The sequence below is a fragment of the Indicator indicator genome, chromosome 34 (genome assembly GCF_027791375.1).
Source record: "Indicator indicator isolate 239-I01 chromosome 34, UM_Iind_1.1, whole genome shotgun sequence".
Classification (NCBI taxonomy): Eukaryota; Metazoa; Chordata; class Aves; order Piciformes; family Indicatoridae; genus Indicator; species Indicator indicator.
Window position 1 is genome coordinate 4,941,276 of NC_072043.1, and position 70,271 is coordinate 5,011,546.

The window sequence follows — 70,271 nt, forward strand, 5'->3', positions numbered from 1 at the left end:
TGTGCCTGGCTCCAGTCAACACTGTCAGGCTCTCACTTGGAAAAAAAAAAAAAAAAAAAGGCCACCACAAATAGAGTTTCTCCCATCCAAGCCTCTCTCCTTCCCCCTCTGAGCTCATTCATGGCTCAGGCTCCAGGACAGCTGCTGGGTTGCCAAGTCCCCCCCAGCTCACTGAAGCACAGAGCAACACGATCAGGATGATAGCTGGGCCAGCTGTTAGAGATCACTGCAGGACTCAAAACAGCTACAGAGAGCAAGCAGAGAGGCAGAGAGGCAGAGAGGCAGAGGGGGGGTGGGGGGGGGGAAATAAACCAGCACAAAGCCTCTCACTCCTTTTCCTCTGCCTGGATATTGTGGCCTCTTTGTAACCACCATCCTTAACTGGCCAAGAGAGCCCTGGCCAAAATGACAGCTCATTAAGGATATTTAAAAGCTACACTGGGTGGGGACTGAGGAGCCCAGGGAACAGGCACTGGATTTTTTCACACCTATGTGATTGTTTTGAATGCAGCTCAGGTCAATAGAGGTGACCCTGATCCTTACTGGGACCAGTGCCAGTGGTCTGCAGGATGAAGTCCTCCCTTCCAGGCACCAGCAGAGCCACACTGCAGTTGAAGGTTCTGCAGGGAGGTGAGCTGTGTGCCTCTGGGACCTGCTGGTGTACATTTATCTATGCATCTACCTTTATTTTATGCTCAGTTATCTATATTTATTTATTCTTAGACACATTTAGCTACAGGCTCTGCTTGGAAGAGTTGCCCAATTCTGCAACCTTCACTCAAAGGCAGAATCCCCCCCTCCACAAAAAAAAAAAAAAAAACACAAAAACCACCAACCAAAAAAGCCCTTTCTAACCACAGGAAGATACAAAATCCACCCAGCTCCTTGGAACACATCATTCTGGTTAAGTTCAAGCACATTAAAGCAGGCAACAACATCTTTGTCCATGGGAAACGTTGTCTTCCCCTGGGGGCTTGCAGAATGAGCTGCCCAACGTCCTCAGCTGCCCCCAAACCTCAGCAAAGGGACGTTGAGGGGATGGCTGCTCCCTGAACACCACCAGCTCAGCAAGGAAGATGGGATTTGGAGATACAAATATAGCCACCAGGGCCCAAAAAAATGTTCACACCAGTGCCCAAGTATCAGGCCCTGCACCAAGGTGGAGGGGCAGAAGTCTGTCCCTGCACATCAGGTTGGGATGAGGCTTGGATGCCGTAAGTGATGGTGACAGAGGACTGCATGGGAAGCTGAGGAGGAGGAGGAGCAGCAGCACTCAGGCAGTTAAAAGCATGATGTTTCCTCAGCACTTTACTGCTGCTCCACAGCCTTCAAGCCAGGTCTTCCCAGCCCCTCTGCTTTCAGCAGGTAGGATCACAGAATCACAGAGTGTTAGGGGTTGGAAGGGACCTCTAGAGATCATCCAGTCCAACCCCCCTGGTAAAGCAGGATCACCCCAATTTGAAGCCATCACCAGGAGATGTTGTTCCACTTTCCCTCTGCTCCCTGGCTGGCAGGGGCTGTCTCCAAGGCAGTGCCATGCCACTCTCCCTCAACACCCTGCTGCTTGCACAGGACCCAGAGAATTTCCCTCAAGGTTTTAGGTGTCTCTAGGGTGGGAAGGAGGCCACCAGCACAGCACCACAGGTATCCTGAGCACCAAGAGTCTTCAGAAAAGCTTCCACACCTCCTTTGTGCTGTGCTAGCTCTGTACAAAGAGCAGAGCTCCAGTCTGTCAGCTCTACTTAGCTCTGCTGCAAGCACATCTGATGAAGTAAAGCCAGAGGTTATGCTCCTCATTACCAAGCTGGAAATAAGGTTGCAAGAAGAAAAACCCCAGAGGGGACACAGTTCTAAGGCTGGGGCTGTCATCAAGATGCCTACTGAATTGTTGCCACCACCACCTCCCCAGTGCACAGCAATGTTTCCCTGCAGTGTGTTTCTCCAGCACTGAGCCCTCCCCATCTTTCCTCTCCTCTTCAGGGCAGCAGCTGAGCCCTGGTGTGTGTCCACCCAAGAGACCCCGCTCCTCCTGGCTGGAAGGTGTTTCATGGGGAGAGGAAGGGGGCTGCACCTCTGCTCTTCATGAGGCTCTTGGCTCCTCAGAAGGAGCAAGCAGTGCACTCAGCAAACCCGTGGGCTCCCACATCCTCTCTGCACATTAAGCAACAGCTGACTAGTTACTTATTAGGGAGCCTGCTCCAATTGAACTCCTCCCTTCCTGTCCTCTGCCTTCCAGAAAGCTGCTCTCTCCCTTTGGAGAAGCCTCTCACCTACAGCAAAGGCCCTGACTAGAGAGCCCATGGGTTTGTCATTGGTGAGAACAGGAGCCACTACAGCCTTGCTCCTGTGATTGCTTTTCTTCACCAAGCCTCCAGCAGAAGCATCCTGATGGTTTGCTCTCCTCACTCCAGCTGCCTGCATCCCTTTCTTCCCACACCACGAGCTCGTTCCCACTGGCTCCAGGTGCATAACACAAGCATGTTTCTGCCTAAACACTGCTCCTGGGCAACTGGCTTCTTTCTCTTCCATTCCTTTATCCTCTGAGGCTTTGCTGTGTGCACAGAAGACAGGACAGATGTACAGGCTGCTGCAGCTCAGGGTGCCCTGTGGGACAGTGTGTTGCAGGATGAGGTAAGGCAGAAGGAAGTGGGTGCTCTAGGCTGAAGGGAAGGACAGCTGTGGCTGTTCTCAGGATCTGGAGCTACTTAATTGATAAAGACCAGAGTGGGACCTGCAGGAAAGCTGGGCATTCACAGCCAAGAAAGTCAAACTGCTTGGGAAGAAGCCCTGGCCTTCATTGCACAATATCCATGGAAGGCACTCTCTGTACTCAGGCAGCGAGAGGCAAACCAGGGATAAGCAAATGCACCCCCCCTCACAGCCCAAAACTCAGTCAGCACAGGCCATCAGCTTCCCACCTTCCAAGGACACAGCCTCCCAAAGGCAGTGCTGTAGCTCATCCTCTGCAGCTGCCCCTGAGGAACTCGGGGCAAGAAGCAGCAAGATCTGAAGGTTCAGAAAAGTCAAAGGCACACAGATTCACACACTGCATCAGGTTGGAAGGGACTCTCAAAGTCATCCTGTCCAACCCCCCTGCAGTCAGGAACAAGAATGACTTTTAGAACCATGGGACTCTGTCCATGACAGCAGAGTCTTACCAGCTGAGAAGATCTGATCATTTCTTATTACAAGTTATCTGTCATCAAATGATGATCTTCAAGGTCCCTTCCAACCCAGACCATTCTATCTGGATGTTAGGAACAAGTTCTTTGGATGTTAGGAACAAGTTCTTTGGATATTGGGAACAAGCTCTTTGGATGTTAGGAACAAGTTCTTTGGATGTTAGGAACAAGCTCTTTGGATGTTAGGAACAAGCTCTTTGGATGTTAGGAACAAGTTCTTTGGATGTTAGGAACAGGTTCTTTACCATGAGGGTAGTGGAACACCACCAGAACAGGTTGCCTAGGGAGGTGGTTGGGTTCCCATCCCTGGAGATATTCAAGGGGAGGCTCAGAGGGGCTCTGGGCAACTTGATCTAGCTGAGGATGTCCTTGCTGAATGCAGAGGGAGTTGGACTAGACAACCTGTGGAGATGTCTTCCAACCCAGACCATTGTATGACTCTATGATCAGCTGATAACATCTGATCATTTCTTATCATCAGATTTCTGTCACCAAATGATGACCTTTAAGGACCCTTCTGACCCAAACCATTCTATGACTCCATGCTCTACATCAACCGTCCCTTCTTGTACCTGCCAACACATCCCCCCAAGCCCCATGCTGATGTCAAACAAACCCCTCTGAGGTGCACCTGCAGCCCCAGCAGAGGGATTCAAGCACAGCCCGTGTGGGTACACACACGTGTGTGCTCCCCCACCCCCCCAACCCCTCCCCTCCCCCCCAAAGCACACGTGCACACCCCAGCGTGCAAATTATCTCCCTTCCCTTTGTATTTGGCTTGGCTGCACAGCCTGCTCTCCCTGGGCTCGGCCAGGAGATATCCAGGCTAAGATAAACACCAGACAGCTGCTGGGAGCCAGAGAGATTTTGGTGATTAACAGCTGTGGAGGGCTATCCAGCAGAGACCCCCCCGACCTCCACCAGCCCTCCAGAACAGGCTGTCTCAGTTCAGATTTCTGTTTGTCAGGAGGAGGCTGGAAGCGATCAGAGAAGATCCTCTGCAGAATGTGCAGGTGGGAAACCTGGCTGGGAGAAGTTGTTGCCCGAAATCCCAGCCCTTTCCCAGCAGACCAGGCAGGGCTGCCTGTCTTGGCTTTGCCCAGCAGCACTTGCAACCACAACTGCAAAACTACCATTACTTAGTTCAAGAGTTCTTGAATCCAGAAAGGAATAGCAAAAACCTCACAGTGAAGCCTCTTGTCACGGTTTAATATAATCAGTTAGGGCTTTTTACATGGTTTTCTTAATTCTCTTCTTTCTTCCCTTCCCTTCCCTTCCCTTCCCTTCCCTTCCCTTCCCTTCCCTTCCCTTCCCTTCCCTTCCCTTCCCTTCCCTTCCCTTCCCTTCCCTTCCCTTCCCTTCCCTTCCCTTCCCTTCCCTTCCCTTCCCTTCCCTTCCCTTCCCTTCCCTTCCCTTCCCTTCTTACAGGGTTTTCTTAATTCTTTTCTTTCTTCTTCTCCCTTCCCTTCCCTTCCCTTCCCTTCCCTTCCCTTCCCTTCCCTTCCCTTCCCTTCCCTTCCCTTCCCTTCCCTTCCCTTCCCTTCCCTTCCCTTCCCTTCCCTTCCCTTCCCTTCCCTTCCCTTCCCTTCCCTTCCCTTTCCCTTCCCTTCCCTTCCCTTTCCCTTTCCCTTCCCTTCCCTTTCCCTTTCCCTTCCCTTTCCCTTTCCCTTTCCCTTTCCCCTTCCCTTTCCCTTTCCCCTTCCCTTTCCCTTTCCCTTCCCCTTCCCCTTCCCCTTCCCCTTCCCCTTCCCCTTTCCCTTTCCCTTCCCTTCCCTGTTTCCCTTCCCTTCCCTTCCCCTTCCCTTCCCTTCCCTTCCCTTCCCTTCCCTTCCCTTCCCTTCCCTTCCCTTCCCTTCCCTTCCCTTCCCTTCCCTTCCCTTCCCTTCCCTTCCCTTCCCTTCCCTTCCCTTCCCTTCCCTTCCCTCCCTTCCCTTCCCTTCCCTTCCCTTCCCTTCCCTTCCCTTCCCTTCCCTTCCCTTCCCTCCCTTCCCTTCCCTTCCCTTCCCTTCCCTTCCCTTCCCTTCCCTTCCCTTCCCTTCCCTTCCCTTCCCTTCCCTTCCCTTCCCTTCCCTTCCCTTCTTACAGGGTTTTCTTAATTCTTTTCTTTCTTCTTCTCCCTTCCCTTCCCTTCCCTTCCCTTCCCTTCCCTTCCCTTCCCTTCCCTTCCCTTCCCTTCCCTTCCCTTCCCTTCCCTTCCCTTCCCTTCCCTTCCCTTCCCTTCCCTTCCCTTCCCTTCCCTTCCCTTCCCTTCCCTTCCCTTCTTACAGGGTTTTCTTAATTCTTTTCTTTCTTCTTCTCCCTTCCCTTCCCTTCCCTTCCCTTCCCTTCCCTTCCCTTCCCTTCCCTTCCCTTCCCTTCCCTTCCCTTCCCTTCCCTTCCCTTCCCTTCCCTTCCCTTCCCTTCCCTTCCCTTCCCTTCCCTTCCCTTCCCTTCCCTTCCCTTTCCCTTCCCTTTCCCTTTCCCTTTCCCTTTCCCTTTCCCTTTCCCTTTCCCTTTCCCTTTCCCTTCCCTTCCCCTTCCCCTTCCCCTTCCCCTTCCCCTTCCCCTTCCCCTTCCCCTTTCCCCTTCCCCTTCCCCTTCCCCTTCCCCTTCCCCTTCCCCTTCCCCTTCCCCTTCCCCTTCCCCTTTCCCTTTCCCTTTCCCTTCCCTGTTTCTCTTCCCTTCCCTTCCCTTCCCTGTTTCCCTTCCCTTCCCTTCCCTTCCCTTCCCTTCCCTTCCCTTCCCTTCCCTTCCCTTCCCTTCCCTTCCCTTCCCTTCCCTTCCCTTCCCTTCCCTTCCCTTCCCTTCCCTTCCCTTCCCTCACAGCCATACAAGGGACAGTCTTGCCCTGGGGAGTGGAGAAGCTGAGGCAAGGAGACAAACCTGGTCTTGGGAATAAGAATGGGGCTGACAGATGAGGCAGAGAGAAGAAATATTATTACCCCTTCAGAACAAGGAGTAGGATGCCCAGCAATCCTAGCTGACCATTTCCAAAGAGGACAAGGGAATTCCCAGTCTGACTTTCCCAGTAGGAAAGGAGGACTGCTGAATGGAAATCCATCCCCAGCAGCAGCAGCAGCCTAGGATGCTTTACACACAACTGCAGAGCCAAAGATGTTTTGAGGGAGGAAAGGGGTGAAAAGTGGGAATTTGCTCACAATGTGACCATAAACCAAAGTCTAGGGATTAGTTAATAATGTGTGGTCTGAGAAAACAAACACAGCTCCCCATAAAGACCCTAGTTCAAACAAACTGGTGCTGTTCCCATTAAACTCCACCATCTGCATGGCTGTTTTCCACTGGGGCTAGTGTGAAATTTAAAGGGACCACTGTGTGGAGAAACAGTCCCCTAATGTCATCCTTTGGGGCACTTCAAAATCCAGATGTGGCTGAAAGACACCGTGACTTGGACTCATCCCTGCCTGATGTTTGCACTGAAACTCAAGGTACTTAGCTGAGAGTCCTTAAGCTTTACACAGGAGGCAACAGCTTCTGGTCTTCAACAAGCTTGAGGAGGGAAGGTTTAGACTGGAGATTAGGAAGAAATTCTTCAGTGAGGGTAGTGAGACACTGGAACAGGTTGCCCAGGGAGGTTGTGGATGCCTCCTCCCTGGAGGTGTTCAAGGCCAGGTTGGATGAGGCCTTGAGCAACCTGGGCTGGTGGGAGGGGTCCCTGGCCAGGGCAGGGGTGTTGGAACTGGATGAGCTTTAAGGTCCCTTCCAACCCAAACCATTCTGTGAGTCTATGAAACTATGATGAAGGTCACAGACCCTAAAAAGCCAGCAGCAAGTGTAGGTGTGTGGGGAGATGGCTGCTTGGGCTCAAGGTGACTGCATGCCCCATAGAGCTCTCCTCCTCCTTTCTCTTCTTCCTCCCAGTTCCCTCCTTGCAGTGCAACAGGTAAAGCCCCAGAGCTGACAAACCAGGTCTAGTGCCAAAGCCCCCTAAGCTCATTGTGGGAGTGAAGACCTCCCTGGCTTTGCTCAGGTCAGCCTTTTATGCCTGATTGCAGCTCATCAAGGCCCAAAGTCTAATAATGAAACAAGCTGAGAGCTCCCTCTGACAGCTGAACTGATGGCTGTAATTAGGGAGCAGCCCACATGGCCTTTCATTAGTGTGCTGCACAGCACAAGAGTTATTCTGGCTGTGGTGGAGAAACTGGGCTTCACATCCAGCAAAAAAAGGCATCAAGCCCTCCAACCTTTGAGGGAAAAGGGGAGCAGAAAGGCTTGGTGCAAAGAGGGAGCTCTCTGTGCTTTTATGGATCCATAGATGGCCACCAGTCTGCACTTACTGGATGTTAGAAGGAGCTTCTTCTCCTGAAAAGGTTCTCAAACACTGGAACAGGCTGCTGAGGAAGGTGGTTGAATCCCTGGAGGGGTTTAAAAGAGGCAGAGATGTGGTGCTGAGGGCCATGGTTTAGCACCAGCCATGGTGGAGTTAGAGAATGGTTGGACTTCATGATCTGGAAGGTCTTTGCCAACCAAAATTCTCTGATTCTCTGATTTTCAGTGCAGAGTCAAGTTTCCCTGACATGCAGTTTGCATTCCAGGTACCTCCAAGCACATTTTCATTTCATTACACCTGGCACATTCATCATTTTAAGAACTCCTCCAGCTTCCAGATTATTCCCCAGCCACTGGTGACTGCAGGCAGTCTCTTGAGTCTCTGCTGCTTCCTCTCCAGACCTTCCACATGCCCTTAGATGAGCCTGACTATCTCTTTCCTTAGCCTGTGGGCTGGGATTCACTTCCCAGCCTTCTCTAAGTACTGGTTAAGGGATCCTGCTGCAGTTGTGGTGATGCTGGGCTCTGGGATGTTTACATCACTTCCTCTGTTTGGCTCCCTGAAAACCAAACAAACAAATAAAAATATTTTCATACGTAGCAAAAGACTTAACCATGCTGAGAAGCAGGTTCATTCTCCAGGTGACAGGTAGAATGGAGTCCTCTGAGGTCCCTATTTGCTTCCTCCCTTCTGTCTTCCCGAGCAGCACCTGCTTCTCTTTCCTACTGCAAACAACCACCTCTTGGTTTTGGTCACTTTGATTCCTCAGCTTTGAGTTTTCTTACTCCAGGGCAATGTCTGCTCCTCTTGTAGCTGTTTTGTGGAAGAACTTCTGATTGTAAAATGGCAAAGGGAAGGAAAAGGAAGTAAAGAGGTTGTTGAGCCAGAATCACTCTTGGCACTTCTCCCATTTCTTTTTTCTCTTAGCTTATAAATCTGGAATAAATCAGAGGTGAGCAGAACACAAGTAAACCCATGGCAGGGGAGCAGAACCAGCACTCTGGTCCCCTGCATGGCTACAACAAAGTGTCCTGCCATGCAGGCAACAGTTCTTCTGATCTGCAAGTGGTGGGGAAGGAGAATAGACTCTGAGTGTTTATTAGCAGTCATAACCTTAATCAAATAACACTCAAGGATATGTAAAGAAATCTGTTCCACTGCAGCCTCCCAAGCCAAATAAAGAAGTAAATGGACTTCTATCAAAAATCCCTTTTAAGACTTATGCACCTTGGGTTCTAAAGAGAGAAAAAAAAAATAATATCCCAGTTTCTTGGGGAACAGCCAAAGCTCCAGAGGAGCTGCTCAAGATCAAACCAGTGGCCCATCGTGCCAGGCATTCAGCTTGCTGCTGTAACCAGCACTGGAGAAAGGTGATGCCCTAGGATCAACCTGGCTGGGCCATGTGTGGAGGCCTGTGGCTAGTGGTGTGCCCCAGGGGTTGGTCCTGGGTCCTATTCACTATTCATGGAGTCATGGAGTCATAGAGTCATAGAATGGTTTGGGCTGGAAGGGACCTTAAAGGTCATCCAGTTCCAACCCCTCTGCCAAGGGCAGGGACACTTTCCACCAGCCCAGGTTGCTCAGTGCCTCATCCCACCTGGTCTTGAACACCTCCAGGGAGGGAGCATCCACAACCTCCCTGGGCAACCTGTTCCAGTGTCTCACCACCCTGACTGGAAAGAATGTCTTCCTAATCTCCAGTCTAAATCTACCCTCCTCAAGCTTAAAGCCATTCCCTCTTATATATTCATCAATGATCTGGACAAAGGGATGGAGTGGACCCTTAGCCAGTTTGCTGATGATACCAAGCTGGGAGGAGTGGCTGTGCTGCCATCCAGTGTGACCTGGACAGGCTGGAGAGCTGGGCAGGGAGAAATCAAATGAAATTCACTAAGGGCAAGTGTGAAGTCCTGCATCTGGGAAAGAACAACCCTATGGATCAGTACAGGTTGGGGCTAATCTGTTGGACAGCAGCTCTGGGGAAGACAACTTGGGAGTCCTGGCGGACAGCAGGATGACCATGAGCCAGCAATGTGCCCTTGTGTTCAAGGACAATGGCATCCTGCAGTGCATCAAGAAGAGAGAGGTTCTCTTCTCCCTCTGCTCTGGTCTGGTGAGGCCACATCTGTAGTCCTGTATGCAGTTTTGAGCTCCCTGGTTCAAGAATGATAAGGACTTGCTGGAGAGGGTACAGAAAAGGGCTACAGAGATGCTGATGATTTCCTCTGTGAGACTGAGAGAATTTGGGCTGTTTAGTCTGGAAAAGAGAAGGCTGGGGGGATCTCATCAATGCTTGATCAATACTTCAAGGGTGGGTGTCAGGAGGATGGGACCAGGCTTTGTTCAGTGGTGCCCAGTGACAGCACAAGGGGTGACAGGCACACATGTGAACATAAAAAAGTTCCATCTAAAGATGAGGAGGAACTTCTTTAACTGAAGGGTGATGGAGCCCTGAAACAGGCTGCCCAGAGAGGTGGTGGAGTCTCCACCTCTGGAGACATTCCAACCCCACCTGGAGGTGTTCCTGTGTGACCTTCTTTAGGAGGGTTGGACTCAATGATCTCCAGAGGTCCCTTCCAAGCCCTACCATTCTATTCTGTGGAAGGAAGAGGATGCTCTCCCCAAATCATCAGCCCTGGAGGCATCTCTCAGCTCAGAGATCCTCATCTACCCATTTCACTTTGCATAGCAGGAGCTTCCTTGGCTCCCTCTCCCCCATCTATGGGACTGCTTCAGTCAATGTTTATATATTTTGTATAATTACACGGAGGGGGGGATGGGGGTGGTGGAAAGAAAAGAAACAGACTCAGTGTAATAGAGGTGCATGTAAATAATCACTGCCCTAATCCCCTCTGACAATGAAAGATGACCAAGCAGAAAACATTCGTGTCTGTAACTCAACCTGAAATTTAAGCACAAGGAAGTCGTGTCAAAAGGGGACTTGGGTTCCCATAAAAGCCTCTCCACTTCCAGACCCTGGGGGCCCCCTGACCCAAAAAACAGAGCAAACTTCCAGACATAACATTGGAGAAGTGCAGGCCTCACAAAGGGACTCACTAACCTCTGCTGGAGAGGCAGCCACCAGGAAAACAAGCAGAGAGAAAGAAGCCTTCGAGGCCAGATGAAGTACCTGCCATGGAAGAGAGGCAGGCTTTCTGTCAGAGATCCTGTAGGCTATGGGACACTGTCCCATGAGGGCTGGGGAGACATTCAAAAGCAGGCTGGACAGAGCCCTGGGGAAGATTCATGGCTGAAGTCTGCTCCCCTCTGCTCTTGTGCAACAACCCTGAAGCTGATGCACAACAGAAGAACCTAGCTTGGTGTAGGAAGGATACAAGAAAATCACTCAGCTGTGCTTTCAAGTCTCTTGTTTGGATGCTCCTAGCCTACTAAGGGTGCACAATGTGTGAGATCCACCAGCACTGCATGGGCAGGACTGAAAAACCTTCCTGGAAGGAGTGGAGGGCACCTCTAATGGAGCAGGTACCCATCTCTGTGTGAGGACACCTGAGGTTAATGCCTCCTTTGCTATCAATGATATTAAAAAGAAGCAGTAAGACCCAAATTTCAGGCTGCTTGAAGAGCAGAGGGTCAGCTCAGGACCTGGTTTCCAATTTTTGTTGGATTTTTTTCAGGAAGAAAGAGAACCCCTAAGATGGCAACACCTTTTCCAAAGCCAGCAGCTAGTCTGCTTTCATTCCCTGCCTCCACAGACCCTGCTTTGCCTGCTGGCAGCTCAGCAGCTCCAGAAACCCAGATCATCTTCTTCCAGCCACGAAATGCCCAGCTGAGCACCTTGCCAAGGATGGGTCAGAGTCCACCCTCACAGCAATGTCCCATCAGAAAGAGCCTTTATGGAGGCAAGAGGCTGCTCTGGGGGAAGCCCAAACCTAAAAAAGAAGAGCTGTCTCCATGGCACACAGAGATTTCCTCCAGCCTGGTTAAGCCACAGGGCTAGGGACTGGCTGGAGATATGCGACCACCATCACTCACCAGTCAGACCTGGTTAAGAGCAGGTAACTTGCTTGTCTTGGTTTCTCCATAATCTCAAATTGCATGCACCCTCTTTAGCTCAAGACCTCTGCTAAAGGCAGGGTGAACCACTGGAGTGTCAGCCTGTGGCTTCCACGTCTCTGACAGGTCCTGCTTCTGCTCTGAAGAGTTTGCACACTGCACCCTCTGCCTGCACAGAAAGCAGCAGCACCCTGAGGGAAGAGAAATATTGAGAGAGAAGTGTTAGAGCAAAGCTGGACTTCATGTTCCTCTCCTGCCATGAGTGGTGCTGGCTGTATTTTCATAGAATCATAGAAGTGGTGGACCTTTAAGATCAACTAGTTCCAACCCCACTGCCATGAGCAAGGACACCTCCAACTAGCACAGGTTGCATCAGCCCTTGCTCAGCTTGGCCTTGAGCACTTTCATGGAGGGGACATCCACAACCTCCCTGGGCAACCTGTTCCAGTGTCTCCCCACCCTCACGGGAAAGAATTTCTTCCTAATCTCCAATCTAACCCTCCCCTCCTCAAGCTTCAATCCATTCCCTCTTGTCCTATCACTACTAGCCCTTGTAAAAAGAGCCTAAAGCCCCAAGGCTGTGCTGGTATTCCATTCCCTGTGCTGGTATTCCATTCCCTGTGCTGGTATTCCATTCCCTGTGCTGCTGCCCTGGGGAGTCTCTCTTGCTGTTGGCCAGGTGCCAGCGAGCTGGTTTCTCATCGGAAAGTGTCGATACACTGAAATCAAAGCCCTCGGTGGGAACACACCAGCTTCAGGAAATCCTTCATGGGAAAATGTTCTTCAAACCCAGGCTGGAGCTTTCTGCCAGAGCAGATCCAGATCCGGCATCCCTACCACCTGGCAGAACCAGTGCCTCCACCCCTGGGATGGGGACACCAACATCCCCCTCTGCGTTTTCCTTCAGTCTGAGGACCTCTCACCGTGAGGTTCATGTCTCTGCAGACTTCTTTTGACCCTTTTAAGTGCTGTAACCCTCAGGAGCACAAACCTTTCAACCACATGGGTAGGACATGAGCAACCTGGTCTAGTGGGAGGTCTAGAGGGGGTTGGAACTAGGTGATCTTTAAGGTCCCTTCCAACACAAACCGTTCTATGACATTGTCTCGGGCCATGGGGAATGGGAGACCTGGATGGGAACCACACTCACTGGCGTGTGTATCTGTCTAGATCACTTGTTCGACAGCTTTTACTGGGGCAGAGCCTTGAGATCACCCTGAAGAAGGGCTTGAAATATGCTTAAACTTGGGGGAAGGTCGCATTCGGGAGCTGGGCGCTGCCCTGCGCAGAGCCCTGGCTTGTGAGGTGCTGTGGTGGCACAGTGCGGATCACGTTTGCCCCTATCTGCGGTGCCTGTCCCCTGTCCCTGGCAGGTCTGCGATGGCTGAGACAACAGCACCATCTTGTGCCTCTGCTTGGCCTGCGGAACGAATTTAAGGACCAGCCACGAAGCTCCCTCTCGTGGTTCCTGCAGCAAGAAAGTGCCACCAGCCAGGAGCGGCTGCTCCTCTGCACAACCCCTCACGTGCTGGTGTGGGGGCAAAGCAGACCTGGCACCTTGCCTGCTCCCCAGACCAAACTGAATAGAGAAAACATTCCAAGCAGTATGAACAGGCAGGTGGGAGCCACCATTCCTGGAGGTGTTCACGAAAGTGTGCCAGGGGAGGCTGAGGTTGAAGATTAGGAACAATTTCTTTGCTGCCAGAGTGGTCAGGCACTGGAACAGGCTGCCCAGGGAGGTCGATGGAGTCCCCATCCCTGGGGGTGTTCAAGAAATGTGTGGTCATGGCAGTTGGGGACATGGTTTAATGGAGATGGTGGTGTTGGGTCGGTGTTTGGACTTGATCTTAGAGGTCTTTTCCAACCAAAATGATTCTATGCTTCCCAGACATGGCAGGACATGGCATGATCACGCCCCATCCATCCCTAATTCCATCCACAGCAGAGATCCACGTGAGGACATTGTGCAGGCAAGCCTGGATTTAATAGCTCGAAGCATGGAGCAGTGTTTGGGAGCTACCAGGTTCCACTAAATTCCTTCCCCCAAGAAAGAAACATCTGAAGGGCTGCAGTCCTTCAGAAGATGCTGAGAGCCAAGGGAGGTGACTCCACCTGTGACCTGCTGCTGCAGTGCAGGGGCCTGTAAGCACTCACCTTAAAGGCAGCTCACCTTTACCTGAGCACCTCCTCTGGCAGTGGAAGGCTGTCCCAGCAGGGTGCTTGCTGTGGCAATGCTGCTGGTGGCTTCCAGCACCTGCACGTTCCCAGCTGCTGCTTTGAAGTGCAATCAGAGCAGCGCTGGGGGGGATTTGCTCAGATGCAGCCATCCCTTTGCTTTCCCAAGGGATTTCTTCCCCTTTTGCAACCATATTCTAATTTCACACCATGATGAAATCATGTCCTTTTGATGTTTCCCCCCACCTCCCCACCCCTAGAAGGATCCAGAGGGCTGACAGATTGCAAAACCTCTTAGTGCTGCCTTATCTGCCAGTGCTTGTGCCACACTCCGGGCAAAACACAGCTGCTGCTGCCAAGCAGAAGAGATGAACCTGTTCTTAAGGACAGTATGAGCTACAGAGCAAGGAACAGGAGCTTTTTGAAGAGTATTAGTAGCTACAGATGTAGCTTTAGCTCCATTGTTGTCACTTGTGAATGGTGAGAAAGTTGCTTCATGCTAGTGTCCTGGCTGGATGTTTTGAGGTACCGGACACCACCTGCAGTAGTGTGTTCAGTTCTGGTGCCCCCAGCATAAGGAGGACATGGAACTGCTGGAGCTGGTCCAGAGGAGGCTACAAGGATGATCAGAGGGCTGAAGAACCTCACCTGTGGGGGCAGGCTGAGACAGTTGAGCCTGTTCAGCCTGGAGAAGAGAAGGCTCCAGGGAAACCTTAGAGCAGCCTTCCAGTACCTGAAAGGGGCTACAGGAGAGCTGGGGAAGGACTTTTGACAAGGGCTGGGAGTGATAGGATGAGGAGCAATGGCTTTGAGCTGGAAGCAGGGGATAAAAACTGGAGATCAGGAAGAAATTCTTTAGAGTGAGGGTGGTGAGACACTGGAACAGGTTGCCCAGAGAAGTCATAGATGTCCTTTCCTTGAAGTGTTCAAGGCCAGGTTAGATGAGGCCTTGAGCATCCTGAGCTAGTGGAAGGTGGAACTGGATGATTTTTAAGGTGCCTTCCAAAGCAAACCATTCTGTGAAACCACAAATCTCTGTTCCTCTCAGCCATGTTTTTCCTTCCAAGCCACAATAAAGAAGTGCAGTCTTCAATCCTGTTCCCCTCCTTCCCTCCATGCGATCACAGGGTCACAGAATGTTAGGAGTTGGAAGGGACCTCTGTAGATCATCAAGTCCAGCCCAGATCAGGTTCCACAGAAACACATCCAGATGGGTCTTGAAAGTCTCCAGAGAAGAAGACTCCACAATCTCTGGGCAGCCTGCTACAGTGCTCCATCACCAGCCTCAATTCTTCATTCTCAACTCTCCTCAACCTTTCTGTGTCCTCTGCCTCCCACTAGCACAGGGCCCTGACCTATGCTGCTCTCCAACTTGATGGAGATGGTTTGCTGGGGCTGCCAGCCAGGATCTCACCACAGTTGACTAGCATGAGCTTGGCATTGCAAGTGAAGCCTGGCAGATATTCTCTCCCCATGTCCCTCACCACGCAGGCTGAGCTGCCCAGGGAATATCATGCCTGATGGCGTGCCAGCCTTGTTGTTCACCATCGATGAGATAATGTCTCTTAAATCTGGATCCCTGTCATGGAGGGTGTTCAACTCAACTCCTCTTTTGCCTGTGGCTGCATTCCAGTTGCAGGACAGAAATGACCAGGAGAAATATGAGAGGTTAGTGACATTCTTGGCTTGGAAGTGGTCAGCCTGTCATGGAAAGGAATGTGATCGAAAAGAGACATTGCTGGTGTTTGTTTTCAGGCTCTTGATGAGTGGTGCACTTCCATACAGCCTGTTCTAACCCAGCTTTGGAGCTTCAGGTGAACTTGCCCCAGGGATTGGAACAGGTTATTTTTGTTGGTGGAGCATACTGGGCCAAGAACAGCCCTGAAAAAGGATTGTGCCTATTCATAGAGCCATAGAACTGGTGAGGTTGGAAGAGACCTTTGAGATCATCAAGCCCGACTGCTTGCCTGGAGCTCACAATCTCACCACTGCTGCTGAGCCACTGCCACTAAACCACATCCCTCAGCACCACATCCACGTGGCTTTTAAACACCTCCAGGGATGGTGACTCCACCACCTCCCTGGGCAGCCTGGTCCAACATCTAACCACTCTTGCAGAAGAGAAATTTTCCCTAATCTCCAACCTTTCCTTCCCCTGGCACAAGTTCAGGCCATTTTCTCTTGTTCTATGACCTGGGACTAAGGAAAAGAAACTGACCCCCACCTCACTCCAATCTCCCTTCAGGGAGTTGTAGAGAGCAATGAGGTCTCCCCTCAGCCTCCTCTTCTCCAGATTGAACAGCCCCAGTTCCCTCAGCTGCTCCTCACCAGCCCTGTTCTCTAGACCCTTCAGAAGCTTTGTTGCTGTTCCCTGGACTCGCTCCAGCCCCTCGATGTATTCCTCAAGGCAACAGAGCCCTGGGATGGACAGGACAGGCCCTGCCATCCTGCTTTTCCATGCAGGTGGCAGGAATGTTGGCAAATGCTACTTTGAATGCCTGTCTTGAGGGACAGATGAATCTGAGACCAAGCTCTGAGAAGGTGCAGGGATGTGTTTGTGCTGAGATGTGGTGAGTGACAGCCACCAGGTTATTGGAATGCACTGGCACAGACAAGAGCTTAATAACACAGCTTTGATGGAGTGCACGGAGCCCAGAGCAGACTTGCTGCAATAAAAGCACATTGCCTTTTGACACAGTGATGAACACCACTGCTGGGAAGGCTCTTCACCAGTCAGTCAAGCTGGGAAAGCTCTGGTCCCTTCATCTTCATCACTTTGTCCCAAAGAGAGCAACAATAAGCAAATCTCCATCCTTGCAGAGTTATTCACCTGTTTCAACAGCACTTTTTTTGGAGAGGAGCAACATCCTCTCCCAAGGTCACATCCAGAGGAGCATGGGAGGTAATCTGGGTGAGAAACAGAAGGTGCTTGCAGCCCATTCATGCTGCAGATGAGGGAGGAATTCAGGATTTTTTTTGTTGGTCTGATCAGACAAAAACATCGTCGAGGTCCCTACTGGCGCTGAGCATGCTCCAATTCCCCCAGTGGCCCTGACTGCACAGATAGCATCAAGGCATCTGTCAGGAAGAGAAGATTACCAAGTGCTAATGCTCTAAAAGATCTCAGCTCCCTCAGTGGCTGCAAACCTCGAGAATATCTTGCAGACAAACCATCCAGCAGTGGTTCTGCAACAAACAAGTCCCAGGTGCTATCAGCCATCAGATGGAGGGCACAAGCTGTCAGCCCAGCTCCCTTAGCTGTGCCAGGAGCAGGCACAGGAGGGATGTGCAACTTCACATCCTGATCTTAAATTCTCATGCTCAACTTTGATTGTGATTGTCCCCCAGTGCTCAGCATTGGTGAGGCTGCACCTCGAATACTGGGCTTAGTTTTGGGCCCCTCACTCCAAGAAGGACATTGAGGTGCTGGAGCAGGGCAACAAAGCTGGGGAAGGGTCTGGAGAGCAAGGCTGGTGAGGAGCAGCTGAGGGAACTGGGGGTGTTTAGCCTGGAGAAAAGGAGGCTGAGAGGAGACCTCATTGCTCTCTACAACTCCCTGAAGGAAGGTTGCAATGAGGTGGGAACTGGTCTCTTCTCTATAGTATTAGGAGATGAGAGGAAATGGCCTGAAATTGTGCCAGGGGAGGTTTAGGTTGGAGATTAGGAACAATTTCTTTGCTGCAAGAGTGGTCAGACATTGGAACAGGCTGCCCAGGGAAGTGGTGAAGTCTCCCCCTCTAGAGGTGTTCAGGAAAGTTGTGGCCATGGCACTCTGGGACATGGTTTAATGGTCATGGTGGTGTTGGGCTGATGCTTGGACCTGATGATCTTAGAGATCTTTTCTAAGCAGAACAATTCTGTGACTCTAGGGACTTCCCTGGCTCTTTCTCACTGTCATGTATCCTGATAGCTCCTGAAGGACCCAGAAGTGGCATCACTTCTCTGACGGACATGGCTCAGTGTGGTGTACATCATGGCCTCACAGCAATCAAGTGAAGCTATTAAACAGCCTGCACTTCCCATGAAGCTGACATTTCTAATCCCCACACTGCTTCTCTTTTCTCACACTGGTGGCTGGGGGCCTTTCTCCACTGTGAGGGGCTGTGTCCCCCCCACCTCATCGTTTCTCCAACCTTATTGCTCCCTCCCACTCGCAGCTGAGAATTAAAAACATAATAAAGAACTCTTGAATCAGGGGGGAGGTTAAAAAAAACCCCAAACAACAAAAAACCCAGCAAAAAGCAGATCCCTTGTTTGAGCCTGGGATTCATCTGCCTCTCCCTGTGGAGATAAAGAGGCCCTTTCACCCCAGCAACCAGAAGGTTGAAGCTGGATATGTGGTCACCAGCACGGAGCTGCCAGCCTGGGGGCTGCTGATGGTGACATTTCTCCTTCAGATGAGACAAAAAAACCCCATTGGAGTTGCTGGGGAGACTGCCCCTTCATAAGGCTGCACGCCTGGGAGCGAGCCTCTGTAGCTATGAAACCAGGCCACTGCCTGGACACAGCCCCTTTCTGCAGATTAAGGTTAATAAGAGGCTCCCCCAGCCCACTGTGCCCACCAAGCTCTCCCAGTAGAGAGCAGACTGGTGGGAGGTGGGAGCCCAGCACCTCTCATATCCCCACCGGTGAGCACGATGTGCCCCTGCTTTTGTTCTCAGCTGCTGCCCGGTGCTTTTCATTACATCTAGCCCCTGCTCATGCACACATGGAGGGGGAGAGAGCCCACACAAAGAGAAAGAAAAAAGCTGCTTGCTAGAAACCCAGTAATTACTGGGCTGGGGCTTAGGGATTCCACATGGCAGTGGTTCACACGTACGGCCCCTCTGGGGGCCTGCTCCCCTTCCCATTTCATTATCAGCAAGCTGGGCTGCCAAGGGCAACTTTTGACCCCCACAAAAAGGGGACAGTTGCATTTCTGTTCTTATTTGCCTTGAATACAATTTCACTGCTGCCCCCAAGAAGCCTCAGTGTTCAATCAGGAGAGCACAAGTGCCAGGAGTTGGTTTGTCATCGCAGCAATGCCTGGAAATGTGTGGCCACCACCTATTTTAGCCAGATCTGGAGGTGTTGGATCAACCCTTCAAATGTTTCCTAACCCCACATGTGACTTTTGAAGGCTGTGCTCTCAAGGTGCTTGTGAAGATAAGCAAAATTCTCTGTTTGAGCTTTTATAATGGAGGTAAAATGTAATCCACCTATAAACCACAGAATGGTAGGGGTTGGAAGGGACCTCTGGAGATCATTGAGTCCAACCCCCCTGCCAAGGCAGGTTCACCTGCAGAAGGTCACACAGGAACATGTCCAGGTGGGTTTGGAATGTCTCCAGATATGGAGACTCCACCACCTCTCTGGGAAGTCTGTTCCAGGGCTCCATCACCCTTCAATTAAAGAAGTTTCTTCTCATCTTTAGATGGAACTTCTTATGTTCAAGTTTTTGTCCATTACCCCTTGTGCTGTCATGGGGTACCAGTGAACAAAGCCTGGTCCCATCCTTCTGACACCCACCCTTGAAGTATTGATCAGCACTGATAAGATCCCCCCTCAGGCTGCTCTTTTCCAGGCTAAAAAGCCTTGATACAAGTAAAGCCTTGCAGGACCAAGCCCTGACCTTTTGTACTCACTTGCCCCAGGTAAAGGGTGATTTGCAGGTGTCCTAACACTGCCAAGGTCTGGGTGCTGTGCTAACTCATTCAGGTTGCAGTGAAGCCTAGATTCGTAGAATAGAATCACAGAATGCTTTGGGTTGGAAGGGACCTTGAAGATCATCCAGTTCCAACCCCCTGCCATTGGGCAGGGACACCTCCCACCAGCCCAGGTTGCTCAAAGGCCTCATTCAACTTGGCTTGAACACCTCCAGGGAGGATGCATTCACAGCCTCCCTGGGCAACATGTTCCAGTGTCTCACCACCATTTCTTCCTCATCTCCAGCCTAAATCTCCCCTCTTCCAGCTTCAATCCGTTCCCTCTCACCCTATCACTACAAACCCTTATCAAGACTCAGTCTCAGGTCCAGCACTGGGTTTCCAAACATGCTGAAGGTTGCTTTGGTTCTGTCTCTTAATTCCCACCACTTTTTCTTTCTCTCCTTATTTACTTGTTAAGTTCCATGGGTCTTAATTTCCTGCACCCCAAACCCTGCTGAGAGCAGCCTCTACCTACATGGGATTGCAGGCTGCAGCCCTTCCCTCTTGAGGGAAAGGTCAGGAAGGGAGGTTTAGTGTGCAGAGAAGAAAGGCAGCAGCAGACAGACAGAGAGCACTCATAAAGATCTGGCTGTGAGCCTCTCTGAGAAAATGTCAGGTTGGGGAGGCTCTAATAGCTTTAATCTGCAGTACAAGAGGATTAAAAGACTCGTTCTCAGGGGACAAAAGAGAAAGGAGCAGAGCGGAAGGAGCAGGACAAGGGGAGAATGAAGGCTGCAAGGGGAGGAAGGGAGAAAGTTAAAGAGCTCAGCTATAAAGAGCATCGGGATTTAAAGAGCTCCCTAAGAAATGTGAAGTGGCCTGCAAGGGAAAGGGGCTTTGCTTTTCCTTTTTCACACCAAGCACACACACTTCAGCCATCTTCAACCCAGGCTACCTCTTCTGTTTGGCTTTGTTGATTTTCTGGGGTAAAGGAGTAGGAGGGGGAAACAGAAGGTTAATGAGGCTCTGCCAGATGCAACACTCCAGACAAGTGGTGGGCATTCGGTTTTTTAAACAGTGGTTCATGGGCTTTGATCCTCACCCCTGCTGTCCCTTGTCCTGGAGGGCTGTGGAGGAGCAAAGGGGCCTGGGAACAGGAAGGAAGTGCAGCAAAAAGCAGGATGCTCTCCTCAAGTACTGCTTGAGCAGCCTTTTCAAGGAGGCCAGGAGATGAAGTGAGTGGAACTGAGTGGCTAAGGGAAGAAGGCAACTTTAAATACTTCCCAAAGGAGGAAAACAACTCCAGTGCATCAGCTGCAGGAGATGTCAAGGCCAGCAAGCCACCAGTATGGACAAGCTGCACTCCAAAACAGGAAACTGAAAGCCAGCTTTAAAGGTAGTGCAAGAAACAGAGTTTCTAAGGGCTAGATGCTAACCTCAAATCTAGGCAGGATTGCTCTGCTACATTAACAGGGAGGTCTGGACATACAGACATCAGGACACTGCCAATACTCTCCTCAAAGACACAGGGACTCTTCCTCCACCTGGTAGTAAGGGCATATTTTAGCCTTCAAAAACCTTTCAAGACTCAGAGTGGTTTATGTTGGAAGGGACCTCAGAGATCATCTACTGCAACCTACCTGCTGTGGCCAAGGACACCTCTCAACTAGACTTGGTTGCTCAAGGCCTCATCCAACCTGGCCCTGAACACCTCCAGGGAGGGGGCATCCACAACCACCCTAGGCAGAGTCCAGAGTCTCGTTGCCCTTGTACTGAAGAACTTCTTCCTCAGATCCAGTCTAGCCCTGCTCTCCCTCAGCTCCAAACCATTCCCCCTTGGCCTGTCTCTAGACACCCTCATGAAAAGTCCCTCTGCAGCCTTCCTGTGGGATCCCTTCAGCTATTGGAAAGCAGCTCTAAGGTCCCTCCAGAGTCTTCTCCCCTCCAGGCTGAACACCCCCAGCTCCCTCAGCCTGTCCTCACAGCAGAGCTGCTCCAGCCCTTGGATCATCTTTGTGGCCTCCTCTGGACTCACTCTGTCAGCTCTGAGTCCTTCTCATGCTGGGGACACAAGAACTGGATGCAGTATTTGAGGTGGGGTCTCAGCAGAGCAAAAGGGCAGAATCCAGGGGGCTTGAATTCCCTCCCATAACTCACTCACCAGCCTAAAGCCCTAAGAAAGCAGCAGCTTCCATCAGTCCATTGGGCTAAACAGGACTGCAACACTTGCTCTGATCTTTTTAGTTATTCACATTCCCACTGCTCAGCAGGCTTAAAAGCCAGGAGAGATGCTCCAGGACACCATCAAGCACAATCAAATATCTAAAGCAGGTTCCCTTGACTGTTTTAGCAGCTCAGCAAAGTGCTGGAGGGCTGGCTAGTGCTCTGTGCACAAGCTGTACTCAGAGGGGAAAAAAATAAAAAGCTTTTGTAATATAATAAGCAAGCTCCAGACAGGAATTAGAGGGTAAGATATCCAGTGGAGACAGGGGGCTGGAGGGGCATTAAGGTAGGAAGAATATAATTACCTGCTGTGGACAGCAGCCAGCAGAATGGTATCCATTTAGAAGTGCCCAAATCTGGATTTTACATTTAAACCCAGAAAATGTCAAATCACACCATCCTGATTCCATTCTTCCAGTGTTTGGCTGGAAGGAAAGGTTTCCTGATGGGTTTACATAGAATCATAAAATTGTTTTGGTTGGAAAAGACCTCTAAGATCCAGATTGAGTCCTACCATCAACCTAAGACCACCACAGCCATTAAACCATGTCCCAGAGTGCCATGGCCACACATTTCTTTTACATCTCCAGGGATGGTGACTCCACCACCTCCCTGGGCAGCCTGTTCCAACGCCTCACCACTCTTGCAGCAAAGAAACTGTTCCTAATCTCCAACCTAAACCTCCCCTGACACAATTTCAGGCCATTTCCTCTCATGTTATCACCTGATACTAAGGAGAAGAAACTGACCCCCAACTCACTGCAATCTCCTCTCAGGGAGCTGTAGAGAGCAATGAGGTCTCCCCTCAGCCTCCTCTTCTCCAGACTAAACACTCCCAGTTCCCTCAGCTGCCTCTCCCCAGCCCTGTTCTCCAGACCCTTTCCCAGCTTTGTTGCCCTTCTCTGGAATTGCTCCAGCCCCTCAATGTCCTTCTTGGAGCGAGGGCCCCAAACCTGAACACACTATTTGAGGTGTAGCCTTGCCAATGGCACAACAGGAAAGGTATTCCTCAGCTTCACTTGGGAATGCTGATGGTGTTCAAGGCCAGGCTGGATGAGGCCTTGAGCAATCTGGTCTAGTGGGAGGTGTCCCTGCTCATGGCAAGGGGGTTGGAACTGGATGATCTTTAAGGTCCCTTCCAACCCAAACCACTCTATGAATCCCACTGCCCAGCACTGGAGCTGCTGGTGCTCTGCTCCAAGGCACACATCCCCAAGGCAAGCCCTGCACCTTGCAGCACAGAGAGCTCATCCTCCCCTCCCCCCCCCAAGTCACCCACAGGCAAGAAAGCCAAAGTGAGGCACAAATAAGAACGGCAGGCAAGGAAGGGCAGCCCCCACTTGGATCTGGTATTAATTATCCACTGCTCTGTGGAGATAAATGTTTAATCCTCTGGCTGTTGACCCTGGAAATGGCCCAATCTACCCTGGGGTAGATATTATACAGGAGAACTTGGCTGCAGCTCCCATCCCTGCATCATGTGCTGGACAAATGTTCACTGGCTTGTAGGTAATGGATTTCATAGGCTGTAGAGGATCTTGCTGTGGCAGAGCTAATCCACAATAATACATGACCCAAGCACTCCTTGTATCAGGTTTTAATTCCTCCCTTCTGTTTTGCCTTTTTCCCCCCCCTCTTTCTTTTTCTTCAATGCAATATTTCAAATCTCCTGTGGAGTTTCTCTTTTTCAGTCTTTGCTTACCAGCTTTCCTCCTCCAGGATGGGTGTCAAGGTGAACTTCCTAAGCAGCAGTGCCCAAGGGATGTGCAGATGAGTCTGCACGAGCCCTGCTTCTCCAGGTGTCTTTTCACTTTCTTCCAGCAGAAAGGCCAAAGAATCATAGAGTCATAGAATGGTTTGGGTTGGAAAGGAGCTTGAAGATCATCCAGTTCCAACCCCCCTGCCATGGCCAGGGACACCTCCAACTAGCCCAGATTGCTCAAGGCCTCATCCAACCTGGCCTTGAACACTTCCAGGAAGGGGAAACCCACAAGCAACCTGTTCCAGTGTCCCCCCACTCTCACTGTAAAGAATTTCTTCCTAATTTCCAGTCTAAATCTCCCCTCTTCCAGCTCAAAGCCATCGCCCCATATCCTATCACCACATGCTCTTGTCAAAAGTCCCTCCCCAGTCTTCCTGTAGGATCCCTTCAGGTACTGGAAGTCAGGTCTAAAGACCCCCTGGAGTCTTCTCCTCCTTAGGCTGCACACCCACAGCTCCCTCAGCCTGCACACCCCCAGCTCCCTCAGCCTATCCTCATAGCAGAGCTGCTCCAGGCTTGGATCATCTTTGTGGCCTCCTCTGGACTTACTCTGCCAGCTCTGTGTCCTTATGCTGGGGACATCAGAACTGGAGGCAGTGCTGCAGGTGGGGCCTCAGCAGAGCAGAGGGGCAGAATCCCCTCCCTGTGCTGCTGCTCTCCCTGCTTTGGATGCAGCCCAGCACACAGCTGCCTGCTGGGCTGCCAGGGATCACTGCCAGCTCATGTCCAGATCTCCACATTGCTCCTCTGGTTTCACACTCACTGCAAAGCCTAAATCAAGAAGTTGGCTTGTCAGGGAGCTAGAAGCTGATGCTACCAGAGATGAGAAAACTGTTCCTACTTCTGACCAAGCTACTACAGACTTTGGTCTTTCCCATGCCACTGTGTGCCAGGAGGGCAAACCACCATCTCAGACTCACTGTCACCAGCGCTGCTGCTCCAGCCTGGCAGTTTGGGACACTCGAAGGAGATTCCTGCTCCCCTCTTCCCCACTCTCACTTTGGCTGTCTTGCCTCAACCCTTTCTCAAGGGCAGTGTCTTGGCAAAGGTGAATTTTAACCCCAAACACAGAAACAAGGTTGAAACTGAGTATGGTTGTCCACAGAACAAAAGCCACAAGTGCTTGGGAGCACCACCACCACTTTACTCCCCATTTAACAACAAAACCAAGTTTCCAACACAGTGCTTTTCTACACAGACCTGAACATCTGCACTCACAAGCAGCTGATACAAGGGTTTGAGTACAGGAGATACAACAGGGCATGGTGACACTCCTTTATCCCCCAAACCAAACCTGCAAAACCAAGCTCTGGTTCAACACCACAACCAAATATTTAGCTTATGGTGGTGCCCTGAAGCTCTGGATCACTGCACTCTGCTGTTATAGACACACCAGCAGCCTCTGCTTCCAGGGATCTTGAAGCCTGGGGGAAACTGAGGCAGGGGGGAATGAAATGTGTTCCTTGATGGCACACAGTCAGCAAGGGGTGGGCTGGAAGCAGAACATGTGGCTCCAGTAGGATCCAGAGAGCTGAGAACCCACCTGAATCATGTTCTGCTCCATACAGAAGCCTGCAACTTGTTCCTGAGATCCAGTCTGGCTGCTCTCACCCCCCTCTCCCTTTAGCCAGAGGTGGCTCGAGCCTCCTGCACAAATTCCTGCAGAAAAAGGGGGCTGGCTGGCAACAGACACACACAGAGCGAGTTAGAAGTTGTTTTGTTGCCCTTGTTTGTTTTACCAAAGCAGGGTTTCTAGTCTCAGTCCAAGGGAAATAAAAACTTTCAGCCCACCTGAATGTAGAATTTTGCCTTTGCCACTGTCCTGCTGCATTTAATCCCCAAATTACAGTGAGGCAAAGAACTGGCAGTAGGAAAAAAGCTGAGCTTTTTATTGGATTTTGTATTCCCTAACAACAAGAGAGAGAGAGAGAGGCTCCTTGTTCTTGCACTGTTCCTGGGCAGCTTCACCTCAGCTGTGAGAATGGACTAAGATCCATGAAGGAGAGAATGGTGGGAGTTTGAAGCTTAGCCAGTGAGAGCATGAGAAAGGGCTCTGGCAAGCCTGGTTGCTGCTTTTCCTCACTTTAAGAGAAGAAAGGGAGGTCTGGGGATTAAAACTAAGACTTTGCAATCCAAATTCCTGGGGTTTGTCCCCAACTCTGCTGCTGACTTCAGAGAGTGCAAGTAAATCTGCTTCATCTCCCTGCCCCAGCACCTCCCATGTAAACTGCTGCTGCTTCACCACGTGAGTCTGCAAAGTGCAGGCTCTGAGGTCCCTGTGTAAAAGTGCAGGTGATGGAGACCCCAAGCAGTGAGACCAAGCACAAATGATTGCCCCAGCTCTCAGGCTATGCTCCTTGGAGCCTGCCAGCAGAAATGATTTCCATCACAAGGATTGAATGTTGAGTAACTCACATGATGTCAGAGGTCAGGGTTAAAGGCAGGCTTGCTGGAGCTTCCCAGCAAAGTCTAAGCTTCTTCTTCCAACACCACATCCACTGTAAGGACTGTGCTAGACCTCTGCCCTCACGTGGAACTGGCAGTGCCTAGCTTGCAGTGTATGTTTCTGAATGATCCTTTTCAAGCAGTCTCTTCATAATATCCCTAATCAATGACAGGCTACAATCTTGGAGCTCCAGAGCCAGCAAATTAATGAGGAAGCAACAGCAAGGAAGCACACCAAGAGCATCTGGGAAGCCACCAAGCACAACAGGGCTAAGCTCCATCAGCCCTGGCTGATGGCTGCTCCTCCTGCTGCCTTCTCCTCAAGACAGGTGATTAGTAAATGGAAGTAGTAGGTAAAAGGAGGGAAAACAGGAGCCTGGCAGTGAAGGAGAGAGTGCAGCAGCTACTCCAAGGAGAGGATATGTGGGAGTCCTGCTTCCCAGCCTGCTGCTTGGCCATTGGGGATTATCCCATATGAAGCATTCTCCACCTTTTTTGCCTACTCCACTCTCAAGCTACTTAACACACGAGCTCCCTTCTTTTCCAGGCAGGTGGCAAGCCCACCACCAGCACACAAGTGTCACTGCTGAGAACTGGCTCTGAGAAGCCATGCCAAGCTGCTTGGCTTCATTACATTGGTCTCTGCCTTGTCTTGGGATGTCCTTGAAGCTCCCTAAAAACGCTGGCAGCAAGCTAAGCACACAACATACACACACCAGAAGCACAAAGCAGCACACACCATCATGTGGCCATTATTAAGCAGCTGCCTCTGGAAGGAGCAGAGTCTCTGCTTCCAGTAGTAGGCCTGCTGGAGTTACATCATCTTCTCTCCAACCAGGCCACAGAGTATCCAGCTCCAAGAAACAGCAGGCTGTATGAAATGCCTGTCCTGTTAACATGGAAACTAGTCATGATCCTGCACATTTCCCTGTTGGAAGTCTCCTCTTCAAAGTGCTTTAATCTGTGGAGAACACCAGGAGCAGCATCTCCTTGATCAGCAAAGTCCAGCTCTGGGCAGCTGATATTCCTCCTGGGAAATACACCAAAACAGGACACCCAACCAGTCTGTTGGTGCATATTCTCCATGTCCATTTGTCCTGTCACAAACCTGCACAGCTGGGCAGCAGAAGCCTGCAAAGCCACTCAAGCCTTGGATGACCTGGAAAAGCAGCTGCCAACTCCATGTGCTGGGTGGCACTGGGCATGGTGACCTGGCAAGCTTTCCAGAGCCCTCTGCACACAGCTCTTGCAATAGCAGGCACAGCAAAGCCTGGTGACACAGCAAAGTGAAGCCTGGTGACAGAACAATCAACCCCAGAGCCCAGGTGGGGGTCTCAAGCCCATCTCTGTGGCTGTCCATCACACATCTGGGGTTCCTCCTGGGTTCAGAGGTACTCACTTCCTTCCCCAGCTTGCTGTGACAAGCACTTGTGTGGGAGGTGATTTCCTTGCTGTGTCACACACATGGGTCAGCAATATTTTAATTCTGTGCCTTCCACATGGCAGCCTCTGGGACTAAAACATGACTCAGCAGGCAACAAAGATGGGTCCTTGATGCTGACTTCAGGGCTGTCACCACATCTCCACCTCTCCATTCTCTCTCCATCTTCCTTCTGGTGAAATAGATGATGTTGGTGTAAGCACAGGGCAGGCTGCTTAGAGAGGAGGGCCAGCATTTGTTTTTCCCTTGACCTGTCCTGGAGAAACATCTATCAACATCTATCAACACAACACCATCCCATCAAGACTCCACACAGCAGTGCCAGCTGAAGCCACAAAAGCACATCTGATGTGCTGTCTGCCTTTAGATGTTCAGGAAAGTGGGGCAAGACAGCAGGGTTTGTGGGTAGCCTGCATATCCTTCTCCAACTCTCCAGCTCAGCAGAGGTCAGGCATCTTCATTCCAGGCTCTCCATCAGGTCAGCAACAGAACAGATGTTACATGGCAGAAAACCACCTTCAGCCCCTAATGCTGGGCTCAGTCCCTTCCCCAGCCAAACCAGAGAAGCCTGGCAGCAGCTTCATTTTAGGACTGGCTGGAGCAATTTCTTTGCAAGAAGCTCCCAGACATGTTCAGTAACCACTGGAAATCAAATCAGCCCATGCCTGTGGCTGCTTCCCTCCTCCACTGCTGGCTACAGCAGCCCTGGGCAGTGTGCTGAAATGCCTGCTTGCTCCAGGCCTCTAGAGGCAGATGGTGTGACAGCTGCGGTCCCAAGCTCATCACTGGAGCCCTTCACAACCAGGAACTCCAGCAGAATATCCAAGAGGCAGAAAACCAGGTGCCTGAAATGAAGAGAAGACAAAGCTTAGGCTGGTCAGGGCACAGCAGAGAAGGGAGATAGCTCCAGGCATGCAGAAGTCAAAGCTCATGTAAAGACAGTGGATCTGGCTCCATCAGGGGTGAGACAAAAGACTTAGTGTCCTAGAAGAAATATTTCAAGGGATGGTTCAGGGTTATTTGTGTTTTGTTTTTTCCTGTGCAAACACAAATCCATCTTCTGGAGCTGGGTGGCACATGTATTGCCCTGCAGCTAAACAAAAACACTGCTTCCCAAGCACAGGGTGATGGGCATACAGCAGAACATTGTCTACACATCCCTGCAGCCCCCCCAAGCTCCTCTCCAAACAACAAACCAAACCAGGATTTGTCTTGTTTCCTCTGATAGCCACAAACTAAGCAAGCCCAGCAACATAATTAACAAGACTGGCTCAATAATCTCCAGCCAGACCAAGGTCCTAGACATGCACCTTCATAATAAGCAAGCCAGATGCCCTCTGCTAAGTATAAATCTGGGATAATTAGCCAGAGATGTCCTGTGCCAAGAAGCTGGCAGCATAATCTCTTGGTGAAGCTCTGACTGTAGATTACAGACCCCATCACAAAAGCCAGCAGGGAAAAGAGACCATAAATGCACTTACCTGTTTATCACAGGCTGGCCCAGGGACTCCAGTACCAGCTTCCAGCTCATCTGACATTTACTGGTCCCAAGAACTTCTTGGATTACATCTGTCAGAGACAAAGCTTTAGGAACTGTACACTTGCACACAGTAGTAAAACAGGGTCAGGCTTCTGCTGGTGGCTACTAAATCAAAGTTGGTGATGGTGCTCTAAGCCTGAGGCATCTCATGGCCAACATGACCGTGCCAGAAACCAGCCAGGGACAGTGCCAGCAAAGTTATTCCAGGCTGGAAGAGCATATCCTGGTAGTGCTTCCTCATCCCCAAAGCACAGTGGGGGCCCCTGAAGCTGCAGCAAGGAGTTAAAAGTTCAGTCTGCACTCACATGGATTAGGCAGCAGCTGCTTTAATGCTAAAGGTCCTGGTGTCAAACTTCAAGAGAGGGGAATCCAGTGCAGCTGGGCTCATGGTTTCAGCCCAGTGGAAAAGCCAAAGGCTTTGCCTTAAGAATCTTCCCAGCAATGGTGCCCTTTGGCAGCAGGTGGGAGCACAGCCTGGCACTGCCTTTCCTGAGCCCTACCTTCTTGGAAGTGGCTCAGCAGGAAGCACCAGCACAGGGGAGGTGGCCACTTTGCAGCTGGGAATCACCAGCACTTGTCCTTTCTCTCTGAGCTCTGCTGCTCCCCAAATGCTTATGCAAACTATCTAGAAGTGGAAAATTGTGGGGTTTGCTTGCAGGAAACCATTCAAACCTCAAAGGTCACAAATGTTTCCCACTGCTTCAGCATGAGCAGGCTCCATCTCTGTGTTTAAGAACATTTCCAGTGATGCCAATGCACTGGAGGGTCCCCCAGCCACCCTCACTGCTCCTGTCTCAAGGGCAGCTGACACATCCCTGGGGCACACTCACTAGGCAAGATCCCCATCAGGCTCTGCAGGGCTTGCTCTGCTGCTGCTTTCTTCTGTTCTTCTGTCCTGGCTGGTTTAGGCACTGCTGGTAAAACTCCTCCAGGCCAGATGGATTCCTGGAGCAACTGGAGGTACTGGACCCAACGCTGGGTGCAGGTCAGGTTAACCACTTGGACTTCCAGCCACCTGTGGGCAGATGGAGAGAAAGGGAAATGTCAGGAAAAGTCAAGCTTGGTACCAACTCAGGAACTTTCTGCTGATCAGAGGCCCTTGGAGGGAATAAAACCAGCTTGCTGGCTAAGTTAACATGCATTTCCTAAGTCTTTGTGTTAAATATTTTCCTAAGTCTTAATTAGCTGAGTTTCCCTGTGCACCAGAAGTATGTAAACGCTGTCCATCTGATAGACAAAACACTACAGCAAAGCCACAGCGAAAAGCAAAAGCCATGAAAAGCTCCACCACTCTTCTGCCTGCAGGAAACCAAATGAGCAACCCTACAGGGAGCACAGCTAAGGGATGTGTCTGGCCTTAGCTTCCTGAGCTATGTCCATACATGAGCAGATGGGAGTGAGGAGACAGAGCTGGGAGAACCACCAGAATTGGTGGTTTAGTTCTACAGCAACTCTCCGTGACTGACTGCGAGGACAGCAGTGTGGTCTGGCAACCAGTGCTCCCCTCATCAGTCCTTCTGCTACCCAAAGAGCCAAGGGTGTCTTGCCTGGAGACCAAAAAACACACTGCCAGGATGGCAAGGCACAAATATCCTGCTGCTGCTTTGTGCTCCTCTCAGCCCCTTGCTTCCCTGCTGCCAAGCCCTGCTCCGTCTGGTGGCAGGCAGTGAAATCAGCGCCGCTCCCAGCCCAGAGCCCATCTATTAAAAGCACAGTTAGGTGCCTGCCAACAAAGCTGCTGGGCAGCCAAGGCTCTGCTCTTTAGAGGATAACAACTTGCAAATCCCAATGCTGTGGGAGGCCTGGAGGGCTTTGCAGCCTTCATGGGGGAGATGAGTCCACACCCCGGCTGGGAAGAGCTTCTAGATCAACAGGTGAAATCACTTCCCTGTGCAACAGCAAACGCCACAGCCCTCAATCAAACCCCAACACTGCTTAAAATCCTCCCCCTCAGAACAAGCAGAGGCCAGCAGACCAATCCCTGATGCCACCAAGGCCAAGTGCAAGGTTTCCATTGATTTAGCAAGTCCAGGGCTGGGTGGTGCAGCACCAACAGCGTCAGCTTGCTCCTGTCGTCCGCACCAGCGGGAGGCTGTGGAGCAGAGAGGGGAGCGTGGGCACGGGGTAGGGAACAGGCTTGTGATTTCACCAGCACTTCAAGGAGTCCCTGAGGAGAGGAGGCCACAGGCAGGGCCAAGAGCCCCGTTCCTCTTGGCAGCTGGTGTTCGTGCTTGCAATTCCGTCACCACTACGCCCCGGCAGCTCCCAGTCCATCCAAGAGCACAGGTCCTGCCAAGGCAAACTTTATTTAACCTGCGCTCTGCCAGACTGTCTGCATTCTTCTGGGGCCAGCCACCCGGGCCAGGACTGCCCTTCCCTGTGCACCCAGCACAATGGGAGTGCAGAGCTGGCAACAGCAGCACCTAAAGGTAGCCAGAGGTGAAGGAATGGCCAGTGGCCACCATCAAAGCCACTGTGCCAACCTGCAGCAGCACTTAAAGGCAGCCAGGGGTGAAGGAATGGCCAGTGGCCACCATCAAAGCCACTGTGGCAACCTGTAGCAGCACCTAAAGGTAGCCAGGGGTGAATGAGTGGCCAATGGTCATCATCAAAGCCACCGTGGCAACGTGCAGCAGCACTTAAAGGCAGCCAGGGGTGAAGCAATGGCCAGTGGCCACCATCAAAGCCACTGTGGCAACTTGTAGCAGCACCTAAAGGTAGCCAGGGGTGAATGAGTGGCCAATGGTCATTATCAAAGCCACTGTGGCAACCTACAACAGCACCTAAAATTAACCAGGGGTGAAGGAATGGCAGCTGGCCACCATCAGTGCCATCACCATGCTCCTTCTCTGCTTCTAAGGAGGTCGGAGCCAGGTCAGGATCAGTCTCTTCTCACATGCAACAAGTGATGGGACAAGAGGAAATGGGTTCAAGTTGTGCCAGGGGTGGTTCAGGTTGATACTAGGAAAAATTTCTTCCCAGAATGGGTTCTCAGATTCTGGAAGAGGTGAGGTGGAGGAGTCACCATCCCTGGAAGTATTTAAGGCACATGGATATGGTGCTGAGGGACATGGTTTAGTGGCAGTGGCTTAGCAGCAGAGGTGGGATTGTGAGCTCTAGGTGAGTGGTTGGACTTGAGGATCCCAAAGGTCCCTTACAGCCTCAACAGTTCTATGGTTCTGTGATTGTGCAGCACAAAATGTGCCTGAAGGGGACTAGAAGAAAGCTGGGGAGGAACTTTTGACAAGGGCTTTTAGGGATAGGATGAAAGGGAACAGATTGAAGCTGGAAGAGGGGAGATTGAGACTGGAGATTAGGAAGAAATTCTTTAGAGGGAGGGTAGTGAGACACTGGAACAGGTTGCCCAGGGAGGTCGTGGATGCCTCCCCCCTGGAAGTGTTCAAGGCCAGGTTGGATGAGGCCTTGAGCAACCTGGGCTGGTGGGAGGCATCCCTGCTCATGGCAGGGGGGTTGGAACTGGATGATCTTCAAGGTCCCTTCCAACCCAAACCATTCTGTGCATCTATGAATGCCCCTGGTGATCCCAGTAACAGCACTGGAAATGAGGAGGCATGGCTTTTATATTCAGCCTCATCAAGGTCCTCAAGTGCTGAGGCTCTGCTCCAAGAGGTCCAAAGTACAGCTTCTACCTGTCTTAGAGGACAAAATGTCACAGCACAGCCTTGGGAAAAAGACCATGTTTGAACTACAAGAGCTTAAGAGAGTTTTTATCTCCAGCCATCAGCAGAGTTTAACACCCAGGATCACGTTAAACCCTCCAGCCATCCCCAAGCAAATTAAAGTGTTGAACTGTGGCTCCTCCAGGGGCAAGAGCTTTCATTAAGCTGCTTTTTCATTAACATGTTTTCCTACACAACCTGCCTTCCTAATTGAGGAAACATTTGACAAGCAACAGAAGTTCAGAGACCTGGGGACAGAGCTGCAAACAGTCCAGCCCTGCACCTAGGGACAGCAGATTGAGTGACAGCTTGGAATTCATCTCAGCAACAGCCACTCACCAGCCTTTCAAAGGCTGCAGAAGGCACACAACAAGCTTGCTTTTTCTTTAGGAATGTTCCTAAAATAGCCAAAAAAAAAAAAAAACCACAAAAAAAAAAAAAAAAAACCCCAAGCAAAGGAGCTGAGCTTTGAGAAGACACCAAATGTTTCCAGACAGCTCAAGAGAGGACTGAGAACCAAGGAAGGCTGGAGGGTCCCACACAAACAATTTATCCTTGCTAGCTCATTCACTTGCACCAAACCACCAGAACTAGGCAAGGAGACCTAGAAGTGACACCTCTAAATCTGCTCCAGTGTGCACCAACTGGGATTATGCTTAAAAGTTTTAGTTCCCACAGGTGCAAAACACCCTTGATGGAAGTTTTGACTTGGTCTGGCAGCTGGTTGCTTTTCATTTTAGGAAGCAAAGGGCAGGATCTGAGGATCATAAAATCATAGGATTGTTAGGGTTGGAAGGGACCTCAAGGATCATCTAGGTCCAACCCCCTTGCCATGGACAGGGACACCTCACACTAGATCAGGTTGCTCAGAGCCACATCCAGCCTGGATGGCTTTGCCTCATCTGCACCAAATGTGTGCTACAGCTACAGAGAAGATGTCAGAGTTAGGAGGTGCCCCAGCTCACTGCAAGGGGGGTAGGAAAAGATGAACTTTGAGGGTCCTACTCTCCAGCCTAAATCTGCCCTCAGATTAGGTGTCAGACAAGATGTCAGATCAGAGTAACCTGCCACCAAGAGATTTCCTCCTTTCTCTCATCCTGAACCTGGTACAGTCACCATCACCACCCACTTGGGAGGATGCACGTTGCATTTCTGCAACACAGGGGCACACATGAGCAACAAGTATTAAATGCTGAGGAGCAAAGTCATGCCCTCAGCTCTCACAACTGTATAGAATCACTGAATCATTTCAGTTGGAAAAGACCTTTAAGATTATTCACAGTGAGGGTGATCAGACACTGGAACAGGTTGCCCAGGGAAGTTGTGGATGCCCCCTCCCTGGTGTTGCTCCAAGGCCAGGCTGGATGAGGTCTTCAGCAATCTGGTCTGGTCTGGAGGTGTCCCTGCCCATGGCAGGGGGGTTGGAACTGGATGATCTTTAAGGTCCCTTCCAACCCAAACCATTCTGTGACTCTATGAATCCTGAAGTCCAGCCATTACCTAACTACCAAGTGTGCTGTAAACCAACTCAGGGAGGGTCACACCAAGCTTCACTGGAAAGTCCTACCCAAGCAAACTCAAGATCTGTGGCAAATTGGCCTTTCCATGGCAGACTTGTTGCACTAGGGTCAGGATTAACAGCTCACACTTCTCACACAAGAACTCCAAACATGTGCTGGTCCAAAGCTGACCTTTGCCAGCAGGTCACAGATGATTTTTCTGTACTATTAAAGGACTAAGCATTTGAGATCCACGTGCCCCACGGAAAGCACACACAGGTAGAAATAAATCCAGCAAGAAACACAAATAGATCTACCTCAGGGTTTTTTTTGGGGGATGGCTGATGAGTTGCTATTTCCACTCTGGTATTTCATGAAGAAATAACCTTAATAAGAAAGAAAAACAAACCTATCTCTGAACCATCTTCTTACACTTCAGCTGAAACCAGAAATAGATAGAAAGTGACCTCCCCAGGCTCAGACTTTCAAATGCTTTGATAATGCCCAATGCAAAGAGCCAGACTGCAAAGGCTACAAGTCCTGGACCTTAGTCTGGAGGTGCATAACTTGTCCATGCTGTAAGGGCCCTCTGTTTGAAATAGCTGCTGGTGGAGGCATGAAATGGCTGCTAAAAAAGAGCCCATTTAATGCCAAGGCTTAGGCTGGAACTCCAAGGTCAGTTGAAGAGTCCATTAAGACAGGAACGGTAGAAATGCCCTGGGAATGAGAAACAAGGCCTGGGGGGTACATACCTTGGGCCTTCTGTGGTTCTTAGAAGCACCAAGATTCACAGAATGGTTTGGGTTGGAATGGCCCTTGAAGATCTTCCAGTTCCAACCCCCCTGCCATGAGCAGGGACACCTCCCACCAGCCCAGGTTGCTCAAGGCCTCATCCAGCCTGGCCTTGAACACCTCCAGAGAGGGGACATCTACAACCTCCCTGGGCAGCCTGTTCCAGTGCCTCACCACCCTCACCCTCTTCTTCCTAATCTTCAGTCTAGATCTGCCTTCTTCAAGCTTCATTTCAGGTTTAGTTCCTGTGCCCACTGCAGGTTGTTGGTAAGCTGAGAGGGGAGAGAGAAGAGAGAGAGGGGAGAGAGAAGGGAGAGAGGGGAGAGAGAAGGGAGAGAGGGGAGAGAGAAGGGAGAGAGAAGGGAGAGAGGGGAGAGAGAAGGGAGAGAGAAGGGAGAGAGGAGAGAGAGAAGAGAGAGAGAAGGGAGAGAGAAGGGAGAGAGAAGGGAGAGAGAAGGGAGAGAGAAGGGAGAGAGAAGGGAGAGAGAAGGGAGAGAGGAGAGAGAGAAGAGAGAGAAGAGAGAGAGGGAAGAGAGAAGAGAGAGAGGGGAGAGAGAAGAGAGAGAGGGGAGAGAGAAGAGAGAGAGGAGAGAGGGGAGAGAGAAGGGAGAGAGGGAGAGAGAGAAGAGAGAGAAGAGAGAGAGGGAAGAGAGAAGAGAGAGAGGGGAGAGAGAAGGGAGAGAGAAGGGAGAGAGAAGGGAGAGAAGGGGAGAGAGAAGGGAGAGAGGGGAGAGAGAAGGGAGAGAGGGGAGAGAGAAGGGAGAAAGGGGAGAGAGAAGGGAGAGAGGGGAGAGAGAAGGGAGAGAGGGGAGAGAGAAGGGAGAGAGGGGAGAGAGAAGAGAGAGGGGAGAGAGAAGAGAGAGGGGAGAGAGAAGGGAGAGAGAAGGGAGAGAGAAGGGAGAGAGAAGGGAGAGAGAAGGGAGAGAGAAGGGAGAGAGAAGGGAGAGAGAAGGGAGAGAGAAGGGAGAGAGAAGGGAGAGAGAAGGGAGAAAGGGGAGAGAGAAGGGAGAGAGGGGAGAGAGAAGGGAGAGAGGGGAGAGAGAAGGGAGAGAGGGGAGAGAGAAGGGAGAGAGGGGAGAGAGAAGAGAGAGAGGGGAGAGAGAAGGGAGAGAGGGGAGAGAGAAGAGAGAGGGGAGAGAGAGAAGAGAGGCCCTCCATAAATCAGGGAACACAAAGCATCCTGAGTCCTTTTAAAATCCTGGCCAAAGACACATAAGCAAAGTAAACTTTCCCTCTTGCCTTACTGGAAATGTTCCTCTCCTGCTGCCCTATAAAAGTTTACAGTTGTGGATGCTGTGAACAATTCGTCCTGTACCCCTGCCTGAGCACAGGCAGTGAAGTGTTTGACCAGGGAGGCAGTAGCCAAGTGCCTGCCCTCGAACAGAGTCTTGTCAGCCTTGCACCTGCCAAACAGAGTTTCCCTGAGGGCACCAAAGGAAGCCAGAAAGAAATGGAGCTGCAAGGAGTTCACACTGGTGGCATTTCACAGAATCACAGATTGGTAGGGACTAGAGGCACCTCCAGAGATCAAGTGCAAGCCCTCTGCCAAAGCAGGGTCACCCAGGGCAGGTCACACAGGGATGCATCCAGATGGGTCTTGAAAGGCTCCAGAGGAGGCTTCACAACCTCTCTGGGCAGCCTGCTCCAGGGCTCCAGCACCCTCGCAGTAAAGAAATGACTCCTCCTGTTGAGGTGAAACCTCCTGGGTTCCACATTGTCCTATCACAGGACACCACTGAAAAGAGCCTGGCCCCTTCTTCTTGCCCCTCACCCTTCAGATATTTGTAAACATGCACAAGATCTCCTCTGAGCCTTCTCTTTTCCAGGCTAAACAGCCCCAGGGCTCTCAGCCTTTCCTCATCACACAGATGTTGCAGTCCCTTCATCATCCTCACAGCCTCTGTTGGACACTTTCCACTGTATTCCTGTCCCTCTTGAACTGGGGAGCCCAGAACTGGACATAATACTCCAGCTGTGGTCTCACCAGGGCAATTTGCATCCAGCATGCCTCAATCAGCCCTGTCAGTGCCTTGCAGTGGGATTTTTCTACCTCCTTGGCCCAAGCAGTGAGAGGTGGAGCTGGCAGCAGCCCTGTGGGGCAGGGAGGAAGAAAAACAGATCATCCCCTGCTGCCTGCAGGAATGAAACCACAGCTCAGGGCTGGGATTTGGGGCACTGCTCTGGGCTGCTTTATGTGCTGCTCCCTCCAAAAGACACCTGCTGCAAAACCCCACGGTGGAAACACCCAGGACTCCAGCTCCAACGTTCTTCTCCCTGCTGTGCATTAACCCAGCTGCTCTGTTTTTTGCTCCTCTCAAGTCAGCTCCCCCTGGCACACCATGGGGCTCAGGAAAGGGGGAGAAAGCTACGTGATTACCCAAGAAATCAACCCCAAAGCCCCTTGATTTTTAACAAAGCATCCTTTGCTTTCGATAACATCTTCATCAAGTATTTATTGAGCCAATTAAGCTCTCAGCAGTGCCCCAGGGAGAGGCCAGGCTGTCTCAGCCAGGTCCTGCTCACAGCAGATTGCTTCATTAGCCCACTTCAGAATCAAAATACATAAAAACACCATTAACCCTTCCCAAGGCAGGGAAAAGGAAAACCAACAAGGACACATTCTTTTCCTCTCAACCCTTTTCTTCTTTGTCTGCTCTGTTTGAAATAGGAAGTTGTTGAGTTTTGGGTTTTCTTTAAAAATCGAGGAAAAAAAAGAAAGAAAAAAGTTGGCACGAATCTGATTGTTGAAAGGGAATCAAAAGGCAAGAGAGAGAGGCAGTTAAAATAATGTTGCAATTGTTATCAAAGCACACAGAGAGCTTGCTTCATTCTAGTGGCTGTTTTTGGAAGAAAGCTGCTTCTAGAAAAGAGAAAGAAATCAAAATTGTGTTTGGGACAGAGATTTAAAGGCAGATCCAAAATTTCCAGGTGCTTGGAGACCACTGAATCAAGGCTTGCTTCCAAGTTGATTTTTATTTACTTTACATCCACACATGAGGACACAGAGAGTTCTGAAGATCATTTTCACTGACATTCCCCAGCCCTGGGATTTCTACAGCTCCTCACAGCTTTGAGGGCAAGAGCAAGAGGCCACAAGGTTGGCTCCTCTACATCCAAAGCTGAGGGGCACGCTGACAGCATCTCACATTAGTAAGGAAACAGAGATTCTGAGATCCATAGAATGGTTTGGGTTGAAAGGGACCTCAAAGATCATCTGGTTCCAACCCCCTCTGCCATGGGCAGGGACACCTTCCACTAGCCCAGGTTGCTCATCCAACTTGCTGCTCATCCAACTTGCTGCCACGTCCCTGGGCCTGCCAGCACTGAGCAAACATCCCCAAATCAGTTCTCCCAGCTGACAAATCACAGCACCAAATGGATTGAGCTGCCCCAGCTGCTCTGACACTGCAGATTTGGCAGCTTGTTTCTGCCAGCCAAACTCAGGGGTTCTGGCCAACTCTGGACTGCTAACCTACCTGCCAGATACAAAGCCCAAGGAAGATGGGAGCAGCCACACTGGGAACCTTCCCAGCTTCTCCTGGACAGCCTAGAGAGTTGGGCAGAGGAGAACTTCATGAAGTTTGACCAGGGCAAGCGTAGAGTCCTGAACCTGGGGAGGAATAATCCCTCACCAGTACAGGTGAGGGGTGACCTGCTGGAAAGCAGCACTGGAGAAAGACCTGGAAGTGCTGGAGGACAAGTTCAGCAACGTGCCCTTGTGGCCAAGAAGCCAAATAGCCTCTGGGGGTGCATGAAGAAGAGTATGGTCAGCAGATCAAGGGAGGTTCTCCTCACCTCTACTCTGCCCTGGTGATGCCACATCTGGAGTACTGTGTCCAGTTCTGAGCTCCCCAGTTCAGGAGGGACAGGGAACTACTGGAGCGATTCCAGCAGAGGGCCATGAGGATGCTGAAGGGCCTGGAGCACCTCTTGTGAGGAAAGGCTGAGAGACCTGGGCCTGTTCAACCTGGAGAAGAGCAGCCTGAGAGCAGATCTCCTCAGTGCTGATCAATATCTAAAGGGTGGAGGTCACGAGGATAGGGCTGAGCTCTTTTCATGGTGGCCAGTGACAGAAGAAGGGGCAAGGGGCACAAACTGGAACTCAGGAGGTTTCACTTGAACTTAAGGAAAAACTTCTTTGCTTGGAGGGTGCTGGAGGCCTGGAGCAGGCTGCCCAGAGAGGTTGTGGAGTCTCCTTCTCTGGAGAGATTCCAATCCAGGACATTGTGATCCTGGGCAAGCTGCTGTGGGTGACCCTGCTTTAGCAGGTGGGGGTTGGACTCAATCTCCAGAAGTCCCTTCCAACCCTTACCATTCTATGATTCTCCAGGCACCTGAGGAGCACAAGTCAAGCCTCACTTTGAATGTCTTTTTCAGAGAGAACACAGGGAGGTTACAGGGAACCTCTGCAGCCAACGTCTGCCCACGCACAGCCATCTCCCACCCCAGGATCCCCCTGACACCAAGGGCCAGAGGCACAGCCCAGCTTTGTGCTGACCCCACAGCACTGAGATGAGGTCTGGCTGCCCATCATGGCTGTTGGACATGGCCCCAGGCAGCCAGGGCTGGGCAGAGTTGCTTGCCCACAGGCAGCACATTCCCAGCACGCCCAGGGCTGCAGGTGCTCAGCTGGCCAGGTTTGCTCAGGGACACTGAAGAGGGTCAGGCAACACTAGATGCCGGTGGCACTTTCAAGTCAAGGGGATCAAGGAGGCTGCCAAAGGTCTGTCTTTGTGCCTGTTCAGTTGGCACAGAGATCAAGGAAGAAGTAAGAGAAATACCCAGAAAAAACCCACCCAGCAAGCAGCTCCCTGAAGCTAGGAGCTCCTTGACTCCAGCGGTTGCACAAGAGCCTGTGACCCCTGGCCTGACAGCCACAAGCTCCAACGACAGCTCAGGATGACAGCAAGAAGGCAAGGACAGCCTGGAGTAACTCCCAGCACTATCCCACCCAAATCCAGTGAGTGTGCAATGGTTGGGCACCATGCCACATCTCTGCTGAAGGAGGGATGGGAAATGTGCCACCAGAGCAAGCTGCAGCACCTTTGGAACCTTTGTTGATAGACCTCTGTTGAAGATAATCCTACCTCTATGGTCTTGCCCACCCTGCACTAGACCAGGCTGCTCAAGGGCCTTGAACACCTCCAGGGAGGGGGCATTCTGAGCAACCTGTTCCAGTGTCTTCCCACCTTCACTCTAAAGAATTTCTCCCTAATTTGCAGTCTCAATCTCCCCTTTTCCAGCTCAAAGCCATTGCTCCTCATCCTATCACTTGTCAAAAGCCCCTCCCCAGCCTTCTTGTAGCCCCCTTCAAGTACTGGAAGGTCGCTCTAAGATGAGGAAGCAGATGTGAACCTGGGAAAATCCCAAAAGCAGCTGAAAAGCACTGTGAGCTGCTACCCAGTGGCTGTCATCCCAGTTCCATGGCTGCCACCATCCTGTTGGGGCACCAGCAGACCCCTGACCTAGTGACCATTGTGCCACCCAGGACAGACTGAGGGCAGGGTGTGGGGTCACAGCCACGGCGTGGTTCGGATGCTTGCTGTGTATTTTTAATGCTGCTTTGACTCACAAGGCTCTAAAAAGCAAATGGCTTCTCCAAATGCTTTTTAAGCTCTTCCACCAACCCCTGCTGGAGCCCATAATAGCCCCCACCTACTCCCCTCTGCTAACAGGTCCCTGCTGCAGCCTCCTCAGAAAAGAGGGATCTGCGTTTCCATGCCATGGGATGGAAGCGAGAGCTGCACAGAAGAAGGGTGCAGAGCTGGAGCAGGGCAGTGAGTTTGTTTACAGGCATGGAGAGGCTGCTGGAAGCTCTCCTTGGCTGGAAGGTTGTCCCCACTCCCAGGGAGGCTCCTAGCCCCTCCACCCGTCTCCTCTTTCGGCTCTGAAAAAGGATCACTCCCTGTTGCATAACAGGACGAGCTGCAGGGGGATGGAGCCTGCACACAGGGCCTCCTTTTGATTTAACAATCCCTTTTTGGGTCATGCAGCCTCCCTCTGCCCAGCTGCCACCAAGCTGACAGGCTGAGGAGATGGAGAATCACAGAACTGTTTGGGCTGGAAAGGACCTCATCGAGTCCAACCATCAACCCAAACCCACCCCGGCCACTAAACCATGTCCCCAGGTGCCATGGCCACACAATTCTTGAACACCTCCAGGGATGGGGACTCCACCAACCTCCCTGGGCAGCCTGACCACTCTTGCAGCGAAGAAATTGTTCCTAATCTCCAACTTAAACCTCCCCCTGGCGCAGTTTCAGGCCATTTCCTCTTGTATCATCTGATACAAGGGAGAAGAGACCAAGCCCCACCTCGCTGCAACCTCCTTTCAGGGATTTGTAGAGAGCAACTCGTGGAGCTCCTCCACCTTGCAGAGCCAGGCATGTGGTGTGTGTTTGACAGCTTCTCTAGTGGAAAATACCAAAGCCACGTGCTGGTGCTGCAGGCTCCCCAGCTGACCGGGACAGGGTTTATTAGGAGGTGATGACGTGCTCCAGGCTCTCATACTTCCCTGCTTACACACAAGGACTGGCTTCCAACTCATTCCCCATTTTGGAGAAGTGGGAGCAACACCTACCTCCTTCCACCCAAGGAAAGAGATTCTGGAGTGATGGCCAACAGCCCCTGACCTCAAAGTGCTTTGGCAACCTCTGCTGAGGGCAGCTCAAATTACCAGCTGGGTTCTAATGTGCTGCCCTGCACATTCTGCCTTCGGATGTCTGTGATGGTTTGAAACTGTCTTTTTAATTTTTTCCTTGCAAAGTTCAGAACAGAGAAAGTGAAAGAGTGTAAATAAGTCGCCATTGGGTGTAAGAAAGCAAAATACTGATTGTTCTAAACACTTCCATTGGATAGATAGAAATGTTTAAGAACTATTACCCAAAACAAAGTAGGCACTCTGCACATTCTGCAGTGGGGGCAGTTGCTGGGCTGTCTGGCTGCTGTTTTCTTCTTTTCTGGCTGAAGATAACACACTGACCTTGGCAGCTAAGTTAACAACTTTCTGCTCTAACTAACTCTGCTTTCTGTCCAGGGGGGTCTGGGAGGGAAGCTCCTGGGAGAGAGAGAGGCCCCTTTGGGAGGGTCCCCTTGGGGGGAAGCAAAGGGAGCTTGGTTGTGCTTTTCTGGTGATTGTATATGCTTGTAATTGTTGTGAATTTTGTATATTTGTCCATATTCATTGCATTTCATCATAGATTGTAGATTCTGCTTTTGTAAATACAGCTTTCATTTGCTTCCAGACTGGGCTAGCCTGGTTATTGTTGGTGGGGGGGGAATTTCAGCTCACACTGACACAATGTCTGAGAGAGAAGAAAGGGCACAGGAGTGGGAAAAGCACTGCTCTGAGACTCCCTCTAGCCCAAGTCCTTCCAGGAAAACCTTTTCCTCTGAAGGACCATAGCCTCAGCTAGTGATAGTCACTGACCTACCCAAGGAACCAGAAATGCTCTCTGTTTGTGTGCCTTGGCCCAGTGCCTTACCACACAGCGACACTGGCCCCAGAAGAGCTTGGCAAGCTCATGCCAGCTGGAAAGGAAGCATTTCCCAAACATCTGTGGGTCACTGCCCAAGGCACAGGCACTGCTGGCCCACTGCAGACCAGAGACAGCAAAGGCCCCAGGAGGCTGCATTCCAAGCTGTTACTTGACAAGTTGCTGGTCCCTGTGCCTGTTTGTTCTCCTTTGCTCAAAGGACAAGCTGAGCCCCTGGGCAGTGACATACCAGGAGGCCAGCAGAGGCCTGTCTCTCCCTGGAGAGCCAAGCAGCTGGGCACTCTTGCCCTTTCATGAGGCAAGAAGCTTCCCATTTCCAGGGCTGGATCCTTCCTCTCCCTGGTTGTTAAAGGACAGAAGGCTGCCCACAGGATTTATGGGGAAAACAGCTCCTGGTGCAAGTCTCTGAGATGTTTCCTCTACATAAATGTGACACCTTCTTTGCAGAACCTTGTTGTATGATGTGCATTTATTTGTATTCAGGCAAGAGTCCCACTTCAGACTGTACTTTCAAAGGCAATGCTGTGAGGTTGGTTGCTGAGAACTCACCTTTGAATGAGGGTCCCAAAGAGCAGGTTGCAGATCTTCTGGATGTTCTCTGTGCACAGCCAGCTCCAGTGATCCATCAGCAGCAGACGAAGCACATCCAGGGCCAGGTCAGCCAAAGCTGTTTCAGAGTCTGGCAGGAGGAAGAGGAGGGTCAGGTGAAGAAGCCAACTCAGTGCTTAAGCAAACTTGTTGGAAAGTATCATCCAAAGCTCACTCCTGTCTCCAAGAACCTGCTTGTCTCTCTTCTGCCCAGCCTAGCACCTTGTGCTTCTGTGGCACAGCCAGACTGGGGAGCCCACCTTCTCAGGCTCCTGCCCCAGCCACTCTTTCATTTCCATTTCCATTCAAACAGGCCCAAACTCCCTACCAGAGGGTGCACCAAATCAGAACATGATTGCTCCAAGTGCTTAGTTCCTGCTTAGTTAAACCAAGGGATTATCAACCCCCAGTCCAGGCACAAGGATGCAGAATACCCAGAACAGGTGAGAAAGCAGTGACCGTGGCCAGGAAAAAGCCACATTGCTGAGGACTATTTTCCTGGTCTTCACCAACACCTTTCCCTCGTCCAAGGTGCAGTTTTCCAGGCACAAGCTTCCAGACGGTGTCTGCAGGCTGCCACCGTGTGGCAGATCCAGGTCTGAGCAGGAAGGTGGACAAACCACATCTGGATAAACCAGATGCAGCAATTAAAGACAATCCCCCCACCCTCCCCCGACCACAAAGCCCCAGGCATCTCTGGTGACACGGATTTGGGACAGCAAACCCTCTCCCTGATCCTCAGGAGGGTGCCAAAGCCTACAGTGCAAATACATTCTGCTGGCTAGATTAGATTCAGACTGAAGATCAGGAAGAAATTCTTCAGTGTGGGACACTGGAACAGGTTGCCCAGGGAAACTGTGGATGCCCTCTCCCTGGAGGTGTTCAAGGCCAGGCTGGATGAGGCCTTGAGCAACCTGGGCTGGTGGGAGGTGTCCCTGCCCATGGCAGGGGCTTCGAACTGGATGATCTTTCAGGTTCCTTCCATCCCAAACCATTCTGTGATTCCATAATTTATGCTGCCTGGCCCCGAAGCATCCTATGATGAAGGAGATAATTTATGTACCACAAGCCTGCCTGAGACAAACAATCCCAGGCCCATGCCCCAACCTGAGGATACTGTGATGGCTCTGTTGGCAAAGCCAGCTCCTAAAGAGCAGCTTCCCCTCCTCTGGCCTTCCTTGATGTTTGATCTTTCAACCACTCTGTCTAGGGAGTCAACAAGACTGTTCATGCCTGGCCTACTGCTGGAGATAAAGGGGAAGAGGGATTCTGGAGCCCAGCACCTCTCTTTCCCTCCTCCCTGCTGGACTAATGAACTCCAGGCCATTTCAGTTGGAAAAGACATGAGTGTGTTTGGCACCTCTTGCTCTGGGCCATGCAGAATTTACTCCTTGCTTGCTTTGCCCTTTGGGATTTGACTTCCCTGTGCAGAAACAGGAGGAGGCTGTTCAGCTCAACCAGAACCCCACCAAAGAGCACAGCCAGCAAGCTCTGTTTATTCCCTTAGCATCCAAGTCCCCTTCCTCAAAGAGCTGCTGGCCAACCTCTTCCGAGAAGTCACCCAGTGAGCACATACTGGTTGCCTTTTTAGCCAGCTGCTCCTCAGACATTCCCTCCCCTCACCCTGCCAGACCAGCCTGCCCTGTCTGGGCTCTGAAGCATCACAGACCTGCAGGCATTTGACATCATTGACGTTCAATTTCCTTTAGACTTCAGCTAATTTGGCCTGCCTGTATCTTTTGTGCTCTGCACACTGGCCTCCAACTCCAGTCCTGCTTCCTAGCAGCCCCAGAACAACCCAGTTCAAGGTTTGTATGAAAGCTGGTAGCACAAGTTAGCTTTCAAAACACCAGCCCCATCCTGTCACAAGCACGTGCTTTCAGTCAGAGCTTGCCAAACTGGAACCACTGGAGTGAAGTTTTTGGGAAGTTCCAACTGACAGAGCTCAGCTATTCCAAGAAAAAGATTAGAGAACATGTTTTTTTGCTTGTGTTCAGAGTAATCTTGTAACCATTCTGACAGGCCACACCACCCCTCTGCTTCAGGGGAGGGATCTGTCATGAGATAAAGGGAACAGCATTCCTTGTATTGGGATTAGGTTTGCCGTTCCCATCAAATCTATCCAAGCTTATCTCTCAAAAAGTCCTTTAAGAGTGTGTGGATTTATCAAGGCTAACATAAGACTACCAAGAAATCATCATTTGGTCATTTTTCAGTTCCTAAGAGCTTGATTTTATAACATTGGCAGTTTAAGCAGCATGTCCCTAGGAAGCTTATTGCTGCAGAAACTCTTGAGGGCACTACAGTGAAGATCCAGAGTGCCACAACTGAGCCAAGATCCAATTTACTTCCATAACAATAAACACCAAAGCAATCACTGCAACAGGTTGCCCAGGAAGGCTGTAGATGCCCTCTCCCTGGTGGTGTTCAAAGCCAGGTTGGATGAGGCCTTGTGCAACCTGGGCTGGTGGGAGGTGTCCCTGCCCATGGCAGAGGGCTTGGACCTTTAAGAGCCCTTCCAACCCAAACCATTCCATGAATCTTTGGATCACCAAGGAGGACTGGGAAAACTCAGTTTGCTTTCCCTCTGATCAAGATGCACCAGGCAGGTCCTCATAGCAAAGACCTTGCAAGCTGAGTCTGCAGATGCAGAGCTCTTGAGATTGCCAAGGAGATAAACTGAAGCCTTAACAGAGGGGTTGAGCTCACCAGGGTCTGTGTCTGGATGTGTTCCATGCTTTGATGTGCCCAGTCCATCTATGTCCTCCTGCATGGAGCTTTCTTTAACTTCTCTGCCTCCCTCGCCTTCAGGAGCCTTGCTGGGGACAGCCTCCAGCAGCTTCTCCTGCTTCTGGATGAAGGACTCCATAGCAGCCAGGGACAGGGTGCCAGAGACCTACAAACCCAGCAGTGCATTAGGACCACAGCAGCAAGCTGCACACAGCCAAACTGATACACAAGACCTCCACTCCCAGCCAGCCTCCCACCACCTGGTTTGCACCTTGCTGTAGCCACAGGGCTCCTGGTTGCCTTTCTGGCATGTGGAATGAAACTGCAGCAGCCATAACCCTCATGGCACAGGGCTTATTCCAAGCCAGCACCCAAACAGGGCAATGATTAGGATCATGAGAGGACTGAAAGAAAAATCTGAACTTACAGCACTTCCTTCCCTGACAGAGTACAAGATCCTGTCATGAGCTTCACTCACACTCAGCACTGGAGTAATTTTACTGGAGGAGAATCTCAGCCTGGACCTGAAGAAGAGGGACAGGGAAGAGTCAGGGTTTCCTCAGCAAGCTGTGAGTGATGAGTTTCCCCACCCTTAGCCAAGAACCTGGACCATCAATCTTTGCCCACTGTCCAAGCTTAGCTGTCCAAGCTAGGAAGCCTGAACCAGTCAAAAGTGGTTCCAAAAAGCAGGATAACTAAGGATATCCCCAGGATAACTAAGAGGTGCAATAAAAGCATTAAAATGCTTTTCCTCATGGGCCTAGCCAAGGCTTTGCACCATCCATCACACAGAACTACATTCTTCAGAAGGTATGTCCCAGCTCTATGTCCCATCTCAGCTGCCATGCAGATGTTGGTACTTCCGTTGAGCAAGGTGTGAGCATTGCAGGACACAGGAAAAGTGACCAGAAAAGCCTGGGAGATGAACCATGCTCAGCAGGATTGTGAAATCCACTTGTAGCTATGCACTTGCAGGGGGAGGAGACAAAAGGGTGTTTGGGATTGTAAGACAAATTGTAAACCAGCCTGGTTATCATTAAGGAATGTCCCTTGCAGCCAAGATGCTTCAAAACTTGTACTTTTTTGGTTTGTCTCTTGGTCCAAAGCAATTTTTTCTAGCAAAACATCTCTTTCCTGGACAAAAAGCCACGCTCATGAAGAAACCTTCCCTCCTCCTGTGAGGGAAGAAATGCTGCTGAACACAAGGGGGGTCAGCACTGCCAGCAACACCAAGTAAAGACTTGGTGAGCACCATTTGTCCAATGCTCTTAAACACTACTCCTAAATAAATGTTTTCTGGGCAAGGCAGCATGCCACTGTGTGAAACACACAGAAGAAGCAGGAGAAAATCTTCAGGTAGACAACTTAGAGCTGTATTTTGCAGTGACTCACCACATACAGAGGTCACACCCATGCTGAAGGGTAAAAAGCAATCCTCCAGCTTCCACCACCACATAGCTGCCTTAGGAAGAACTCCACCTACTGGGGAAACCTGAGTGTTCCTGGAAATTGCTTTATCCCAGCAGGAACTCAGCATGTGAAAAAAGAAAGGAAAAGAATCCAACTAGAGCACAACATCAATGTGCTACCCACAACAGGTCAAGCCCCAGGTCAGTGTTTTCCTGTGATGGAGTCAGTGGTGGATGAAGTCCTTGTTCTGTTTAAAGCACAGGAGAAGCTAAAGAAGCTTTTCCTTACTTGTTTGTCTTCTTCCCATCTGTCTGCGATTTCCCATCCACTTCAGACTCGCTCAGATCCTCCGTGGGGCTCTGGGGCTCTGACCTGGGGAATGCTGTCTTCAAGGTGTCCACAATGGCATTGACAACAATCTGCAAAAGCCAGCAGGGCCATCAGTTGCTGAATATATTCCCAGCCCTTAAACAGGAATTAAGAGCTTTCAGACCTGCATGCTGTTTTCCATGATAACCCCCAGGCTCTTTGAGGTAGGTTCTGACTCTTCCTAGCTTTATGGTCATCTGGACAATCTCACATTACAGTGAGGGTGGGGAGACACTGGAACAGGTTGTCCAGGGAGGTTGTGGATGCCCCCTTTCTGGGGGTGTTCAAGGCCAGGCTGGATGAGGCCTTGAGCAACCTGGGCTGGTGGAAAGCGTCCCTGATCACGGCAAGGGGGTTGGAACTGGATGATGTTTGAGGTCACTTCCAACCCAGACCATTCTATGGCTCTATGAATCTATATGCAGATGCTTAGCTACACAAAGAGGCTTCAAGTTTTTTGGCTACTTCCACAGCAGATGTTGAAACCCAGGAGGCATGTCTAGCTGCAGGGTGAGGGGTTCAGATAACCACCACTTCCCACCTTGTCTATCCTGGAGACAACGAAGGGCTTCTTGACAAACGCAATCCTGGCATCGGTGTTGAGGGCCAGGAACTCCTGCACCTCCTCACTGTTTGCAATCTCAGGGACTGCACACAATTGCTGCAAGGAGAGATGTGGCTTTAAGTCTTTTTTGTGTCTTTTCTGGCTCAGCTTCTCAGCTTAATCACTTAAAGTGTAGGTGGAAGCAAATATCTCACCTTCAGGAAAGATTCTAGCAGGCTCTTTCTGGCTTCCACTTTATCACTGTCCATATTTCCAAATGGGAGATCAGGGAACAGCTTCTTTGGGCCTTTGATATCTACAAAGGCAACAAATTCATCAGCAAGCTCAAGAAAATTGCAGCAGCTCAGTTAAAAATCTCCAGGCTCTCATGTTTAAGGTTACCACAGCACACTGCCTGGCACCAGCCCAAGATAACACACCCCTCAAACCTGAATCAGGCCTTAAATTCACACAGAATTTGTGCTCTGCTGATATCATCTGTGCCTTTAAAGTTAAAAGATGCAAAAATGTCAGTTTAATACAAGGACTCTGCATCACTCCAAGACTAGATGATGCTTGAGGTCCCTTCCAACCTGGTATTCTGTGAATCTATGAAACTTTTGGACTTGGGCTTTGAGCAACCTGGTTTAGTAGGAGCTGTCCCTGCCCACAGCAGGGGATTGGAATTAGATGATCTTTAAGGTTCCATCAAAGCCAAATCATTCTACAAATTTATCTCAGTGAAGCAGTTTTCCAGTCAAACCCTAGACCTGTCAAAACCAAAGGATTATGGAGGGCCATGCTCAATCCAAGGAATCTTTCCACAGCAGCATTAGAATGACGACAGAAAGAAACAAATTTCACCTCTAGCCAGCTCTGCCCAGAACAAGGATGTGGCCATCACACAGAGCCCAGCATCCAGAGCTGCACAGGCAGTGCAGGGTACCCTCTAAAGAGAGGAGCATGGGCAGGGATAAGAGGGAGAGGGATTTTCTCAGGGAGCTAAGGCAGGCACTGACTTTTCAGGAACTTGCGGAGCTCAGGTTTCTCCTCCAGCCTGGTCTGGAGGTTGAGGAACTCGCGGTAGCGGCGGTTCACGGTGTGGTAAGCCATTTGCTGGAGGCTGCCTGTGCTCTCACCCTCCAGGGCTGTGTCATACTGAGGAGGAAAACAACACTCAGTTATCCTTACAGACCCCAAAAGAGGCCCTGTTGGCCCCACAGCTCCCCTCCCCCAGATTCCATAGGATCCCATCCAGCAATTCCTCAGACTGACCCTTCTTGGAAGAACAGCACCTGCACAGCACAGAAAGCCCTCATGATGAGGGGAATGGTGGAAATGTGACACAAAAAACTCCCCCAGCCCCATGCAACCCTTGGTCCTGAGTAGGAACCCCTGTCCCCCACCCAAATGACCACTGGAAAAGCCACTGAGCTCGATAATCCCCCGCTGCCTAACAAAACACACAGAGCAAGTCCTCATCTCCAAACACCAGCTCTCCTGACAGGGCAGGGGTCTTGGGAAAGGGGTGGCCACTGGGGAAGCCTTTACCTTGACAGTGTAGAGGGTGTAGGGGTGGAAGCCAGTCCCACTGTGCTCTCGGGCAGTGATGGTCCCAGTTATCCGCAGGTTCTGGATGACAACCGGCCCGTCGGGGCTGCTGAGGGGCTCAAAGCTGAAGGTGCTGATGGAAGCTGTTGGGGAGGATGTGAGCAGGGGCAGAGTGTGCCTGGAGTCTGCAAGGGTTTGTAGTGGGCCCTCTGTTGCCCCCAGATCTTTCCCCAAGCTGGAGGGTCTCTGTGAGGAGGACTTCTTGGGCACAGCTGGGCTTTCCACTTCCTTCTCAACTGCTGGGTTGATCTGGATGTCAGGGCAGGAGCTCAGTGCAAAAGCAGAGGTGGAAAGCAGGCCAGCATCTGAGTTGGTGGCAATGCCTTCCTCCTGATCCCCCATGCCATTTTCTGGTCCCTCCAGCACACTGGAGGTGTCCTGGAGGGATTCATCAAGGAACTCCCCTGCAGGTGATGGTGCCAGCAGATCCATGTCCTGGCCCACATCGGGTGCGGGGGACTCCAGCTCCAAACCCTCGCAGGGAAAGAGGTTGCCCAGGGCTCGTGGCCGGAGGAAGGGCTCTTCTGGGGGGCACAGACCACTCACTGAGTCCTCTCCCTTCTCACCAGCAGCCCCAGCTTCTTGCCTGGGCACCTCTGTGACTCTTGGGGTAGGTGACAACCTGGTAGGGACAGCGTCCGTCGGCACCGTGAATGGCAAGCAATCAGGCACTGGGGGTGCTGGGGGTGGCTTCTCAGCCCGGGGCTTCTTGGAGAGAGCCCCAATGAGCAGCAGGTTAATCCAGTCAGGATCAGCCATCTTCCTGACGGCCGGCAGCAGCACGTTGCAGGTGACCAGCTCCACCACCACGAAGCGTCCTGTCCGCGTCTCCAGGTGCGGCCATGGCACCAGCGCCCGCAGCAGCATCTCCACCGCAGCCCGGGCATAGCCCAGCTCAGCTGCAGGGCTGCGGAGGGCAGGATGCGGCCCTGCCAGCCGGCTGTACTCCTGCCACAGGGTCCTGCCACCTGCCGGATTGTCCCTCAGGGCCTCATGGGCCTGCAGGTAGCTCTGCAAGTGATGGCCGCAGAGGAGGAGGATGCGGTGAGCCAGGGCTTGGCGGTCCACTCGCCCCATCCGCTGCCTCAGCTCAGCGGCCAGGCCGGTCATGGCCTTCTCCACCTCAGCCTCAAAGGCTGGCTCCCTGCTGACAGTGCAGTACCAGGAGGCCACAAAGTCCCGCACCACTTTGTGGATGGTGCTGGTGATCTCCCTCTCCAGCTGCTCCTTAGCTTCTGGGCAGTGGGGCTGTGGCTGCAGTGAGCTGATAAAACGTTCCAGCCGCAGCCGCCGGCCAGGGGGACTGAGAGCTCGGGGGCCCAGCCAGCCCCCCAGTGCTGCCAGCAGCCCACAGAGCAGCCCCAGCAGCCGCAGGTCCACCAGCAACTGTAAGGCCATCAGCCAGCCCAGCGTGGCCACCAGTGCCAGCAGCACCCGGCGGAAGCCTTGTGGCCTCTGGCTTGGCATGGTGGGGCCCAGCAGGAGGAGCTGCCCTGGGGCTCTGCCTGAATAGCCACCAGGGCTAGACACTGGCATCTGTCAAGACCCAACTGACTCGTCGCCTTTACTGGGCAGCAGGGCTCAGCCAAGTGGGATCCTCAGCAGGCAGTGGGGCGTGTTGAGGCTCATCCGATTAGCATCCTTACTAGGCATCAGGACCCAGCCGAGCAGGCTCCTCACTGGAGGCACTGGTGCTCACCAGGCTTCCACAGACCAGGCTCCTTCACTGGACACGGGAGCCCAACCCACCGGGCCCCTCATCAAGCACTGGAGCTCACCGAGGCCCAACAGACCGGCGTCCTTACCAGGCTCAACCACGCAGGCTCCTCACCAAGGTGCAAAAGACCAGGCTCCTTTACCGGACACGGGAGCCCCGCTGACCGGCCCCTCCACCTGGAGCTCAGCAAGACCCAACCGGCTCGCAGCCAACCCAAACCCTCACCAGGATCACTCTCTACCTGCGCAGGAGCTCACGCAGCGGCGGAACACAGAGCCCAGCCCTACCGACAGCGACGTAACAGCACCCCGCGAAGCCAAATTCACCACCCCTGCACCTACCACCGGCACCGCGGCAAACCCTGCCGGGACCCGGCCGCCACTTCCGCGCCCGGACCCTGCCGCCACTTCCGCTCCCGCTCCCCGTCCGGCTCCTCCCCCCGTCCCGCCCCGCAGTCCCCGCGCAGCAGAGCAGCCCAGCGGCTGCTTGGTCTTTTGCTACGTCGCTTCCTTGCGGGCTGGAGGTCTCATGGCATTTATTTTGAGAGTAAAGAAAAAACACCACCAAAAAAAAAAAAAAAAAAACCTCTATAAAGCCAGACTTCCCTCCCCAAATTTTCAGCTTCACGCGAGGCAGGAGAAAAGTTTCTTCCTCCTCCCCCTGCCGTTTACAAAAGTGCTGCCACGAGTTTATTTTGTAGGATTAAGAGCGGTAGGAGTTCAAGGAAATCTACCCTGTTGCCAATTTTTATTCTTATTTTTGCATGCATTAGAGAAAACAACATCGGATTTGTTAGGAGTTTAAAAAAGGAGGAAAGTTTCTGTCTCTTCACGTGGTTTAAGCAAAAAAATAAAAAAGGAGGCTGAAAATCATAGAATCAGTCAGGGTTGGAAGGGACCACAAGGATCAGCCAGTTCCAACCTCCCTGCCATGGGCAGGGACACCTCACACTAGATCAGACTGGCCAGAGCCTCATCCAGCCTGGCTGCAAACACCTCCAGGGATGGAGCCTCAACCACTTCCCTGGACAACCCATTCCAGGGTCTCACCACTCTCATGGTGAAGAGTTTCTTCCTCATATCCAGCTTGAATCTCCCCACTTCCAGCTTTGTTCCATTCCCCCTGGTCCTGTCACTACCTGATACCCTAAAAAGTCCCTCCCCAGCTTTCTTGTAGCCCCCTTCAGAGGTGGGGTAAACCTGTCCCATTTCAGGTGCTGGGCTTAATGGAAAACACCTGGGTGGTGTTGGCCTAATGAAAAGACAAACAAGAAAACAGGTGTATTGAATCAAAGAGGGGTGGGGATGACTGCACACAGCCTGAAACCAATAATCAATCAAGAAGAAACGCTGCTGATGCCACTTATGGGTGATAGGTTGTGAGGCCAAAAGGGCCTGAGGGAGGAGCAGTTTCTTTTGGTCTCTCTGTGAGCCTGGACCTGCGTCTGGGCTTGTGCTCAGAGAAATTTGGACTATGATGTTTTGTGGGTGCAAAAATACATCTGGATGTTCTCCTCCTGTGACTAAGAAGGTGTGGAAGCCTCTGCTCTCTACAAGAGTCATCTCAAAGACACTTTACAGAGCTTCTGGAGATGGACCATGCAAGAGGAGACACAGGATAGAGGTAAGAGCAAACTTTCTCTGCTAAGAGCTCTTCAAAGCTAAATCAGGAGGGGAGCCTTGTGCAGGGAGCTTGGATGTGTCTCCATTCTGTCCCTGGGGACCTTGCTTCAGGTTCTGGTGTTTGAAGCACTGCTCCAGGTTCTGATGTTTGAAGCATTGTGGGAAGGAGTTGCTGTAAGTTTTGTTTGTCCCTAGTGAGGGTATTTCTGTTTTGTAGTTGAATGGTGAAGGGCTGTTTAGGACTGAGATAAAAGTCCTTACACCAGAACAAACATACAAAGCATAGCCAGTTTTCTGGGGTTTTATGTTTCTCCTTTGTGTGTGGTTACAGCTTTTGCATTTGTGTGCCCCCAAACCTGGAGGCAGAGAATGCTCTTGCCCGTGGGAGCTGGAGTTTGGTGGGATTTGGGAGCTGTGGATAGTTGGGATGGGGAGCCTAAGATGAAGTTGTTCACTTCTGGGTGGAAAATTTTGCAATGCTGTAAAAATTGCCCTAAATGTGTCAGTTTTGAGGATGTCTTTTAACTGTGGGTGCTGTAGGAAGGTACAGCAGCAAGGAAAACTTGGTTTGATCAAAACCTTTCTGTTTAACAAAAGCATTCGTTTGGAAAAGGCTTTTAAAGGGGCTCATTTCACTTTGAATCCTCTGGAAGCAGAAGTGTGATGCTGTTCTCTGCCCTGGCTTGGTGTATCCTTAGAAAACCAGTGCTGTTTGTGGAGCTGCTTGTGTGCAGGGTTGTGCTGTGCACCTCATTGCTTGGGTGCTCCCACCCCTGTCCTGGTGTCTTATGGTGTAAATACATATGATAGACAAGCACCAGTACCTGCTGCCATATGTTGATGGGTGTGAAAAAGTGATGAGGCAAGTCTGATGTTTTCTTTCATTGCTTTTAAAGTGAGCAAAATGCAGGTCCTGCAAACTGTTGCTGCCTCCTAAGCATGGTCCAACCCAAATGTATGCAAGGGAGGGATGGAGCTCTTGGGTTTAATAAAGCTGAACAGCAGAGTGTTACTTCTGCTCCAGCATTAAAGCTCCAAGAGGCTTACAACCTTCTGTACTGGGGCACACCACACTCAAAGCCCCACACCTGTTTCCCCCTTGCTTCCAGGTCTCCACATTTGCTCTGGTTATCCTTCCTTCTTCAAGAGATCTTTTGAAGAGAGGATTTTGTGCAAGCAGTTGCATGGGCTGAGCAACCTTGCTCTTATATCAGGGGACCAGAGCTGGAGGAGGCAGAGCTGCAGGAGGGATGCCAATGCATTTTAATCATGATGCCAAGGGTGACAAACATCCCTGTGCCTTCACTGGACTTTTTTATTGCAGGTGGGAGGAGGTGGCAGGATCCTTTGGCAGGTACTAACTCTTCAGTGCCACGTAACTGTGTGGTGTAAAAGGACCCGTGGGGAGCTATTGTTCCTGAGTTGGGCTGGGAAGCAAGGCCAATTAAAAGAGATCAATTTATAATGGGTACCAACCAGGAATCTGACAGCTTATTATTAATGGATAGATGCAGAACAGAGTATGCAGCATGAGAAGCAAAGAACCTTGCTGATCTTGGGTGTGGGGGGTGAGATGCTGTGTACAAACCAGCTCCCACATTGTTGGTATTTGGGATTAAATCCCCTGCCTCAGATGTTTTGCCTTTCTCAAGCACCTGGCTTCAGGGTTTGATCACAAATTTTTCCTGCTTGCAAGCACAGGGAAGAATTTTTTGAATCCTTAAATGTTTACACCCATCTTTGTTAAATAAATAGTGCTTTGCTTAATGAGCCACTTTGGGGCAGGGTGATACCTCTGCAAAGGTGCTTCATGGAAGTTGCAACTGCCTGGAAGCTTTAAAAGAGTGGAATAAATGAACTGCCACAAGTGTATCTACAGTTCCCTGTCTGGGAAATAACTCAATATGTGATTCCTCCTCTTGAAAAAGCAGTGGTGGAGTGGCAAAACACTGCTAGAGCAGGCAGCTTCATCCCAGTGCTGCTTATTCCTGCTTTTTCACTAGCAGCTTGATTAGATGGAGGAGGAAGGTGAATGGAATAAATCCCATACTTCATTGTTCCCCACAGCAACCTTGGGGCTGCCTAAATACCTGCAGATAAATGGGTTTGATCTTTTAAGTAGGAACTTGGAGGTCAAGTGTGGAATACTTGGACACTCAAGTCCTTCTTTGTGGACTTGAAAGAGGGGAATGTGAAGCTGTAGGGGTGATTTTCATGTCATGAGGGGGAAAGCATCCCCAGCACAGCTGTAGAGGGCTGCTTATAAGGTCCTTTAGGTGTCTACACTGCCTAGAGGTGTTTCACAAGCTACTGTAGAGCCTTCCCCAGCTGCATCCCTCCTTTCCTAGGTATTGGAGCAGGCTAGTTCCTTACATTTGATCTTGTGGGTGTTTTTCTGTTTTCCTTTTCCCTCAGGAAGCAGGGTTATTAATATGGAGACAGCCTGCACAGTGTCTAGAACAAAAAGACCATGGTGGGACACTGGTTGCTATAGAGATGTGATTTGGAAGGTCCTTTGCCTCCTACCTGAGCCTTTAAGTGAGCAAACAAGTGTTGTTGCTTTTCTGCAGTGCTCCACCAGCTTTGTGCTTGCTGTCCTGTGATGTTGATTTTGAAGGGGCTCTTGAGCACTGGAAGCTACTCCTCACATAAATATCTTGAAGCTGAGAGTCTGTTTGCTAGAGCTGGTAGCTCTGATCTACCTGACTGCTGTAGCAGTGTAGCTCTCAACCTGCAGAAGGTGATAGAAGAGTCATTGTCATGCCAAGATGCTTGAGAGTTGGCCAGTCCTTCCCAGTGCCACTTCTGGACTGTACAGCTCTAAGATCTGTGCATTGCTCATACCTTTTAGGAGGCTCTGAGCTGATGAATGAGTTTGCTATGGAAATCCTTCAAGGCAAGAGGGTGGAAGAGTCTCTTTCTAGACAGCCCTGACCCTGGGCATATCCTGAGGTTTGGATTTGAGATGAATCCTGTGTTGGGAGAACTGGGAAGGGGCAGGGTGAGCTGTCCTCATGCTGTCCAGGTGTACAAGCCCTTCTTTCACAGATTGCATCGGGTTGGAAGGGACCCCCAAAGATCATCTTGTCCAACCCCCCTGCAGTCAGCAAGGACACCAACTAGGTCAGGCTGCCCAGGGCCACATCAAGCCTGATCTTGAATGTCTCCAGGGATGGGGTCTCAACCACATCCCTGGCTGACCTGTTCTAGGACTTCACCACTCTCACTGCACCCAGTTTCCTCCTGATGTCCAACCTAAATCTCTTCTCCAGTTTCAACCCATTGCCCCTCATCCGATCACTCCAAGCCCTTCCTCCCCAGCCTTCTAGCAGGAGGATTTCTGGTGCTCCCTTGTTAGATCACCATTGCATCAAAGCTTGTCAGCTGGACCATGGCTTGGAGACCTTGCAGAACTTGACCACACTTTATCACCTATCCCTGAAACTCTCCACTCAGGTTCCGCTGTGCTGGGAAGCAACATCCCAGTTAAATCCTTGCACTTTGAGTTGATTAACATACTCCTAGCTCGTAAATCTAAGCAAGTGGATTTGGGAAGAACTTTTCCTGCCTCCAGTAAAACTTGCCTTTAAATTATTTAACAAGCTTCTTAAGCGACTCAGCCATTTTGCATGGAATTTGTCAAGGCTCCATCAGCGACAGGCAGCGCAATGTGACAACCATCCTTTTATTATGAGCTGCCTCTTAATCTTAGAATAGTGCTATTTGTTTTCCCCTCTTGCTTTTATGGTGCTTAAAAGCATGTATCTTCTCCTGAAAATCAATAACTAAAGCCATGAATAATAAAAACCACTGCAGTGAATGGCTCGTAGAGATCCTATGGATGGAAGTTGCAGCTGTAATGACTCTGTTTGCTATCCATTAAGTATGTGAACTCCAAAGAATTATGCAGATTATAATAGCTGTATCAACATAAGTATGTTTTGCTGATAGACTTTCCTGATTGGATCCACAGGATGTAAGCCTGCTAATCCCCTGTGCAGAGGACCTGATTATATTCGTGTTCTGCAGATAGAAAGTTAAGGAACAATTAAAAGAGGTTGGTTGGTGTGTGGGGGGTTCTCTGAAGGGCTCCTGTTGCTGCTGGGTTTGGGCTCTTCTTGAAGCAGAGGTGTTTTTGGCTCTGTGTTCTTTGGTGGAAAGCAAGGCTCAAGCCCTAGTGAGAATGTAAACCTGGATGGTTTTGGTACAAGAAGTGAAATTTGCCCCCTGCTGAGGCTTAAATATCACAGCAGCTTTGTGCTGCAACCACTCAGCCTGAGGCTTGAGCAGCAGTCTGGGGCTGGGGGAGAGGGCGACCAGCCTCAGTGGAGTGGAGCTGGGGGAGAGGGTACCAACCTCAGTGGAGTGGAGCTGGGGGAGAGGGTGACCAGCCTGAGTGGGGTGGGGGAGAGGGTGACCAGCCTGAGTGGGGTGGGGGAGAGGGCGACCAGCCTGAGTGGGGTGGGGGAGAGGGCGACCAGCCTGAGTGGGCTGGGGGAGAGGGCGACCAGCCTGAGTGGGCTGGGGGAGAGGGCGACCAGCCTGAGTGGGCTGGGGGAGAGGGCGACCAGCCTCGGTGGCGTGGGGCTGGGGGAGAGGGCGACCAGCCTCGGTGGCGTGGGGCTGGGGGAGAGGGCGACCAGCCTCGGTGGCGTGGGGCTGGGGGAGAGGGCGACCAGCCTCGGTGGCGTGGGGCTGGGGGAGAGGGCGACCAGCCTCGGTGGCGTGGGGCTGGGAGGGGAAACTGGATCAGTGCATGTGTAGTGTAGCCTTGCTAATTGCTGATGTAAGTGTGCATCTGCCCTCACACACTGCTCGTTGCACGTGGATGTCAGCTGCATGCCTGCAGACCCCTTTTCACTCCCCTCCTGGTTTAACTGCACATGGATGTGTCTTGACAGCTTGTAGGCCCCTTTTCAATCCCCTCCTCACCTTGCAGCTTCCCGGTGATTTGTTGGCTGGACTGGAAAAGGAAAAAGAAACAAAAAAAAAAAAAAAAAAAGGAAAGACAGACAAATCAACCCCCCCAGCCTGTAATTAAAATAATCAGCTTGCTGTGCACTTGACACAAGGTTAAACGTCATCCAATTCGCTATGTAAAATGTTGCATGTAAGGTCTGCTTATTGATATCACCTTGTTAATGTGGTGTCACCTCAGGAGGTGAGAGATGCTCTGGGAAGTCTGTTCCAGTCGTTTCTTCACAATGCTTCAGCTCTCTTAGAACTGGGGAAACTGAGGCTGTGCTGCAGGAGCTTGCATCCTGCTTGCATGGCTTGACTTGAGCTATAATAATTCATAGATTCATAGGATGGTTTGGCTTGGAAGGGATCTTAAATATCATCCAGCTCCAACCCCCCTGCCATGGGCAGGGACACCTCCCACCAGCCCAGGTTGCTCAAGACCTCATCCAGCCTGGCCTTGAACACCTCCAGGGAGGGGGTATCCACTACCTCCCTGGGTAGCCTGTTCCAGTGTCTCAGTACCCTCACTGGAAATAATTTCTTCCTAATTTCCAGTGTAAATCTGCTCTCCTCAAGCTTCAATCCATTCCCTCTCATCCTGTCACTCCCAGCCCTTGTTAAAAGTCCTTCCCCAGCTCTCCTGTAGCCCCTTTCAGATGCTGGAAGGCTGCTCTAAGATCTCCCTGGAACCTTCTCTTCTCCAGGCTGAACAGCCCCAACTCTCTCAGCCTGTCCCCATAAGGGAGATTCTCCAGCCCTCTGATCATCTTTGTGGCCTCCTCTGGACCCACTCCAGCAGCTCCATGTCTGTCTTATGCTGGGGGCACCAGCACTGGATGCAGAGCTGCAGATGGGGCTGTAAGGACCTAAACCTTGTCTGTATTCAAGAAGGGCTGCACAGCCATGTGTAACCTGTCTAAATCCCTCATCCATGTCCCCGCTAAGTCTCCTTGGTCCTGTCATTTCTTGCTGTGGGCTGTTTGGTCACAAGCTCCTTTGATGCCTGACAAACACCTTGGTTCCCCCCAGCCTTTTGCAGCAGCGTTTGGTGAGGCTCTGTCAGTTGCTGGACTGAGTGGAAAGGAGGTCACTGTGTGTTAGGATTCAGCAGAAGGATTTCCCCCCCCTCCCCATCACCACTTCTCCAGTCAGGAGAGATGTGCATACAAAAGTTGAAACATGCTGTTTTAATTTTTCTGAGAGAAGATGAAAGCTCCTTTCCAGGAGAATATCTTCCAACATCTCTGCTCCATGCTGAGTGCTTGCCTGTGGTAGGGGAGAAGAGCAGCATCGCAGCTCTGCGGAGCTTTGGGTATCTCAGCAGGGAGTCGTTTGCTCTGTGAACTGGATGAGTCTGGGGCAGTGTTTGCAGCAAACTCCTTTGGCTGCTGGGAGAACTCAGATCTAGGATGGATGGCTTCAGCCAGCCCTCAACGTGGGTGAGGCTTGCAACCAGTAGAAATAACTGGAGAGAGGTATTTGTCCTTGCATATCTCTCCTGGCCAGCACTCAGCTTGAATTTTTTCATAAAGTCAGAGATTTACAGAATGGTTTGGGTTGGAAGCAACCTTTAAAGGCCATCTAGTTCCTGCATTGAGCAGGGACATCTTTAGATCAGCTGCTTACAGCTCTGTCTATCCCTAATGTTTCCAGGGATGCGGAATCCACTATCTCTCCTGGCAACCTGTGCTAGCATTTCACTGCCCTCAGCATAGGAAACTTTTTACCTAATCTAAATTTCCCTTCTTTTAATTAAAAAACATCACTCCTTGTTGCAAGAAACCCTGCTGAAAAAGTCTGTCCCCAGTCTTACAGGCTTTTTCCTTAAAATATGGTCAAGAAGGTCAGGCATTGGAACAGGCTGCCCAGGGAGATGGTGGAGTTGCCATCCCTGGAGGTGTTCAAGAAACCTGTGGCCATGGCACTTGGAGACATGGTTTAATGGCCATGGTGGTGTTGGGTTGAGGGTTGGACTCGATGTTAGAGGCCTTTCCCAACCAAAACAATTCTATGATTCTATATTAGACCATCATCCATAGGGTTGGCCTCAACTTCCCCATCCAGAGAAACTGCATTGGGTTAGCACAAGGAATTAATTCAGCAGTTGTGGAACCCATTCTGCTTTCTGCTGTCCACCCAGGGAAACCATTGCTTCATGCAGCAGCAGTCTCCCCTCCACCAGCTAGCATCTCATTAACAAATAAACTTGTTATTTTTTGGGGTAAGGCTGCCAGTGACTGTGATGAGCACATCACCCCCCCCCCCCCCCCCAAATGCTCTGCTCTGCCTTCAGAAGCAGGTTGGGTTGCACAGTGATGAATGTCATGCAAAAACTCAGAGGCACTAATTGAAGGTGGTTTCAACAGAATATTCAATTAATGCTCTCTGCGTCGCAGACAGTCTGGAAAAGGCTGGGGATTTCTCCTGAGGATCTGTGTTACTGTGCAACAAACAGATGAAAATGAACCATTTTACGGCCTTCTAATTGAAAGTCGATGCACCAGTTTTATTAAAATCTTCATGGTGGGGGGAACTGGGTGCCTCAAGGGCCCAGTAATGGGATGAATAAGCTCCTTCTTCTCTGCTGCCTCGCATCTAGCCCCAGGCAGAAGCGACTGGAAATAAAAGCCTCAGCTATCCCTGGTGGCATCTGTGGCCTCCACATCTCTTCAGAGCTGTTTTATGTGTCCACCGCACCCCCGAGAGGAGGGAGGATGCTTGGGATGCTTTTATGGAACAAAGTTGGGTGAGGAGAGTGTAAATGATTTTCCTCGTCCCTCTTTGTGGGCAGGTTTGGTTTCTTCTGCTTTGAGTTTTTTTGCTCTCTCTGTCTTGGTGCCATCGTGCCATGTACTGGGGAGCTGAAGCTTATTAAGAGGAGGATGGAGCAGAAGCAGCTTCTCTATTCTGCCCTGTCATCTCTCCAGGGCTGTCCCTTAGGCTGAGGAGTAAAATAATTAAAGGAACTTTTTTTCCCCCCCTCCCTCCTAGTCTGGCCTTTTGTCATCATGTAGGAAACATAGTTTTCTTCCATTTTCCAGCTAGTTTTGACTGCCTGGGTAGCTACATCCTTTCCCAGCCTGCCTGTGGAGTGGTGGATCTCAAGGTCATGGCTGAGAGTGATGGGAGTGATTTGCTTCCATCCTCTATCATTTTACCAGCTCCTCTGTTTGCCCAGCCTAACAATTCCAAAGGTTATTAAGCATAGACAAAGTCTCTTTTTTTTTTTTTTTTTTTAATTGATGATGCCTGGATTCCTGTGAAACCTGCTCTAGGTGAACCTGCTCTGGCAGGAGGGCTTAACTAGATGATCTCCAGAGGTCCTTTCCAACCCTTACTGTGCTGGGATTCTGTGATTATTAAGTTGCTCTATATATTAACCACATCAGGGTGGATGTTTGTCTTATGTTTTCTGGTGAGACACTGGAACAGGTTGCCCAGGGAGGTTGTGGATGCCCTCTCCCTCAAGGTGTTCAAGGGCCGGGTTGGATGAGATCTTGAGCAGCCTGGGTTAGTGGGAGCTCTCCCTGCCTGTGGCAGGGAGTTGGAACTGGATGATCTTTAAGGTCCTTTCTATCTCAAACCATTCTATGAATCTCTGATGTTGGTCTATATATTAAGCCAAACAGCAAGCCCAATGTGGTCTCTGGTGCTGCCTGGCTGGTAGGAAGCAGTAAGAAAGTTCTCTCCATGCAACTTCCAAACATTTGCTGGCTGGAAGCTGTTTGAGGCCTTCCATGGTGTTTCATATGGATACTAATTTATGCTCAATGATGATTTAGCTATTTTAAAGCATTATTTATGATCAATTCTGATACTTGCCATGGTGATAGTGTTGTGATAATGGGAATTTACAGCTCTTCCTGACAAGAGACTGTAAACCAACCAGCTGGATATTTTTTTGTATTCCTACAGGCCTAATTTGTACCATAAAGCACTTAATAATTGTTATTAATGAACCTGCTGTGGTCGGTCTATAGACCCAGCTGGAAATCACATCTGCTATCAGATTTGCAGCAGAGTTGAGGGAGGTGTGAGCAGCCAGGAGGAGATGGCTTCAGCTGACCAAAAATGTCTGAGGATCAACAGGAGCCAAGGCTCAGGCAGTGGGTTTTGGGGGAGGAGTGTGGAAATCTTAAGTGGCTGCTGGGTGAGGAAGGAGAATTGTAAAAGAGAAGGGAAAAAAAGAAGCTGCTGGTTTCTAAGGGACAGGGTATTTGGGACAATTAAATGCATGTTGATAAACAATTGCCAAGGACTTCAGTAAGCATCCATAGGGATTTTCATCCCCATTCCTCACTTGAACAGAAAACAGCCAAGACTTTTTTTTTTTTTTTTTTCTTACAGCCAGCTAGTGACTGCTGACTGGGTCCAGTTTCAGCTCTCCAGCATGGGATGGAAAGGTAATGGATGCTTCTCATTTCTCCTCACCTCTCCCACTGGGTTGTGTGTGACCTTGAGAAAGGTGTTTAATCTTCATGTGCCTGGGCTCCTGCCTGAAATAAGGCTGTGCTGGAGTTCCTCTGGGCTGCAGCCAAAACGGTGTAAAGATAGAGGCAGCAAAATCTTTATTACAATATCTTTTATTAAACCTTGCAAATCTCACTGCTGGTAGTCCCACCTGTTTAGATTTTGGGATATATGTGTGTGTGTGTGTACTCAGCACTGATGAGGCTGCAGCTTCAATACTGTGTTTAGCTTTGTGCCACTCAGTCCAAGCAGGACATTGAGGGCTGGAGCAGGTCCAGAGGAGGGCAACAAAGCTGGGGAAGGGTCTGGAGAACAGGGCTGGGGAGGAGCAGCTGAGGGACCTGGAGTTCTTCAGCTTGGGGAAGAGGAGACATCATTGCTCTCTACAACTCCCTGAAAGGAGGTTGCACTGAGGTGGGGGTTTGTCTCTTCTCCCTGTTACCAGGCAATAGGAGAAGAAATGCCCTGAAATTATGCCAGGGGAGGTTTAGATTGGAGATGAGGAAAAATTTCTTTGCAAGAGTGGTCAGGCATTGGAACAGGCTGCCCAGGGAGGTAGTGCAGTCCCTGTCTCTGGAGGTGTCCAGGAAATATGCTGCCATGCACTTGGCATGGTTTAATGGCCATGGTGGTGTTCGGTTGCTGGCAGGACTCAATGATCTTCGAGGTCTCTTCCAAGTGAAACAATTCCATGAGTCTGTATTCACTGGCATGGGCTAACAGGCTGGGATGTAGGTGGAGGCACCTTCATGACCAGTGTAGAACCGACAGAGGTGAGTAGTGTTTTTTTGGAAGGCGTGCAGCTGCTTGCAAGTCATGATGTCACTAATTAGATGACTTCAGAGAATTTAATCATCCCAGCATCACCTCCTGATTCATCTTCTCATCCTCATCTCCTGATTCACAGCCCCGTGCCTCGTCCACGGCGGCTGGAGTGAGGTAATGCTTTCAAGCAACACGAGCAGAGCCTTGCCGGGAGGATGTTTTGCATAATTGGTTTCTGACAAGACCTAAAATACTATTTAGAGTTACATGGCTGAGTGTTAATTTATGCCTCTGCTCCTAAGCCTAACTTGGTTAGATGGGAGGCTTATTTACGAGGCAAGCTCAGATCTATTGTTGTGTTGGTGATAGCAAGGTGATAATGGAGATGGATGGCTCGTTGTGGCAAGAAGCTATAAAAGAAATGGGTAGATGTTTCTCTGCAGTTATGGACTTAATTTTTTAATGTGAGGTATGGTAGCAATCATGAGGGATGTGATCTGCTAGTCAAGAGGAAGCAGGATGGCAGAGGGTTTTGTGGCAGGGGGAGGTATTTTTTGAGAAATAAGTTTCTTCTTCTAGGAGATGCTTTTTTAGCTCCTGCTGAGCCTGATGGCTTCTCCCAGCTTTTTCAAGTGGCTTGAAATCAAACTAGTGGGTATTGACTTGTCTCTTCCCTTAAATGTAATTCTCACATTTAATTAAAGCTTAAATCATAGCAAAATTAATCCTGTGTATTCAAAATGATAAAACTTAGCCTGGAAGTGAGACAAGTTGTGTTTTGCTGCAGTCATTTTGATGCTTCTTGACTGTTTCAAGTGTTGAGGGAAAGGGTAACTTCTCTATCTTCTTCCAAGGGGTGAATTGTGAAATACTTTGATACACTGCCTGGTTCAAGGGGGGCAGGGACTTGATGGAGAGGGGATGGGAAAGGGCTACAAAGATGCTGAGGACACTGGAACATCTGTGGTGAGGAAAAGCTAAGAGAATTGGGGCTTTTTAGCCTGTAAATGAGCAGCCTGAAGAGGGTCTCATCAATGCTGATCAATACTTCAAGGGTGAGTGTCAGGAGGATGGGACCAGGCTTTGTTCAGTGGTGCCCAGTGGTAAGGGGCACAAGGCTGGACATAAGCAGTTCCATCTAAAGATGAGGAGGAACCTTTTTTAATTGAAAGTGATGGAGACCTGGAACAGGCTGTTCAGAGAGGTGGTGGAGTCTCCATCTCTGCAGACATTCCAAACTGACCTGAATGTGTTCCTGTGTGACGTTCTCTAGGTGAAGCTGCCTTGGCAGGGTGCTTGTGCTTGACAATCTCCAGAGGTCCCTTCCAACCCCTACCACTCAGCCATTCTGCAGTTTTTGTGCCCTTCCAGCAGCAAAATTCTGCCTGCAGCTGTGAGTCGTGGGGATGGTGGCTTTGTTTCTAATGGAAGTGAGACACTGAGTTGCCAAACCCCTTCAAAACATTACAGGCAGGAGCGTATCTTGTTTCTGCATTAGTGTATTTGTGTCTTACTTGACAAAGCACAACAGGAAACAATTGAGGGAAAACAAGTCTGAGGTTAAAGTTGTTTGGAAACAAAGAATGTAAATGCTGGATTTTTTGAGGAGTATCAAAGCCAGGATGATTCAAAGTCGTCAGATGTTGTTTTAGTTTATATATTTATTTATTTTTCCTCCCTCCTCCTTCTGTGCAATGAAATTTCTGCTGCGACAGACCTGACTCTGCAGAGAGTTTCACTTCCAACAAATCTCATTTCCCTGACAGAGAACGGTTTCATCCCAGCTTTTTTTCCAGCCAGACCTACAACTTACCTTTTCCTGGGCCAGATTTATTCCTTCTCTCAACGTGTTTCCTCATCATGGAGGCAGCCCCAAAGCTCAGGGAAAGGAATCAAAACAGCTCTGGGTACTTCAAAGGCTGGAAGTCACTCTGGCACGTCGCGTTAGATGTCCTGCGACAACTAATCCAGCGTGTGATGTGACCCCTTTCCAGGTGTCCCTGCCTCTCTCAAAGACCTTGAAAAGAGCCCTGATAGACTGAACTCAACTTCTGCTTAAATCACCTGCCTATGATACTTTCCCTGTGAAAATGCAGGGGACTGGGGAATATGAAAGGAGCAGGAGCCAGATGAAATGAGAAACAAGGGGAAAGCAAGCAACACGCACGGGCAGGCAAGGTGTTAGCAAGATGGAAAGAGTAAAGGCTTTAGTGGCAGCAGTAAAAGCCAATATGAAGCCATCACACTGGACATAAAGCTAACAATTTACTGACAGCCCTGCAGCAATAAATCAGGGCTGAGCTCAATCTGAATATAAGGAGCAGTGATGTGTGGACTGCATAGGCAGCTAAAGATGGGGGTTTGCATGAGCAAGAAGGTCCACGTGGTGTTAGAGGAGGGCGTGCAGGCTGAATATGTGCAAAACTGAGACTCATCTCAGCTGAGTCCATAAAAGGCAGATCATCAGCTTCATTGTTCAGGGGAGACCCTTCTGGCTCTCTACAGCTACCTGAAATGAGAGTGGAGCCAAGGTGGGGGTTGGTCTCTTCTCTTGAGGAACAAACGATAGGACAAGAGGAAATGGCCTCAAGTTGCACCAGGAAAGGTTTGGGTTGGACATGAGGAACAATTTCCTCCCCAAAAGGGTTGTCAAGGCCTTGAACAGGCTGCCCAGGCTGCCCATTCCTGGAGAAGTTTCAAAGCTGTGTAGATGTGGTGCTGAGGGACATGGTTTAGTGATGATGTGGCAGTGCTGGGTTCATGGTTGGACTTGATGATCTTGATTCTTCCCAACTAACTAATGACCAGACAAGAGCTAATGGCTTCATGATACATCTGGGGAGATTTAGGTTGTATATGAGGAACAATTTGTTCGCTACAAAACGGTCAGGGATCGGAACAGGCTACCAAGAGAGGTGGTGGAGTCACCATCCCTGGAGGTATTCAAGAAACCTGTGGACATGGCAGTCTGGGACATGGTCTAGTAGTCAGAGGTGTTGGGTAGAAGTTTGAACTTAATCTTAGAGGTCTTATCTATCCTTAATGATTCTATAATGTTAATGATTCCATGATCTTAAAGGTCTCTTCCAAGCCAAATGATTCTATGATTCATTGGACAGATTGGAGAACACATTGAAACTGCTTGTTCATGGCTTCCCTGCATATCCATCACTTCTTGGGGGCTACTCATGGGAGCATCTGTGCTTTGGTGCATTGAGGATTAGAGCAACACCCATAAAGAAAGGGAAGAAATCTATTGTTTGGTCTTGAAATCTTCCCCTTGGAGTGATGTAGGAGGATGCTTGTTAAGATTCTCTCTGAAGGCTGTTCGTGATGATTCTTCACTTTTCACATCACATTGAGGGGGAAAAAAAAATTCTTTAAACTGCTACCACTTAAAATCTTCTTAGCAATTATGGTTGTGTTTTTCTTTAAAAAAGAAAAACTTAAAGAAAAATCCCCAAGGTCAGAGCAGTCTCATCTTTATATGGATTGCAATAAATTACAAGTCTATTCATAGGCCAGGGAAGACCTTTTTATGTGGAAAAGGATCATTATCGAGTTGCCAGGTCGTTAATTACCTTGGGTTCTTCGATGTGAGTCATTTCCATGAAGATCCTGGTGAGAGATAATGCAGTAAAAAAAAAGTGCATTAAAATGCTTCAAATGTCCTTTTGCTCCTATCTGTACATCAGTCAGAATGACAGTGGCTTCACAAAGGGTGCTGCCAGTTTAAATCAATAAAGTTTTACTGGTGTGGCTCTGGCCCCTATAGATATTTTGAGTCCAAGCAGGGGGCTGGCAGCACACTTGTTGATGCTCAGAACTATTAAAGTTTAATAGACTCTCCAGCCCCATCCTGGCTGTCTCTCATGTTGGTGCAAATCCAGAGTTGTTCCATGGCAGACAAGGGAGGGATGCAGGTGCAGGAGCAGGATCTGGCCCTCTGTGCCTTATTTACCACTCCAACCACCTGCTTCAGGAGATAAAGCAGCTGCTATCTTTCTGGCTTTAAATGTGACATTCAGCCAGTTATGTGCCTGGTCCCCTCATCACTTTAGATGCTTGTTGATTTTTCTTAAATGTCAGAAGACTTGGGTGTTTTTTTCCCTTTTTTTTTTTTTTTTTCCCTTTCTGAGCATCATTAGAATTCTGCTGCCAAGCTTCAGTGGCAGCGCTGTCACCTCCTGCATGGCTCTCCCACGAGGTCTGTCTGCTGAGTCCTGTTGGTGTGTGGTTGTCTATTAAAACGTTGAGGTGGGGGGAAAATTAGCCCTGTCCTTTATCTACAGGGAGAGATTTCTGCTCTGATTTACCTCCCTTAACGCCAGCTCTTTTCATAGGCTGGGGATGAGCTGTTTCACTCCATTTAGCCTGGAGTAGAGCAGCCTGAGAGGAGATATTATTAATGCTTACAAATATCTGAAGGGTGGGGGACAAGCAGAAGGGGCCAGGCTCTTTTCAGTGGTGTCCTGTGGACAAGGGGCAAGGGATACAAACTGGAACCCAGGATGTTTCAGCTCAACATGAGGAAAAACTTCTTTGCTGTGAGGTTGTTGGAGAAGGATACCTGGAGAAGTTTTGGACTCTCCTTCTCTGGAGACTTTCCAAAACCTATCTGGATGTGTTCCTGGGTGATCCTGCTTTGGCAGGGGGAGTGCCCTCAATCTCTGAGGGTCCCTTCCAACCTCTACCCCTTTATGATTCTGTGATTTTTTTCCTTCCATTCTGTGATGACCAGGGAGGGGTCAAGTAAATAAGTGCAGCTTTTTTTCAGGTACTTATTCTTCAAATAGTCACCAAAAGAAATATTTTTACAACAGAGAACTCAGCCATTTTTGTCTGGTTTTGTCCTTGAGCTCCATTAGACTCAGTGGTGGGGAACTGCATTTGCTTTCAAGCTGAGTCATGGTCCTTCTCCTGCGTTTCTCCTTGAACCCCATCAGACTCATTCAGTGGTGGGGAGCTGCCTTTGCTTTCAATTTGAATCATTTGCCCTTCTCTTCCACTCACCTTGGAAGTGTTGGAAGATGAAGCTTCATATTCCAATCTTGCTCTCCCAACAGATCCTTGTGGTGTGTATGGTGGGGGGAAAAAGCCAAGGGAAAGCTCGTTGAAGCTCTCAGCTCTGTCTCTGCCCTCTCTGCTCAGGTTAGGCATCTCTTCAGAAGCCTGTGCAGGAATGCAGGCTGTCAGGAGCAGAGTCTCCTGGTTGCTAAGGAAAGAAATAGCTTGTCCAAGCAGAGCCAGAAGGTAAGGTCAGACCATGGAGCTGCAAGACAAGTCCATTTTGGGCTTGGCTCCTATGAAAAACGTTGTGCAAGGCAGCTTCAGGTGAACCAAGGCACACCTCCTGCTGTCTCCATCAGCCCTGAGCAGGGTGGGTTGTGGCTGGGAAGACAATCCATCTGAAGCCAGGCACTCCCAAGGTCTCCAAGTCCCTGTAGCTTGCCAAGCCCTTAGTGGGTCTGAACCTAGAGTAGACGTTTCTTCTACATGGAAAGGGCCATTATCATCATCAACCCTGCTGTCTTGAAACTTAAGATTGAGGTCTTCAAAGCATGGAGCTGATCAGTGGCCCTTCTAAATCAGCATTGCTTTGTAGGCTTAAAGCTATCAGCTGGAGATCATCTTCAAGCTGGAAAATGGTGTTTTAAATAAAGCTGTGGAGAGAGTCAGGTGGGTTGTGAGTAAAGGGAAGAGGAAAGAAGCACAGTGGATGTCCACAACGCAGCAGGCACTGCTCTTGTGAAGGTTGAGCAGTGCTTGCAGCAGCCTTAAAGTGCTTGAGCCAAGCTCTGCTCTCCACTCTAGAAAGGGGCAGGGTGGCCATGGGGCAGGCATGAATGTGCCGCCTCTAATCACGAGCTCCAAGCCTTCACTATCAAACCTTCAGCTCTTCCACAGCCTAATTACATCTTGCCTGGTGCATTGGTTACAACGAGCAATGAAGATATAATCGCTGCTGTTGTTTGTCCTCCCCAGCTCCAGCTGTTCAAACAATTCCTCCTTCATAGCCCAACCAATTTCATGGCTCTGATGTGTCCCCACCACTGCCGCAGCCCGCGCTGGAGGAGCCGCTGCAGCAGAATCTCCATGAAAGCAGCCTATTTCCTGCATGAAGCCCGTGAAATTGGGGAAGATAATATTTTCAGAGCTTGCTGGTACCCTGATTGCATGTTTGTTTGAGATGACAGTTTATGTTGTCTCTCTCTTTCATTAGGGAGGTTCAGCGATCGCGATGTTATTAACTAACAACAGCACTCACTGCATATAAACATGATTCCGCAGAGACACTCCAAGGAGCACTTGAAGGCAGAGGGGAGGGAGATGGAGAAGCAAGAGAGATGTGATGTTTCTTGCTGCCTTTTTTTAACCTTTTTTTCTCCCCTTTCCAGGAGTGGAAAGGTTTGGAAGAGGTTTTTAACTAGATCAGAAGCTCTTAAGAGTTTCGTTTTTCGGTACTGAATCCCCAGAGAGCAAAGGGGAGGTGCAGCACTGAGTGTCCAGGGCAAGATGTGGTGGTCTTAGGTTGATCTTTGGACTTGATCTTAGAGGTCTTTTCACAGAGATTCACAGATAACCTTTGAGAGTTCCTTCCAACCTGATGCTTTCTTTCCCCTAGCAGATCCTTTCCAGCCTAAATCATCCTGCACAGGGGGCTGAGCTGCACCTAGCGAGCTGCAATGTGCCTTGCTGCAGCTGTAGCTACCTTCTAGCATCCACAGCATCTCCTGAAGCTCCACTTAATACTCTTCACAGCTCTAGCTCTGCACCAGACAAATGCTGTCACTTAATTAACAGACCATGACTCCATCCCAGGCAGTTGCTAGCTGAAGCCTCATCACCAGCCCTGTGAAATCCTCTGTGACAGGGCTGCTTTGCGTGGTGGCTGCAAGGAAAGCCAGGGCTGCAGGCTTGATGCCATTTAGAGATGGGAATCAGTGTGGACTAATGAAACTACTGCTTGGCTGGGGGAGAAGGGAGAAGGAACCTTGCAGATTGAGCAAGTTATTGGATCCTAAATTGGAGTTTTCATGGACATAAACTCCTACTGCTAAAATACTCCACTCAAAATACCAGTCAAATCTTGGAGCTTTCTGGAGTGCCTCAGAAAACTCCTTGCTCCACAACCTTGAGCTGCAAGAGCAGCATCGTGCACACTCAAGGCTCTGCTGACACCATGTTAGAAAATAAGTGTCCAGGGACTGGGAGCTGGCAGTGAGAGTGAAACCAAGGTGGTATAGATTTAGGTTGGACATCAGGAGGAACTTCTTTACAATGAGAGTGGTGAAATACTGGAACAGGTTGCCCAGAGATGTGGTTGAGGCATTCAAGGT

The 70,271-nt window shown here is 50.4% G+C and overlaps 1 protein-coding gene across 1 annotated transcript; it reads right to left on the reverse strand.

Annotated features, from left to right (window-relative positions):
* Positions 1-27,830: 27,830 nt before the first annotated feature.
* SNX19 (sorting nexin 19) lies at positions 27,831-50,862 on the reverse strand. Its single transcript, XM_054395570.1, has 11 exons — positions 49,336-50,862; positions 48,804-48,942; positions 48,000-48,100; positions 47,782-47,901; positions 47,160-47,290; positions 45,889-45,985; positions 45,441-45,627; positions 42,693-42,822; positions 29,507-29,691; positions 28,618-28,705; positions 27,831-27,981 (listed from the first exon to the last, which is right to left on the reverse strand). The coding sequence occupies exons 1-11, from the start codon at positions 50,860-50,862 to the stop codon at positions 27,831-27,833; spliced, it is 2,856 nt and encodes a 951-aa protein (XP_054251545.1).
* Between the last annotated feature and the right edge of the window lie 19,409 nt (positions 50,863-70,271).

Excerpts from the sequence above, each read along its gene's own strand:
- SNX19 (XM_054395570.1), bottom strand. The coding sequence starts at position 50,862 with ATGCCAAGCCAGAGGCCACAAGGCTTCCGCCGGGTGCTGCTGGCACTG. Across the intron at positions 48,943-49,335 it reads ACACCCTCTACACTGTCAAG|TATGACACAGCCCTGGAGGG; the intron begins GTAAAGGCTTCC and ends TTTCCTCCTCAG. Across the intron at positions 27,982-28,617 it reads GGCCAGCCTGTGATAAACAG|GCACCTGGTTTTCTGCCTCT; the intron begins GTAAGTGCATTT and ends TCTTCATTTCAG.